The 72,089-nt window shown below is 41.8% G+C and overlaps 1 protein-coding gene across 1 annotated transcript; it reads right to left on the bottom strand.

Moving 5' to 3' along the window:
* Positions 1 to 7,977: 7,977 nt before the first annotated feature.
* BCAN (brevican) lies at positions 7,978 to 54,674 on the bottom strand. Its single transcript, XM_075283207.1, has 14 exons — positions 54,596 to 54,674; positions 26,889 to 26,973; positions 24,003 to 24,389; positions 23,093 to 23,267; positions 22,883 to 23,010; positions 21,661 to 21,954; positions 21,075 to 21,464; positions 17,728 to 18,906; positions 15,464 to 15,574; positions 12,864 to 13,022; positions 9,469 to 9,551; positions 9,103 to 9,247; positions 8,833 to 9,015; positions 7,978 to 8,237 (listed from the first exon to the last, which is right to left on the bottom strand). The coding sequence occupies exons 2-14, from the start codon at positions 26,965 to 26,967 to the stop codon at positions 8,227 to 8,229; spliced, it is 3,324 nt and encodes a 1,107-aa protein (XP_075139308.1). The 5' UTR covers positions 26,968 to 26,973; positions 54,596 to 54,674; the 3' UTR covers positions 7,978 to 8,226.
* Between the last annotated feature and the right edge of the window lie 17,415 nt (positions 54,675 to 72,089).

Raw genomic sequence — 72,089 nt, forward strand, 5'->3', positions numbered from 1 at the left:
AATATGAAATACCCTATACTTACCACTAGATGGCACTTCTTCCAATATCCAGAGGATACACAGTAGAGATGAGCGAGTAGTGAAATATTCAAAATTCGATTTGAGTAGACCTCAATATTCGATTGATTATTGAATCCCATTATAATCTATAGGAAAAACAAGCTCGTTTCTGGGAAATGCAACTGGGGCAGCAGGGGAAGCATGTCTGGGGGCATCTAACACGCTCAAGTTTCAGTATTACCCCATTATCACAGCCTAACAACTACACACTCCAAACTCAATATGGAAAGTGGAAAAATACTTGGCAGCAGAGATTGAGGCCCATGAGGTGAGGTGAGCCTTGTACCAGCAGAGTTTTAGGGCCTTGAGGTGAGGTGAGCCTTGTACCAGTAGAGTATTAGGCTCTTGGGATGAATTGAGCCTTGTCGGAGCATAATATCAGGCCCTTGAGATGAGCCTTAATGGGGGGGTTTTAAATGTAATTTTTCAACGGTGATGGTGGAGGAGGAGGATGAACTGGAGAGCTGGAGCAGAAACATGGAACTTCATGTCGGGGTGCTTTACACTGGTGGAGATGTAAATCCTGGGTCTATCCATTGGTTGTTCATTTTGATCAGCGTCAGCCGGTCAGCACTGTCACCTGACAGACAGCTGCGTTTATTGGTGATGACGCTGAAGATCCATTCAGATAGAACGCTGGCAGCAGGGCAGGACAGCACCTACAAAGTGGAAAGAGCAAGTTCCAGCCACAGGTCCAACTTCAACACCCAATACGTGTAAGGCGCAGAGGGATCGGAGAGGACAGGGCTGGTGTCTGCCAGGTACTCCCGCAACATGCGCCTATACTTGTCCCTCCTGGTGACACTAGGCCCCTCAGTGGTGGTAGTTTGGCGAGGGGGTGCCATTAACGTGTCCCAGACCTTGGGGAGTGTGCCCCTGGTGGGTGTGGATAGGATGGCAGTTGTTAGCCTCTTGGAGGAAATCTCCTCTCTGCCGCCAGCGAGAGTTGATGGACTCATTTCCATCATATTCTGCACCAGGTGCTTGTGGCAATATGTGATTGGTCCTCCTCTCTGAAAGACAAGATGTTATTTTTATACTGGGGGTGGAGGATTGCAAAAATCTGGTATTGTTTGCTCTCCATGTTGTGTACAATGTGTTTGTTACTGGAAAAGCAGCCCAACATCAAGTCAGCCATGTGTGCCAGAGTGTTAATCAGCATGACTTCGCTGCCCCCACCGGAAGGGTCACTCTCCATTTCTCCTCTTCCTCCTCCCCTTTGCCCCATCCGCCCTGAAGCAATGAGACGCACTGAACTTCCCTGCTAGCCCTGTGCGTTAGAATGACATCATCTGCCACTTCATCCTCCTCCTCTTCCTTCGTCATTCAACCCTGAGCAGCTGACAGGAGTCTTCTCTGAGTATGCTGCTGTGATGGGTCTGCTCCTATCCCGGACTCCTCAGAGTGCAATGCGTTATGTTTAGAGATGAGCGAATACCGTTCGATCGAGTAGGTATTCGATCGACTATCAGGCTATTCGACATATTCGATATCGAACGAATACCATGCGGTAAACGCAGTAAAAATTTGTATGCCCTCCCACCTTCCCTGGCGCTTTTTTTGCACCAATAACTGTGCAGGGGAGGTGGGACAGGAAAGAGGAAAAAAGATTGAAAAAAAATAGGAAAAAGTCATTGGCTGGCGAAATCAGGTGACCTTGGATCTATAAGAATAGTGGCAGCCATGTTCGTGTCTTTTACGACTGGGGTAGAGAGAGAGAGACATCATGCTGAGGGTCAGAGAGAAATTTTAGCTTCTACGAGGCAGGAAATGGTCTGAAAACAGCAACTCTGCTTAAAGAGTCTATAAACACCATCAGCTTATAGGCTCACCCTGCAGAAAGTTCTCAAAACCACTTTTTAGGGCTGAAATTCCATAGCACTGGTAGTATACTCTAGTATATACCTGGGCAGATGTAACAGAATGGGGCTGAGACTGTAAAAGCTGCTGAAGGAAGTCACAAGTGAAAAGAGGGGTGAAAGAATGACTACTGGGGGTGGCAGGGCTGAATTGGCACAGAGGGGCACAAGACAAAAATCTCTGCTTGTGGGCTGAAGTCACAGAATGGGGCATAAATTGAAAATGCAGGTGCCCAAATCTAAGTAGAACTGAAAAGAAAGCCTAGACACGCAGGTTCTATCATGCAGTTACAAGTAGAAGAGTGGCTCAGCAAGTGACAGTTGGGGTTCATTGTGTACACTCTATGCCAACCAAAAAGGCTAACTGCAGAGCATACTTGCACCTCCTCACCAAACTCACCCAAACCTCAGCTGGGGGAAGCCTCCACTCACCCCAAGGGCCACAGGTCCAACTTCTACACCCAATACATGTAAGGCGCAGAGGGATTGGAGAGGACAGGGCTGTGGTTGGCCAGGTGCCAACGCAACATGCGTCTATACTTTTCCGTCCTGGTGACACTAGGCCCCTCAGTGGTAGTACCGTATTTTTCGGACTATAAGACGCACTTTTTTCCCCAAAAATTTTTGGGGAAAAGAAGGGTGCGTCTTATAGTCCGAATGTGGCCGCAATACAGACCCGGCATCCGCTGTAATAGGAAGGTGGATGCCGGGGAGGGTTAGACGCCGGCACATGTGCCAGGGCCTGAGACATCGCTATGCTCCTGCCCTGCATGAAGCCAGCAGCGGCAGGAGTGATGCTGCTATTCCGCTCCTCCGTCTATCCCCGCAATAGCAGCATGCTGCTGGCTTCATGCAGGGCAGGAGCATAGTGATGTCTCAGGCCCCGGCACATGTGCTGGCGTCTAACCCTCCCCGGCATCCGCCTATTACAGTGGATTCCGGGTCTGTATTGGCGGCCCCTTCCCCCCCACCCAAAGTGTAAATACCCCCCCCCGAGGTCGGTTCCCACACCTGTAAAGTTGCAAGCCAGCTCCTGCATGGCGATATTGCAAGAGCCGACCTGTTTGGGTGACAGCCGGGATCCTAATGAAGTCTCCCAGGCCTGTCACTGCTATATTAGTATTGCGGCTGGGTCTATGAAGTATACAATGCCTTTATTGCCTTTATCTCTGGAAAAGCAACCCAACATGAAGTCAGCCATGTGTGCCAGAGTGTTACTTGGCATGACTTCACTGCCCCCAACTGTAAGGGTCACTCTCCATTTCCTCCATTTTCCACTCCCCTTCACACCATCCGCGCTGAAGCAATGGGATGCACTGAAGTGCACCCTGAAGCCTCGTGTGGGATAGGGACATCAGATGCCACTTCATTAGAGATGAGCGAACAGTGTTCTATCGAACACATGTTCGATCGGATATCAGGGTGTTCGCCATGTTCGAATCGAATCGAACACCACGTGGTAAAGTGCGCCAAAATTCGATTCCCCTCCCACCTTCCCTGGCGCCTTTTTTGCACCAATAACAGCGCAGGGGAGGTGGGACAGGAACTACGACACTGGGGGCATTGAAAAAAATTGGAAAAAGTCATTGGCTGCCGAAATCAGGTGACCTCCATTTTAGACGAATAGTGGATTTCAAATCCGGGTCATATGAGAATGTGAACTTTGTGACTATGAGACAGGGATAGCTGTACAGGCAGGGATAGCTAGGGATAACCTTTATTTAGGGGGGAATGTTATTAAAAATAACTTTTTGGGGCTCTATCGGGTGTGTAATTGTGATTTTTGTGAGATAAACTTTTTCCCATAGGGATGCATTGGCCAGCGCTGATTGGCCGAATTCCGTACTCTGGCCAATCAGTGCTGGCCAATGCATTCTATTAGCTTGATGAAGCAGAGTGTGCACAAGGGTTCAAGCGCACCCTCGGCTCTGATGTAGCAGAGCCGAGGCTGCACAAGGGTTCAAGCGCACCCTCGGCTCTGATGTAGGAGAGCCGAGGGTGCACTTGAACCCTTGTGCACCCTCAGCTCTGCTACATCAGAGCCGAGGGTGCGCTTGAACCCTTGTGCACACTCTGCTTCATCAAGCTAATAGAATGCATTGGCCAGCGCTGATTGGCCAATGTATTCTATTAGCCTGATGAAGTAGAGCTGAATGTGTGTGCTAAGCACACACATTCAGCTCTACTTCATCGGGCTAATAGAATGCATTGGCCAGCGCTGATTGGCCAGAGTACGGAACTCGACCAATCAGCGCTGGCTCTGCTGGAGGAGGCGGAGTCTAAGATCGCTCCACACCAGTCTCCATTCAGGTCCGACCTTAGACTCCGCCTCCTCCGGCAGAGCCAGCGCTGATTGGCCGAAGGCTGGCCAATGCATTCCTATGCGAATGCAGAGACTTAGCAGTGCTGAGTCAGTTTTGCTCAACTACACATCTGATGCACACTCGGCACTGCTACATCAGATGTAGCAATCTGATGTAGCAGAGCCGAGGGTGCACTAGAACCCCTGTGCAAACTCAGTTCACGCTAATAGAATGCATTGGCCAGCGCTGATTGGCCAATGCATTCTATTAGCCCGATGAAGTAGAGTTGAATGTGTGTGCTAAGCACACACATTCAGCACTGCTTCATCACGCCAATACAATGCATTAGCCAGTGCTGATTGGCCAGAGTACGGAATTCGGCCAATCAGCGCTGGCTCTGCTGGAGGAGGCGGAGTCTAAGGTCGGACCTGAATGGAGACTGGTGTGGAGCGATCTTAGACTCCGCCTCCTCCAGCAGAGCCAGCGCTGATTGGTCGAGTTCCGTACTCTGGCCAATCAGCGCTGGCCAATGCATTCTATTAGCCCGATGAAGTAGAGCTGAATGTGTGTGCTTAGCACACACATTCAGCTCTACTTCATCAGGCTAATAGAATACATTGGCCAATCAGCGCTGGCCAATGCATTCTATTAGCTTGATGAAGCAGAGTGTGCACAAGGGTTCAAGCGCACCCTCGGCTCTGATGTAGCAGAGCCGAGGCTGCACAAGGGTTCAAGTGCACCCTCGGCTCTCCTACATCAGAGCCGAGGGTGCGCTTGAACCCTTGTGCAGCCTCGGCTCTGCTACATCAGAGCCGAGGGTGCGCTTGAACCCTTGTGCACACTCTGCTTCATCAAGCTAATAGAATGCATTGGCCAGCACTGATTGGCCAGAGTACGGAATTCGGCCAATCAGCGCTGGCCAATGCATTCTATTAGCCCGATGAAGTAGAGCTGAATGTGTGTGCTAAGCACACACATTCAGCACTGCTTCATCAAGCCAATACAATGCATTAGCCAGTGCTGATTGGCCAGAGTACGGAATTCGGCCAATCAGCGCTGGCTCTGCTGGAGGAGGCGGAGTCTAAGATCGCTCCACACCAGTCTCCATTCAGGTCCGACCTTAGACTCCGCCTCCTCCAGCAGAGCCAGCGCTGATTGGCCGAATTCCGTACTCTGGCCAATCAGCACTGGCTAATGCATTGTATTGGCGTGATGAAGCAGTGCTGAATGTGTGTGCTTAGCACACACATTCAGCTCTACTTCATCGGGCTAATAGAATGCATTGGCCAATCAGCGCTGGCCAATGCATTCTATTAGCGTGAACTGAGTTTGCACAGGGGTTCTAGTGCACCCTCGGCTCTGCTACATCAGATTGCTACATCTGATGTAGCAGTGCCGAGTGTGCATCAGATGTGTAGTTGAGCAAAACTGACTCAGCACTGCTAAGTCTGCATTCGCATAGGAATGCATTGGCCAGCCTTCGGCCAATCAGCGCTGGCTCTGCCGGAGGAGGCGGAGTCTAAGGTCGGACCTGAATGGAGACTGGTGTGGAGCTATCTTAGACTCCGCCTCCTCCAGCAGAGCCAGCGCTGATTGGTCGAGTTCCGTACTCTGGCCAATCAGCACTGGCCAATGCATTTCTATGGGGAAAAGTTAGCTTGCGAAAATCGCAAACTGACAGGGATTTCCATGAAATAAAGTGACTTTTATGCCCCCAGACATGCTTCCCCTGCTGTCCCAGTGTCATTCCAGGGTGTTGGTATCATTTCCTGGGGTGTCATAGTGGACTTGGTGACCCTCCAGACACGAATTTGGGTTTCCCCCTTAACGAGTTTATGTTCCCCATAGACTATAATGGGGTTCGAAACCCATTCGAACACTCGAACAGTGAGCGGCTGTTCGAATCGAATTTCGAACCTCGAACATTTTAGTGTTCGCTCATCTCTACACTTCATCCCCCTCGTCTTCCTCCGTCATCCAACGGTGAGAAGATGACAAGAGTGTGCTCTGAATGTTTTCTGGCTAGCAGCGGCTACTTTAGACTCACGAAAATGGCCACACTTTGACCAGTATATCAGGCACAATGGGGTAGGTTTTTAAAAACCTTTGCACTAACAAGTTGAAAACGTGGGTCATGTGTGGACCGTGTTTGAGTCTGACAAGCTCCAGATCTGCTACCAGGTTCCGGCCATATCACACACGACCATGCCTGGGCCCAGGTGCAGCGGCGAGAAAGAAATTGCCGTTTCATCTAGGATGGCATCCCTCACCTCGGGGGCAGTGTGTTTTTTGTCGGCCATGCTGAGCTTCAGCACGACCTGCTGACGTCTCCACACGCCAGTGCTGCAGTGTTTCCAGCTCGCAGGTGGGGGTCGATGTTGCAGCAGAGCAGCAGGCTTTCTGAGAACCTCTGGCATGAACTTTGGGCTGGGAGAGGAGATAGGCCACTCCAGTTTGCACCCCGGGCCCAGACTACATTCACCCAGTTTATCATTATGGAGAAGCAGCGTCCCTGATTGCAAGCGCTTGTCCATGCATCGGTGGTCAAGTGGACCTTAGAGCAAAGCGCGGAACTCAGGGCCCGACTGATGTTATGAGACACGTGCTGACGCAAGGAGGGGACGGTACACCAAGAGAAATAGTGTCGGCTAGGGGTAGCATAGCGAGGTGCCGCAGCTGCCATCAGGTCATGGGTATCCAGAAGCATAAACACCAACATCTCCAGGGCCAGCAGTTTTTCGATGAGGCTGTTGAAGGCGTGGGCATGTGTGTGTGTGTGTGTGTGTGTGGGGGGGTTGCGCTGTACTTCTGCCTGCAATGAAACGCCTGGGAGATGGGGAGTGGCTGGGAAGAGGTGCATGATGGTGCAGGCAAAAGGAGCAGATGAGGATGAACTCCCCAAAGTATCAGAGGAAGATGTGGAGGTGTCCAGGCTGGTGGTCTGGACTGCAGCACCAGCACTGGAGAAACAGTGGAAGAGGCAGTGGTGGCAACGCTGGACAACGATTGTGCTGCATTTGCTCTTTCCCACTGAGCCCAGGGCTTGCCTTCCAAATGACAGCGCATGGCTGAGGTGGTCAGGTTGCTTTTCTCAGAGCCCCTATTTAGTTTTGAGTTGCACATTGTGCAAAACGCACAGTTTTATATTATATAGTTAAAGAAAAAGAAAAAAAAATCCATTTATTTTCTTTAATTTCAACAAAATGTCAAACATTTTCAATAATTAGTAATTTTTTTCCATCTTACACTAACCAGACCCCCCTCCCCTGTAACATCAGCTAAACAATTGCCAAATCTGAGGAATGTGTTTATATGGACTGCCTGCTAAGAATTTTCTGACTTATCTTTCTTGATGAAAATTTGGTTTGATTTAACATTGGGTATGATGTCTATGATGATGCGGGGCATGGTCAATACCAATGTGGTTACAGTGATTGGCAACCACGGCCTGTCGGAATGGTCACAGACAGTTCATCGTTGTTACAATTCTGTACAATTTCAATTAAATCTCCACTTTTCTGCTCCAAAGATTCCACAACAAAATCTCCGCCTCTTCTCCCAAACTTATGAAAACTTCACAAAAATGAAAAGTTCTCTTCTCCATTCCTATCCAATGTTATCTTCAGAGTTACCGGTGCAGTGGATTGCGATAGTTCAGACAATAATGAGACACATCTCAAGTGTTACGGCACATGACAGCCATCGGTATTGTAAAAGTGGAGCTACATTGGGGTATCTTTTTGAATTTCTGTATAAGATCGTGTATCTAGCCTGTTCATTGAGGAGAATAGGCAGTGAAGGGATGAAAGTTACTCGTGGTACAAGTTGGCCAGCATTGGATGAGGCAGGCCACAGTCTAATAGTATATAGCACCTCCCTGTGGCTCTGCTTTAGTGGTGTTTTGGCCAAACGTGGCCTCGTCTTGGAGCCTGTGACATTTGACCATTTGGGTAAGACTTCATATCCGAGAGGCGGACGGGTTGGGATCTTGAGATGTGATTACATCATTGAAGTGCTGCTTGGAAACAGAAGGGGAGATTGTGAATGGCAAAAGTGCGGTCATACATCATGGAAGGTGGGCTCCATAATTCAAATTAGGTCCAATCCTAAATTGTTGTCTTGGTACCAATTTTTGTTTACACCCAACTGGTCAACCAACAGAAACCCACACCAAAGCTGGTCATAGTTGGAATTACTTTGCCATCTTGGGTTGTTGGCTCCTCTCTCTTGCCCCATTGTCAACCCCTAGCTGTTCCCCCTATATAAATTCTCCAAGAGCAGGATGGAGAGTCATGGCTATTGAAACTTTTCACCCAAAAGAAGTTCCCTACTCCTCTTCCACCACCATATACCTCCTTGCTCCTATAGAGGACATACTACTAAGATTAGGTTGTGTTAATTACCATTCAAGAACTCAGAGTTGTAACCGGTCAAATTCTAGTCAAATAAGGAGTGGTACTAACATTGTAAATAATATTCCATCACATATGACTTTAGGATCATGTGGTGCCCCCTCAGCCCTCCCGGTGTCAACCTAATTGCTCCTGAAGGCCTCATGTCCCATCGTTGGTACGTGTTCAGTAGAAGACCATTCCATCTACTCTACTTACCAGGCAAGCAATTTATCTGTGGCTCTTCCCAAACTCCATCCAGCTGGCACTTGATGACGGGTAAATTACGTTGAACGAAACCATTTTCGCAGCGATACCCCACCACAGAACTGATTGGATATCTTATTTTGGGTCGGCCATATATAGAAGCATTAGCCACTTCGGGTGGAGGACCACAAGACACTAGGACAAACATGGACATCCCATAAATACCCCACTCCATTATTGGTCATCATTTTGCTATGAAAGATGGTGGCAAGTTACTCTTACCCATTCCCATTTTACAGGTGTAAGGTAGGTGGTAGTTGCATGGGACATCACTCCAGAGACCACCATCATGCCACCCCATTACCACACAGTCTTCACCAGAGAGAAAGTAGCTGTCAGGTTGTGCCTGGTTCCAGTTTTCAAAAAGCTGTAGGGAAAAAAACTAAATGTTGAAGGCTTAGGATGTTACTCTATTCGTATTACTATATGTTTGATGCTCAACCCCATTTATGGTGATCTTGTTCTCAAGAACGCTTAAGGCCAGAATGGGCCAAAGTTGACTTTTTGGTAGTTTATTTGGTCCATCGTAGTCTTAGGGCTACGCAATCGGTGGATGTATATTTAGTCTGGATACTGTATACCGCTTACCAGAGGATTCCCATCTGACCACTGAAAGTCTCCTTCTATCGTTCGATCATTGAGGCCTGTCCATTGGTAGTCCTTATATTTATCTATAGTAAAAAACAAAAATATGGTGTTATCAGATAAAAAGATTGTTGAAATCTATCATCCCTTGTTGTTTGCCTCTAGGGATGATAGATTTCTCCTGATGATGTAAGTTTAACAAGGTAGGTGGGCCTCCTAGATTCCCATGAATATTGGGCCTTGGTATTGAGTACAAAGAGTAAGAGAATCTCCAAGTTATGGCACGTTTCTTCTTGCTCGACTGGGAATCTGTGATGGTTCCCTAACATGAAATCCTCTTACACTTTAAGGGGTTGTCCAGGATGAAGGGCAAACTCAGGTGGATCGAGGGGTTGTCCAGGATGAAGTGCAAACTCAGGAGGATCGAGGGGTTGTCCAGGATGAAGTGCAAACTCAGGAGGATCGAGGGGTTGTCCAGGATGAAGGGCAAACTCAGAAGGATCGAGGGGTTGTCCAGGATGAAGGGCAAACTCAGGAGGATCGTAAACAACAACAAAAAGACTCACCTATCCCTGGCACTTTGTTGGACAGTCCTGGTCTGTTTTCTCCTCCCATGCTGGAACTTTTTGCATAGGAAGCAGAGAGGCTCACATGACTTTCTGAGATCAGTCAGTAGCCTTAGCAGCCACGTATCAAAGTGAAGTCACTGGTCTCTCTCCATCGACCACTGATGTCTACTGGTGCGGAGAGTTCCAGTACGGGAGGGAAAGTAGACTAAGACTGGACAACAGAGCGCCGAGGATAGGTATGTTTTTGGTTTATTAGTTTTACACTCTGAGTCTACCCTAAATCTTGGACGAACCCTTTAAGGCGACCATCCCAAATAGGTTCATGATTGAACCTACCAAACTTGATGTCCTGGCTTTTTACCCAATGACCAATATGCATTTTAATGGGTTATTTTTTTCATTCTCATGGGTGATTGGTAGTCTTTGTTACAGGTGTCAGGCAGTGGCTCACATGGGTTGGAATTCGGGGGTAAAAGCCATTGGCCAAATGAGCTTTCACTTAATAGCTATTTGAAGTCTATGGCCAATTTTACCCATCCATTGGGCTCTTTAGTCCAGATCAGTAATATGTAGTACTGAGCTACATAGGTGCTCTAAATATTGGTAAAGTATTTAGTAAAGGTGTCAATATAAAGTATACATGTATACATATCCAATAAAAGTATGTACATAAGATAAAAATATGACTCGTTTTTATTTTCTATGGACAAACCCCCAAAGACTTGGAGTGTTGCATCCTAGAGATATCGATGAATCTGAACCTCAATGAAAAGATTCTATGTTGTCAAACTGAATGACGTGTTGTAGGGGTGTAGCGTGAACTGATGCAAATTATACTGGTAACCATCCCCTATGGTTACGCCCCCGACATATTGGCACCGTATATGCCGTATTGTCCATTATAGGATATCTATAAGCTTCCTTATTAGGAAAAGCTCAAGATGCCAGTGATGAGATGGAAATATAAATCTGGATATTCTAGAACTTTTTAGGACTCCGATTTTCTATATGGTAGGTGACTCACTAATATTGGGGACAGTGAGGGCATACCATATAGTCTACACTTTATGGCTAGTATAGGTATATGGCACCAAAAAAAATCTTTTAGTATTTGGGGTACGAGTTACTGAATCCTTACATCAATATAGATAGGCGTTGGGGTTTCTAAAGGATACCAAAAGGCCCTAGCTCTAGATATGGCTTTGTCCAGACTGGGATCCTTTAGTCCACGTGAGAGGTAAGCCACCACCAGAGAGGAATCTGGAGGGGACAGGGGCGCCTGGCTCCAACTTAGTCTCCTTTCCCAAATCAGACACTTTTTTTCTTTTCGAGGGGGTTGGGCCGACATTTATTGAATGTTTTACGGCCAGCTGCAGTAAACTGATCTGGTTGAGAAGCAGCCCTATGTCTTAGGTCTCACATGGGTTTCTGTTGGAGGACCCCATAAAATATCATAAAAAGTGGTTACCTTCCAAAACCTGTGGACCTCATAGACTATAATAGGGTCCCTGTGGTTTTCGTTTAGTTTCCACTAGAGATGAGCGATTAGTATTCGATCGAATACTACGGTATTCGAAATACTCGTACTCGATCAAATACTACTCACTATTCGAATGGAAAAATTTGATGCAGAACCAGCGTTGATTGGCCGAATTCTATACAGTCGGCCAATCAACTCTGGTTCTTCTCCTACCTTTAGAAGTCTTCTCCGTGCAGCGTTCCCATGGCGTCTTCCGGCTCTGAATTCACTCTGCCAGGCATCGGGCCTGGGCAGATCCGACTGCACACGCTCGCGCTACAAGAAAATGGCCGCTTTGACTGTAAGCGGCCATTTTCTTGTAGTGCGGGAATGCGCAGTCGGCTCTGCCCTGGCCCGATGCCTGGCAGAGTGAATTCAGAGCCGGAAGACGCCTCGGGAACGCTGCACGGAGAAGACTTCTCGGAGAATCCAGCCTGACCCTCACTCGTGGACTTGGTAAGTTCAATTTGATCAAATGTTGCCTACCCCTGAAACGAGCATTTTTCCCCCATAGACTATAATAGGATTCATATTCGATTCGAGTAGTCGAATATTGAGGGGCTACTCGAAACAAATATCGAATATTGAACATTTTACTGTTCGCTCATCTCTAGTTTCCAAATGAAAAATGCAGAGTGAAATGTGCTACTTGCAGGACTTTTCTCTCCGCATTTTTCATGCAGAAAGGGGAACGGAATGGTTCGAACGCAGATGTGAACCGGGCCTTAGTCCAGGTACAAAAGCTGTGTATAAGTTTCTTTCAAAAATAGTAGCGTTAATAGTTTATTTTTGTCAATTAACAACATGAAGTGAATGATGAGAAATGTTAATCCCGTCAATATTTGGTGTGCCCTTTGCCCTCCATCAGTTCTTCTCGCTACAATTGCAGACGTTTTTTGGCAGGGAGGTTGATCCCGCCATCTTGAAGAACTAAGCACAGATCTTCTGTGGATGTAGACTTGCTCCAATCCTTCTGTTCCTTCATGTGATACCAGACAGACTGGATGAGGTTGAGATTAGGGCTTTGTGGGGCCATATCCTCACTTCCAAAAGTCAAAGGTTACACCAAATATTAATGGAATTTACATGTCTCATTTCTTCATTAACTTTATTTTCTAAGGGCCTTCTTACTTTGCAGCGTTGTTTCCACACTTGCCTAAATATGTTTAGTCGTGGCCCATACTGTGACCAGTTCTATATATAATAAGAATGAGAAATTCTTGTAAGGAAATGTATTGACTCTTAAGGTGGGCAGAATGATTTTTGGAACCTAAATATGATCCAGTGCAATTTTTTTTTTCTATACTTACTGTTTACAAAGTCTTGTTCCTCTGGGGTCACAATGCTTACGAGGTGACCGCCATATTCTCGGCAGTGGGTTTCGGCTTCTTCCCACCTTTTACGATCAAAGAAATGCTTGTAGCAGAATCCTTGGAATGTGTCCCAATCCTCGAGACATTTATCTACATCTGACCAGAGACATTGACACGGAGCATGATCAGGAGGATGAAGGAAGGTGTTCAGCAATGGCATAGACAAATTCTTCTAGACTTTTTGATGGCTTCTTATTATAGAGTAGCCATCAGCCCTTCCTCTAGTGCCACCTACAACCTAGTCAAAATGCATCTTGGGATTGAACAGTTTGGCTTCCAAAACACCATTGTCATGGAAATAGGAGCATGCATAGGTAGAAAAGAAAGAAGACTGGGCAGAACAGGGGCGTTAGTTGTTGTGGTAGTGAAACGACATGGTCAGTGTGCCCACTCATGGTCAAGGTCATGTGATTGAAAATCTCCATAAAATAAAAAACCATCCCAGTTTTTCTTTAACACTTGGGAGCATGCAAAATAATTCACCCCAGAAGAAAATCATCTTTCACTAATATGAGGCAAGATGAGCACCTTGCCTCGGGCAGCATATCTGCAAAGATATCCTATCCCTTTATTACTATTTGCAGTTTATGTACCTAGAAAGGATAAAATATCTGTTGTGATGATATCTTATCCTGGAAAATGGGAGAATATTTGCAGACTAAGTGTGTATGGGAGGGCTTATGGTGAGGCAAATGATAACGTGGTGAGTGGGGAAGAATATTGCTGGCTGTGTTATCCAAGTGTAGAAAATGCCACTTTTGTTGTTGATAGGGAATTGGGAAAGGGGAGAATGTTGCTATCAGTAGGGGAGTAGCTGGGTGAATTTTTCGGCCTGTGTGTGTGTGTGCGGGAGCGGGGACTAGTGGAGAGGCAAATGCAGATGTACAGGAGTGGGTGGTGAGAATACTTCTGTTTGTGGTGGACAGGTGGGAAAAATACTACAACTATTGCTAGCAGGGAATTGGTAGGAAGGGGAGAATGCTATAGCCTGAGTGTGTGTGGTGGGGCGGAGCTGATAATAAGGTGAATGCAATGGTAAAGGGTAGGTGGGTTGGAAAAATTGTGGGTATGGACAATGCTAATGCTGTTGCTGATAAAAAATTGGGAAGGGCGAAAATACTGCCTATCAGTAGAGGAGTATCAAGGAGAATGCAGCATCCTGAGTCTGTGTGTGTGTGTGTGTGGGGGGGGGGGGGGTCTGATGGTACAACAAATGCTTTGGTAAAGGGGTGGGTGGGTGGGAGGAATATTGCTGCTTGTGGTTGCCATGTGTGGAAAATACTACTGTTGCTGCTGAAATGGATATTGATGGGAAGGGGGAGAATGCTGCTGTCAGTAGGGAAGTTGTGGAGAGATGCTGACGATGCTGCTAGTGGAGGAAGAGTAGGTAAGAGTGCAGTGGCATAACTAGGAATGGCAGGGCCGGGCCCCTTGGCACACTTTTGACATCCCCTCCCTTCCCCGGCCGCTGTGATATTATGTAATAATGTGCAGTATGGCAGTATTATTAGTTCTCTAGTGCAGTAATTATAATGGACCCCCAGAAGACTGTTCACATCTCCAGAATGCTCAGAATCTTTTTTTAGTATATATTAACCTCTTCCCGATCCTGCAGACCTATAAACTCCTGGGTGCTGCTGCAGACGACATCCTGAACTCAGGGGCAACATTAGGATATTCTCTATACAGGAGACGGGAGTGTAGAGGAATGCACAAGGAGAGATGAATATCTGCACATCTTGCCCAAGCATGATATTGCTTTAGGGGTTCTGGGGCCTGTATGTAGGGGGATAGGTTTGACTTCTGTATTTAGGGTCTGATCTTGGTTGAATTACGGTGTCTGGTCTGGGATTTGAAAATAGAGGAAAAAAATGTTTGTGGGTCCATTTAAGACCCATAGCGGTCCCTTTTTAAGTTAAAGTCACTGTTTTCTTATTGTATACAATGGCCATGTACCGTAAGTCTCTTGTCAATAGGCCGCCCACTGTTCACTACTCTATTTTAGGTTGCCAAATCATACCCCTTAAATTCTCCCTATTTGGGTTTCTCATATTTCAAAATTTCCATCCCTGTTCCATGTTTCCATAAATACATTTATCTATAACCCAAACAGAATTAGTGCATAACACAACGTGAAATAATTCTATTATATTGTAGGAAATGTTAGAGTTACTATGTTTTTAAACAAATATGAAATAAAATTAATCAAATTTAATTTAGTTTTCTATCATGTACACTTTATATGTTATAGGGGTGCAGAAAGGACCCATGGCGGTCCCCCTTTTTTTTTTAAAGTCACTGTTCTTATTGTATGCAATGACCAAAATTACAAATTGCCAGTAGATCTTCCTACATGATGACATAACTAAAGGATACAAACTGAGTGAGAAAATATAGTTAAGGTATCCAAGGGGCCCTGACTGTGTGACTATATGACTACAGTATATTGAAATGTATTTGAATGTCTGGATATGTGTAACACATGAATCATATTGTGATACTGACAAAGAAATGAGAATAGCCCCCTCTTGACTCACTTATATCACAGACTTTTCCAAAATAGCCTGGCAAACACAAACAGCGAAACTCCCCATCGTCTTCATCAATGCAGGTCCCTCCATTTTCGCAAGGGTTGGGGTAGCAGACATCTACAACACAAGGTACAATGGGAAACTGCGAATGTGCTTAAAGAAGGCATAAATTATACTTTATATAATTTATATATGTCATCAATAATGGCGTCACTAAATTTAGGCATAGAGACAAAGATTAGGAAAAGTTCTAGCGGAGAGTGTTAGTAGAGAGCTAGCCTATTGTAATATGTTTTGGAAGCTCAAATTCTATATTTTAGGTTTTTTGTGAAATTTTGTAGCAATATATAGGAATATACAATGGAAGTCCATAAGCTTCCACCCAGGGGTGAACCTGGCTTTTATGCCGCCTGAGGCGGACGACAGAAAGCCGCCCCCCTTCCCCTGGGAGGAGGGGACGGGGCGGAGGGGGCAGAGCGAAGGGGTGCGGGGTGGACGGGGCGGCGTTAGCAGGCAGAGAGCAGGCAGGGAGAGGACCTGCTCTCTGCCTGAGCGTGAGGGGAGGCCGGTGGAGCAGCGTTGCGTCCACAGGGCATCCCCAATCTACCGCTCGCTTCCCGTGACGGGCTGCCGAGACGGTGACGCTAAGCCAGTCCAGGACAGCTTGTCCTGGACTGGCTTGGGTCAGCAAAAATGCCCCCCCCCCCCCCGGGGGCCCGGCATAGCGCTGCCTGAAGCGGTCGCTTCAGGTCGCCTCATGGGAGGTGCGGCACTGCTTCCACCCTTCAATTTTCTAGGCCTAAGCACAGTGTTTTTAGAAACACTATTAACATCCTAACAGACCCTGTGGTGGAAATTATGGAGAAATCTGACCAGATCTGAAGGGGTTCATACTTTTTATTTTGGGAATAGGTCTTACTGATGGGAGTTTCTTCATAGGACTCTATAGGTACTCATTCAGCTAAGTTGGTGGAACCAACTGATTTTGGCGGCAATCTTATATGTATGGGAGTTTTCCAATTCTTCCCCAAAACAAGATGGTAGAAGAATGAAGGATGTTGAATTTCAAGCTGTCCAAACCTGTCTTTTCGCTATAGACTAGCTTCCACCAGAGATATCGGGCAGCTACTTCTTCCCCTCTGGAGAGTTAGGAGGAATAGTTGTTGGCTAAATGCATCTTCGATCAACAACTTCGACCAGTATATGGTCACCTTAAAATATCAGCTAAAGCATCGCAGTGGGTTCCATGTAGTTAGCAGCTCCCACAATACTGCACCGATTAATTTGGGTTTTCTTGTGCAGAATCAGCTTATCCCTACTTTTGACCTGACTTAGAGACAGGGTATGGTATATGAGGTCTATGACATTGCAAACAATCGAGACATTACATTGGCTTAGCAATTGTCCATGATGGATGGCAATGTGCCACAAAGCTCAACTTCGTGGTGGATGAACGTGGGCAGATTACAATGTGTATGGTGGTATCCCAACTTCAGTAGAGTTGTCTGGCAGATTTTTTCCCATCTCCCTAGTAAGTCAAGCCAAGCATGGACGATAGGGTCAAGAGGAACAGCTTTTGGCCGAAGAAGGTTTGACCACCTTCCGTTGTCCAGTTATTGTCCATATTGGTTATATTCAGATCTAAGCTTTAACCTGGTGGACCAAATGCCTATTTAGCCAATACAAAAAGTAACCACCAGCCGGACGGCACAATTTTTGCCGAACATGTCCAAAAATGTTGACTGAAATGGCTAAATATTACAAATGATCTTATATTTTTTTTAGCTCGAATGACAAGTGAATGTAGGATTCATGAAATTCCACTATGGTCTGAAATTGGCTGCACAGATTAACTATTGATTTTCTAATCTGGTTCTCGAAAAAGCTATAAAAGAGATGTTAGTGAAAGAATCAGATAGACACACACACATAAAGAAGACACCGGAAAGGAATTGAAGGAATAGAGAAGATTATGACCTGAATCAAGTGCTTTAATTCTAAAAAAAGCATTTAATTTGGTTTTATTTTTATTTTTTTCATGGAAACAGTCATAAAAATACTTCATAGAAGTCAACAAAAACAATGCGCGCTCTCAAATGATCAGACTGGTTGGATTGACATAGATCAGGCTGCTGACAGAGGTTCCCAAATTCTAATGAGACAGTGAAAGGACAAAGCACAGAGGTAGAAGTAGAGGATTCATCTCAAGGCATTGGTGATGTAGTAGACCACCGAAAGAATAACGGCCGTGCAGATATGTAGGTGGTTACCTGAAAAATTCACGGAGGATCCCACAATAGCTTTCTCGGTAGGGACTGCAGGCAGAGGCTCTGTTGGGCTCAACGACGCAGTAGGTAGAATGGTCTTCTCTAAACTGTGGTGAGAAGAGTTCCTAGGATTGTTGGGTGATGAAGTGAAAGTTGTAAAGGTGGGAGATACAGTTGTATTGGACCCTAGGTCTTTGGTACTCACCACTGTACCTATCACCGTTGACTGTTCTACGCTTATATCCTTAACAGTTGAATGGACACGAGACATATTAGGACTTAATAGATGGGAAACTTGCGCAGTAGAAGTTTCATTTGACCCGTATAAACCTTGTATGGGGTTATGGGTTGTGTTGTGTTGGTCATCTTTCTCTAGGGTTGCATTGGTTTCATGTTTTTGAGTATGGTTTTTATTGATGGTGGAATCACTATGCAATGTAATCCATGTGGACTCTGGAACGTCTCCACTTCCGTCTTCCCAAGATATTTTAGAGCTATTATCAATATTTGGCTGTGAAGAAGGTGGCATTGGTGTTTTAGGCTCCGGGTTTGAGTCTAAGACATGGACATCTTTTACGGGATCTTGAGAACCACTAAAATGGTCACCAGAAACTAGTTCCTCCACTGAACCTTGGGTTGTCTGTGGATGTATGAGTCCTCCTGAAAACACTGAGTGATCTTCTTGTCCAGATCCTTCAAAATGATCAGTGGATGGATGTACAGTGGGAAACATGTATATGGTTGTGGTTTGAGGTGTGGTGTCATTGGGTTGATTATCATACAATGGAGCTAACTTCATATCAATATCTGTATAACCTACATCAGCCTCTAGGGTAGAGGAGGATGTGGTTGGCAAGACAGAGGTATTATATATGCTAGTTGTGTTATACTCCTCTCCTTGATTTGTTTCTTTCTCAGTGTTTGCATCCACTTCATGTTCCCTTTTGGGAAATTGGGTAGGATCGGGGTTTTCATCAATGTGATAGTAGTTTGCTGATTCTGACACAGTAACTCCCGGTTCCTGTGTCGAGCCAGTAAAGTTCTCATAAACATTCTCTGCATGTGCATTCACAACTGATACACTTAAGATGGAGTCACCTGCAGTCGGCAGAACAGCTCCTTCCAGTGTTCTTCTGGTTGACTCAGAAGAAGTGTTCTCATGGACCAACCCAACCTTGTCTTCTGTTAAAATAAAAAAAATATATATATACTTAATGTTATCATTACATCATTCCAGGAACCATGGATTGTGTTCAGAATTTAGAAGTAACTCCACACACCTACAACATCCCTCTAATTTTCTCTTACATTTTTTGGAAATTGTTTTACTCTATTTACTCTTATATAGAAAGACTTAAGGTGGATATATACATAGTAATCTTGGCCAGACCTAATGATTTTGTAGGGACCGGATGACCATCTAAGGTGTATGAGCATGTCCCAACTCTGACCCGATATAGGGTGGAGGAAGGGTCAAGAGTGGGGTTGAGCCGATCTTGACTTTTCAGGATCAATTTTGAAATCCGATTTCCGATCATTTTTCATTCAAACCCGATCTCGATCCCAATTCCGATTCCAATGCAAGTCAATGGGATTTTTTACTAATCGGAGATCGGATTTTAAAAACAATCCTATTCACTATACAGCATGGAATCTAACAATTGAACGCTTTAATTGTTAGAATCCACATTGTGTAGTGAATTTTTTTTAATCACTAAGTAGCCAGAGGATTTTATTTTTTTTTTAATCCTCTGACTACTTAGTCCCCCCTGGTGTGCACTTACCTGCAGAGATGGCTGGTCCGGTGCCCGGTATTCTCGTTCTTCTTCGTCTCGCTGCCCCCTGCCTCCCAAGTTAGGAGAATGTGGGCGGGTTAGGAGAGTGTGATTGGGTACTGGGAGGGGAGACGTCACGTCTCCCTGCCCTGTACCCGCCCACACTCTCCTAAGCCACAAGCCACTTCTTCCTAGCTCTTTAACACTAACCTGGGAAGCGGGGGCAGCGAGGCGAAGAAGAACGAGAACACTGGGCACCGGACCAGCCATCTCTGCAGGTAAGTAGCTACTAGAGATGTTAGCTAGTCTCCTGTTAGAATAAATGGACGTAGACGGCGTGCAGGGCGTTAAGGCTGTGTGCCGGATGCTTCCATTCATTCCTATGGAACCGCAGCGGAGCCTTCACACTGAGCATACACTCCACTCAGAATGAGCGGAGCATATACTCAGTGTGAAGGCTAACATTGTTAGCTTTTCCCACAATGCTTGGCCAGTAGCCATGCATTGTGGGAAATAATAAACAATCTCGATCCCACCTAAAAAGATCGTGAAATTTTCTCGATCGCCAATCGGAATCTGATCTTTTCCGAACATGATCGCTCAACCCTAGTCAAGAGTGTTGAGTTTCAACATGCCCGATTTTTTTTTTTTCTGGAAAATCCTCTCCCAAGGACCTGAAAACTAATTTTTTAGGGCTCACCCAAAGGGCAAAAAACTAAAACACTGCTGGTACAAGGCTCAACTCACTTTAAGGGCCTAATACTCTGCTGGTACAAGGCTCAATTCACCACAAGGGCTTGAAGCTAAGTTTGGGAGGGCTCATCCCAAGGGCCTGAAAAGTAAATTTTTTGTATGGATCAGCTTAAGGGCCTCTAACTTAATTTGGAAGGGCTCAAGTGAAAGGCCAGAAAAGTAATTTTTGGAAGTCTCACTACATCACACACATAAACAATGACAGTTAAGGGTGGGTACTGTTGGATTTCCCATTGCCTATGCCATCTGTGATTGTCATGGGCAACGTGATTTAAAAGGGTGCATACTAATGTTTCTTTAGCTTAAAATTTGTGTTTCTGCCCATACTAATTTAGAGGAAAAAGGTTTCCAAGTATTTTTCCACTTTCATAGAGGTTCTATTGAGTGTGGAAAATGTGTAGTTGTTAGGCTGTAATAATGGGGTAATACTGGAACTTGTGCGTGTTAGATGCCCCCAGACATGCTTCCCCTGCTGTCCCAGTTGCATTCCAGGGTGTTGGCATCATTTCCTGGGGTGTCATTGTGGGCTTGGTGACCCTCCTTAGTCAAATAGTGGTTTCCCCTGAAACGAGCCTTTTTCCCCCATAGACTATAATGGAATTCGATATTTGGTCAAATAGTCGAATATTGAGGGTCTACTTGAAACGAATATCGAATATCGAATAGTTCACTACTCGCTCATCTCTATTTATGACATAACCATGTTGTCACCTAGCACTCTGTAACACGTGGTCAAATTGTACAAGTCATAATGGGAACCTTCCTGTAACACAGTCCTGCATACATCACTGTTTTGTAGAGCTTTGGTGGCTTAATATGTACCTTGAGAACTTTGTACAACGGGCATATTAATGGTGTAACCCAATGTAGATTCTTCACTATCATCAGAATGATCTTCATAAGGTGGGAAACTTGCAAATGCAGGGGACAGATCTTCTTCATCACTGACGACACTCTCAAAAGTTGGTGTTGTTGGGTATGGTGGAGTTGGTGTAGTGTCTTGTTGGTCCTTGAGGATAGTTGTGTTCTCTTTATCTTCTGGTCTAGCTTTCGTTAGGTGAGTCTCATTTAGTGGTATGGAGTCTACAGAGCCTTGGGCTTCATTCTCAGCTTGTACATCTGGAAACTTTAGTTCCTCAAAGCTTTCTGTTACTGTAATAACATCTCGGTCTCTGGGGACTGGAGGATCGAGTGTTGGTGCAGTGTCTTTACCTGGAATGGAAGAGGAAATTCTGATGATCTGTAGTGTTTTAAATAAAATTTTACTTGTCCTAAATAAAACCCAAACAAATGGAAAATTGGTCCATCACACATATTATAATGGTCAAGTCAGGTGTAAGGACATCAACACATTATGGATTGGGTGGACTTCTTATGATCTATTTAGCTTTATATTGTTTTACTTTACCTTTGAAACAGTATACATCATATTTTGTCTGAGAATCGGGGAAACCAGTCTGATTACGATGCTGAAAGATAGTCTTCACACCAGGAGAGTTGCCACCACACCTCTCTCTTGGTACGACAATAGGGTATCGGACACTTCCATCAGACAACCAGCCTGGGGTGCAGTGATCCAGTCCCTCGCTCCATGCGGCATAGAGTTGACCTGTTGTTGCCATCTCAGTACCCAGAGTCCTACAATGCTCTCTGGCTTCTTCCAGAGTGAATTTGTTGGGTGAGGAACTCAAGAATACTTGGCCTACAAGCAAGGACAAAGATAGAGAGTCAACAAGTATGCCTGCTCATATGTGTATCTAGAACAGACATAGAAAGAATGGTGGAGGGGTCAAGGAGGATTTTATTTAGTAAGGTTTCTCCTCGAAGTATCTCCAGTATCTCCAGTATGAAATATAGAAGGTCCATGATTTGGTGGTCGTGCCTTCATCAGATATCAGCAGTAAAAGTAGGTGAAGGCACTGGGAACACTATAAGTACAGCCAACCCTTTTGGAGATGGATACTCAACGTTACATTGAAATATGATCTACTAGAGGGGTGGTCCTCTCAAAGAAGAAGGCAAACCTGTCATAGAACCTGTGATTGTTCTGCAAACCTGTCATAGAAAAGCTAGGTCTAGATCAAAAAGTGGTCTTTTGGAGAGTTTTCACTGAATTTATTGGACTGGACTTTGAATTTGTTAATAGTTTATTAAGAGAAATGTAAATCCCATCAATGTTTGGTGTGACTTTTGCCCTTTGGAGGAGGAGTCTAGGAAATGATGATATGGCCTCCACAGATATAGGCCGAGTCTCAACATCACCCAATCTGTCTGGGATTACATGAAGAGACGGAAGGATTGGAGCAAGCCTACATCCACAGAAGATGTGCCTGTCGAGTTCCATCACCATCGGTATACAAGTGTGCCGAGAAGAAGGCAAAGGTCGCTCCAAATATTATATAATTACCGTATATGAATGAAGGCAGATAAAAATACATAGGGGCTTCCTTGATTTAATTTTTGGACTTTTACGTAAATTTGTCTATTGAAAAGCCAAAAAATGTAATTGGTAAATATAGAAACACACAAATTGAATGTTCAATAATTAAAAATATTAATTTCTGACTTATTTATACCAAATGGAATGGTTGGGGCAGGCAATTTCAGAAATTTTATTATTTTGGCATTACCTTTGAGATCTTCCACATAGCAGTAAACGTCATACATGTCATCGGGATCCAGGACTCCATAATTTCGAACTCCGGGAAACCCGTCCATGTCTCCATAGCAGCCCTCTCGTGGAGTCTGGATGGGGTATCTGGAAGAGTCAAGAAAAGTTGACTTTGTAGTTTTTCTAGACTGTGTTGATTGTGGAAATGGACGGTATAAGAAAATCGTACCTGACGGTTTGATCGGCGATCCAACCAGCATCACACTGTTCATAACCTCCAAGGTAGGCAGCCAAGAGCTGGTCTGCGGTGGCTATGTGGGCCTTAATTCTTGAACATGCTTCCTGGGCCATGGGGAAAGTGTATTGGTACCGATTAGAGCCTTCCCGATAGAGGAACACAACACCTGAAAAAACAAGAAGCAGCCATATTATGTTATGGGAAACATACAATAATACTCTCTGTCATAACGTTGATGGGTGAAACATCCCGCCATACCTGACCTCTATGTCTTACTGAAATGGGAGAGTAACAGCAAAGAGCATCTCTCACTGGAGGACCTAGCACACCTATGCATTAGGTGAACATCCCATTGATTTAAGTACACACAGTGCAATGCTTCATTTGACCTGCGGGAGTGCTGCAGGGAACTTGAACACTCGTTATGTTCACCCACAGATTACAACCGATCAGTGGACATTCTGGGATCTAATTGTTGTGAATTCCTCTAATAAAATGATATTGTCCAATGCAGATCACCCCTTTAAAGAGGACATGACACCAGGTCTGAAAAGCCCAACGACATACGACATGTGATAGGAGCTGTTTCCGGAGCAATTTGGTGTTTTATTTATCAGAATTCATTCAGCCATTCCATAGATATATGCCATTTTAGTGTTGATGCAAAATAGGGTCTACTAGCCAAGTGGGTGTAACACTGTGGTTTCTTTGTGGGCAGGGTATTATATCAAGGGCTTATATCTTAAGAATAGCTGAACGGATTTTGGTAAAGAAAACTTCAAAACCAGTGTCTATCATTTGATGGATGTCATTGGGCTTTTGAAACTTCTTTAGTATAAACCATTCTTTATTTTTTTCTCCCTGGATCACAGACATAGAAACTCAATTGTAAATATCCTACCTTTGACCTTGACCTCCACCGTGGCATAGTCATCCTCGATTCCATATTGTACATGACATCGGTATATCCCTGAGTCATTACTTATCAGCTCCCTTAGGACTAACGTGACGTCGTAGGCCGAAGTAGAGTATTCTGGCAGAGAGGCTCGAGATTTGTACCCCTCACTGATCTTCACTTTATGGCCCCGGGCCACTAAGATTTCCACTTCTTTACCATTGGAGATAAAGGTCCACTTTACTCGAGGTGTGGCCAAGACAGCTCGGCGCCCAACGCTTGCGTCTACTGGTTCTGAGTGGTACGTGATGTGGCATGGGATGGTGAGAGTACCAGACAGGACAGCTTTGGTGGTAATATTTCCAATCCTTACGCTCAGGCTCTTGTAATCCTCTAGACGGGAAAAGAACATGGTATTAACCAAGGAAGGATGGCAATGTGTCATGCCAAACCACACTTGGCCACCACAATGCACATTATACCACACAGAAAACTGAGACACCTCACTTTTCAGCAAAAAATAAAAGGGGGATTTGGAAAATCTGGGTCATTGCTCATGCCGGTTTTTCTTCAATTATAAAACCACCATTAATGTAGACCTGTCATCCTGACATAAAACCAAGCTGTTTCCTTTAAGACATCAAAGCGAAATATTCCAGAAGTCTTCCAGATTGTGCTTACCAACGAAACCTTTTTATTAACATCTTAAGTCTGACCATTTTACTATTTAACCCTATAGCGGAGATTCAACAGGTTTACCTATGTTGTACCGTCAGGATCTGTGTATACTGTTCCATTCTGGGGTGTACTGCCATAATTGTGGCTCTGGACACAGTACTAGGTGACGTACGTAGACAAGAAGGGACCCCTTAGCAGACATTAACCCCTTCCTGCAGCAGCCATTAATTGATTTTAGTTCTTGATTCCCCACCTTCCAAGAGCCATAACTTTTTTTTTTTCTGTTCACAGAGCTGTATGAGGGCTTATTTTTTGTGGGGCAAATTGTAATTTGTAATGGTGCCATTTAATATCCCATCTGATGTATTGGGAAGTTGGGAAAAAAATCTGAATGGGGTGGAACTGGAGAAAAAACTTAGGGGCTTTGTTTTTACAGCATTCACTGTGCAGCCAAAATGACATTGTATTCTATGGCTCGGTACGATTCTGGGGATATCAAATTGATATATATATATTTTTAACATTTTAACACCCTTAAAAAAAATCCAAAACTTTGTAAACAAAAATTTTTTTCTTGGAGTTGCCATATACTGACACCCACAACTTTTTAAGATTGTTTTGTACAGGGGTGCATTTTTTGTAGGGCTATATGTACTTTTTATTTACACCATTTTGGTGGAATGTCTGATGTTTTGTTTGCTTTTTATTAAAAAAAAAATTTGGCACGCGACCTGTGATGTGTAGGGTTGAGCTGATATTGAGATTTCAGGATCGATTTTAAAATCCGATTTTCGATCACTTTCCAGCCGATCCCGATCGCGATAGTGAAATTTGCTCAATTGCCGATCAGGATCTGATCTTCCCCGATCCCGATCACTCAACCCTAGTTGTATATTATATGCACAGTAGGGTTGAGCTGATCTTGAGATTTCAAAATCCGATTTTCGATTATTTTCCAGCTGATCCCGATCATGACATTTTTGCTCGATCACCGATCGGGATCTGATCTTTCTCGATCCCGATCACTCAACCCTAGTGGTTTAGCTTTTTTGATTTTTTGGTGACAGACTCCTAATAGGTTCACAACTAAGATGTTGGGGTAGAAGATGTCAGCACATTTATGGATACCGTTCCAGTTAGAGGAAAATGCATCTTTGGATGTGACTGGAGTATAAGACTGACAGCAACTTATAAATACATTTAGATTTAAAGGTTAATTATATGATGTCTCACAGCTGTAAAGTATATTAGCGATGAAAACCACCGCAAATATCTTAAGATGACTCATTCTGGTCTCCAGGAGTTGAATTATGACTATATCATTTCTTCAAGGGCATTGTAACATGACCGGGTATGACTGTGACCTACGGTAAATGGATTGTATGAACCGGTAAATTGTATTAATGGTGGTTTCATGAGGGTCTTAATATCATTCGTCTCGGTAACATTACACGTAGGCAGAAGAAGCTGAAGAAGAATGTTCTCTAGGTTTTCTTCAAGCTGCCCTGACCATTGAGTGCTATACTTTATGTGTCTATATACACCAAGGCTACATTCACAACAGGGGTAAAACACCTCCATTCTCAGGACCAGAAGAATGGAAAAATGGCCAACAATGGATCCATTCTATGGTGGACACAAGCCCGAGGGACTCCATTGATTATAATAGGGTTAATCGGCTGTCCATCCCTTATCCATAAAATAGATAAAGATCTGATCAGCAATGGTTTGACTGCTGAGACCCGCACAGATCCCGAGAATGTGGGTCCCTCACTATGCATTCAGTCTGACCACAGTCAGGAGCTGAATGTGGGTGTGACTGCTGGTGGACTACGCTCCCATTCACCTAAATGGCAAAGCCAGGAGTGCCAAAATACAGTACTTGGCTATCTATGGCCATCCCATTTGAAGTGAGTATAAGCGTCATCCACCACCAGTCATGTCCACATTCAGCCTACAGCGGAGGAGAATGGGAGATGTCCCATTCTTGCCTTGTGGCATAACCCTGGGTGACCAAAGAACGCAATCCATAGCCATCAAAAATGGCTGACAGTGGTGGCAACTACAAAAATTACCAGTTATGTACAATTATTTTTTACATAAAATCTAGGGACCACCAACAGCACATTGATACGGTTTTGTTATTGCACCGCTTCTGATAATAATATTAGACTTCCACTCAATGGATTGAAACAAGAGGAGACAAAACTTAACTTGATCCCCCGTCATCATCAGACGTTAAAGCTTGAGAGGTGAGGGCCGACACGAGGAGAAGCAGCAAGTGTAACTTCATTTCAGCCTGTAGGAAACAGAAATGATATCCATTAGTCAATGCTATATTATTCCTGACCCTATAGAGATTTAGGTTCGGTTCACATCTATCTGGCACAGATCCAGGAGACAAAAAAAGTCCTACAACCCCGACTTTATCGACCAACAATTTCAGTGGAAAAGAACATAGTTTTGGCAGACAACTAACAGACCCCTTTGTAGTCAGTGGGTTCCCTCAGGTTCCAAAGGACCAGACTGGATACCTGGCGCTATTGTGAACCTAGTGTAATAGGTCATATAGGACGCCTAAATGATAAATGCATTGATGATTTTCATAGCCGTATAAAAAATTTTAGTTTTGGGGGTTGGTAGAAAGGTTCCTCACCTCTAGACTTGAGCCACGTAGTTGTGAAGTTCCAACATACACTATCCTCATCACTTCTTTTACACATTTTACACTGTATAGCATTCGGCCAATCAATGCTGGTTCTGAATCGAATCTTTACTACGAATAGGAGTAGTATTGGAATGAGTACGAGTATTTCGAATACTGTAATATTCTATCGAATACCTACTCGATCGAACACTACTCGCTCATCTCTATTTATTACCCTTCCATATGATATGTCCTGTATGCACAATTAAAAGCATATGGCATTAGCTCTACATATAGATGGACAGTGGGCCCCCAGTATCATATCCTCTGATGGGCACAAGAAAACACTGTGTGATGCTGTAGGTTGGGTTAGGCTAGTCTTACCATGAAGATCACTCCACCATTTGGCTCTAACTACAAGCTTTCGGAACCTCACATGAAGCCTCTGGCATTTTTAAAGGTCTTCAGTTGATAGTATTACTTTTTGGATGACCAGTTTACCTCTGTAACCTTAAAGGGGTTGTCCCATTAGCGACATTTACACCCTATCAAAAGGAAGAGGGATACGTATCTGATCCCTGGGGTCGTTGGAGATCAGATGGATAGGAAACCGAAAGTGCACATAAGGTCTCCATGGGAATGGAGAACCAGTGAGCTTGCGTGACTGCCACTCCATTCACTCCTAAGGGGCTGAGGGTGTTGCTGGAGATTACAGTCCTGGCCTGTAGGAGTAAATGGGAAGTGGGTCACACAAGCACATTAGTGCTCCATTCTCAGAGAGGTCTTAGGGGGATTTTTGGACCCCCATCCTCCTGATCACAGGGATCGGTGGTCAGGCCCTCAGAGGTTGAACACTTGTCCCTTGTCCTTTTGATAGGGGGTAAATGTCAATAACAGGACAAACCCTTTAAAGTTACAGAGGTAAAGTGGTCATCCAAAAGTAATACTTAACTGAAGACCTATAAAAATGTCAGATTGGTGATCGGGCCTCCAGTGAATGGACTCTTATACCCATTCCTGAGGAGAGTGGATACGTGTCTTTAATGGGACAACCCTTTTATGTAGAAGATGGGCCCCATTAGTGAATCTGTACTAAAAGCTTCTGAGACTTAAGCCATAACATTGTGCCCAGCAGTGTATCCTCTGACTAACACAATAATGGTCCAATAGATGACACCCTAATTTGTAGGGGGCTAGGGTCTGTTTCCTGGGAGTTGATGGACAGTGGACCCCAAAAAATTATCGGGTGGGCCCAAGGAACTTCAGCCCAACACAGGTGCCCAGCATTGTAGGAGAGTAGTGTATTCATTTAGGCTAGGATTGCCTGCGTGTTTGACAAGGGGTATAGCTAGTACTCTGAGAGGCCGATAACAAAACTTGGAATGGGGTCCGACAACTTTCTGAATGATGGTGATAGGCCAAACCACAGCAAAGAAAACACAGAAGGAGCGGGCTAAGTGCAGACACCTTATGTTATTTTTCTTGTCCCAAAATAAGCTTCAATTTGGTCGTGTACACAGTCATGTGACAAATAAACTCCTCCCCTGAGGGGAAAGACCTTGGTTTGGAAATAACGCCTTATAATGGACGACTAAATAAAACAATAATATAATATAATGTAACATTTGATCCTACAATGTTCAAGCTGAGTTATCACAAGTGTTCGACATGAGCCCATAGACATTTTGTGAAGGTATGGCAGCTTGCAGTAGAATGTCTTTACATAAACCATCTTCTTCCCAGCATTCCCATAGCCTTGCACTGTGTAAAGAATGGACCGAGGGCAGAGTGAACTGGCCGCCTCACAATGGCGAGATACTCTCAATAGGCCACCAATCCATAGACTACTGACAATGGAGGGGGGTGAGGAGCCTCTTAGGATTCCGTTCACGCCGGTTACCATGTGAAGCTCCTTAGCAGTCGTTATGGCCAAAGCCCACCCTTAATACCGGGGATCACAAAGAGGCTTTCTTGGAAGGAATGAATGGTGACAAAGAACGTCCTTTTTATATCTGACCCTCTGAAAAACATGTGTCGCTCTAGAACTTTATTGGAATATTCCTGGTGTTTGTCTTATGTCCGGGAAACGCCATCAGTAGAGCGGATCGTGTACAGCAGAGGCATGATGTCTATGTAGAAATAGCACATAATATATGTGATGTCATGACATACTTATTTACATATACACAAATGTGCATACACAGATACACATACATACACGAGGAAATGAACATATACATACATGCACAGATACACATATTCATACCTGTAGAGATACATATATACATACAGTTATGCCTCGTGGGTCACTGAATTTCCCCATGGTGGGATTATTAAAAGATCTTATTAAAAATTGAGGTGAGATTATTAAAAATATCTTATTTTATCTGATAGTTATACTTTCACACAAATATATATATATATATATATATATATACACACACACACACACGCTTATATATGCACAGATACACATACATTATCGCACGCACACATATACTTACATACATATACATACACATAGTGTATATATATATATATATATGCACAGATACTCCTATACATACATACAGTTATACACGTAATATATATATTAGCAGGAGAGGACCCGGCTTCACATGGGTATATTTAATTTTTTATTTGTGTAGTGGCCCCATAAGTCCAGTTTTGCACTGGTGTATTTTGTATATCGTTTGTGTGTGTCCATAAACATCATGTGTATCTCATTTTGGATATCAGTGAAAAACCTGAGACCAGGTGTTATGGAGACCTGGAGTAAAGCTGTGTGTATGTGACCTTGTGTAACAGTGTCATCCACAGAACCCTGTTAAGCTCACTGGCCAGGTACACCAATACTGCTGAAACAAACAAGGCTGCCTAGGGTTAAATACTCACGCCAGGTCAGCAAACACACTTACCCCTGCACAGCTAGGGGTGCTCCTGCACACAGCTAGGAATTACCAAGGGAGTTTGCATGCTCCTGCACACAGCTAGGAGTCATCAAACACACATGCCCCTGCAACAGCTAGGGGTGCTCGTGCACACAGCTACGAGCGCTTCTGCAACAGCTAGAAGCCACCACGGAAGTCTGAACATGCTCCTGCAAACAGCTAGGAGTTACCAATGAAGTTTGACAGTGTAAATAAGGCTATCTCAGAGACCAAACCTGCTGCAACTCCTCAGGCTGGAACAGTCTCTACCGCTCCTAGCCCTGGTGTAGAGCTGACAGTTCAGGGTTTACAGGTCCTAACTAACAGCACCCAGATAGAAGCAGAGAAACCCCACACAGAGGCCTAGTCTGGCAACCTGCCTGCAATGCTGGAGCCTATTCCTGAAACTACTGTCATTAAGCAAGCTTTTGTGGACTTTAGGAAAATTCAATCAAAGTCAAAGTGTGAGCGCCGGGTGGGCATCGGCTCACACTATTTAATGGAAAGTCCCCGCCCAATAGGGGCAGTGATCATGACCTCACCGCTCATGCTCAATAGGGGAGAAAAAGCACTTAGCTTGTGAGCGGCTTCAAAAGTCTGAGCATGCTCAGTAGGGTGAAAGCTGGGCTTGGACTGACCCGCAGGTGGTGCTGTGCGCTGGGAGAGCAACCTGCGGGACCCAATCCTAACAGCGTGTATCTAATCCTGCGGCGTTTGTAACTGTGTGCATTGGCGTGCATCCAATCCTCCGGTGTGTGGTATTTTGTGCAGTGGCGCATATCTAATTCTGCGGTGTGTGGAACTATAATAAGATGTGCGTATCTAATTCTCCAGCATGTGGTATTGTGTGCAGTGGCACGAATCTCATCCTCTAGCGTGTGGCATTGTGTGAAGATGTGCATATCTAATCCTCCAGCGTGTGTTAATGTGTGAAGACGTGCGTATCTAATCCTCTGGCGTGTGATACTGTGTGCTGACTTGTGTATCTAATCCTCTGGCATTTGGTACGGTGTGCTGACTTGTGTATCTAATCCTCCAGTGTGTGGTACTGTGTGCAGACACGTGTATCTAATCCTCCAACGTGTAGTACTGTGTGCTGACATGTGTATCTAATCCTCTGGAGTGTGATACTGTGTGCAGATGTGCGTATCTAATCCTGCGGCATGTGGAACTGTGTGAAGACGTGCGTATCTAATCCTCCAGCATGTGGGATTGTATAAAGACGTGCGTATCTAATCCTGCGGCATGTGGAACTGTGTGCAGATGTACTTATCTAATCCTCCAGCATGTGGTATTGTGTACAGTGGTGCGTATCTAGTCCTCCGGCGTCTGGTATTGTGTGCAGTGGCACGTATCCAATCCTCTGGCGTGTGGTGTTGTGTGAAGATGTGAGTATCTAATCCTCTGCCATGTGGAACTGTGTGCAGATGCGCATATCTAATCCTCTTGCATGTGGAACTGTGTGCAGACGCGCGTATCTAATCCTCTGGAGTGTGATACTGTCTTCTGACCTGTGTATCTAATCCTCCAGCATGTGGTGCTTTGTGCAGACGTGCATATCTAATCCTCTGGCATGGGGAAGTGTGTGCGGATGCGCGTAACTAATCTTTAGCGAAGTGGTACTTTGTGCAGAAGCACGTATCTAAACCTCTGGCATGTGGTACTGTGTGCAGACGCGCGTATCTAATCCTTCAGGTTGTGGAACTGTGTGCAGATACGCATATTTAATCCTCTGGCATGTGGAACTGTGTGCAGACGCATGTATCTAATACTTTAGCGTATGGAACTCGGTGCAGATGCACGTATCTAATCCTCTGGCATGTGATAATGTTTTCTGACCTGTGTATCTAATCCTCCAGTGTGTGGTACTTTGTGCAGATGCACGTATCTAATCCTCTGGCATGTGGAACTGTGTGCAGAAGCATGCATCTAATCTTTTGGTGTGTGGTACTATGTGAAGACATGTGTATCTAATCTTTTGGTGAGTGGAACTGTGTTTAGACACACGTATCTAATCCTCTGGCGTGTGATACTGTGTGCTGACCTGTGTATCTAATCCTCCAGCTTGTGGTACTTTGTGCAGATGCGCGTATCTAATCCTCTGGCATGTGGAACTGTGTGCAGACGCACGTATCTAATCTTTCGGCGTGTGGTACTTTGTGCAGACACGCGTATCTAATCCTCTGGCATGTGGAACTATGTGCAGACACGCAAGTATCTAATCCTCTGGCATGGGAAAGCTGTATCTCCGGAATGGTACATCCAAGTGAGTTGAGGCCTCATCTTAAACCTTCCCAGACACCTGAAGTATCTGTGTGCCAAATTTGGTGAAGATCGGTCCAGTCGTTTGGTCGCGCATAGAGAACAGACAGATAGACAGACAGACATATAGACAGGCAAGAATACATTTTTATAATATAGAGAGATATATATTGCATTCATATATACATAAATATATATAAACATATATGCATAATATACATAACATTATATTTCCTACACTTATTTATACCCACACTTATATAGCCACATACATACAGTAAACACAAGTATATATGGATCCAGTGGGCCCAGAAGAGAACATGATGTAACCCTGGTAAGATATACTCAGCTACCTTGCACACATTGGTCATGTTATCCACGTATAGATATAGGGGGTATAGATATAACAGTCATAGCTATCCGAAGCCTGAGGGAGCCCAAAAGTTGGGTTGCCACATAAGAAGATCAAGGCTCATGGTTGAGGTTGAGCCTGGAGGCTTCAGGTTACCTCTTTGGAGACTAATGGGATATTTAGGAAATAAATCATAGACTTCGTGTGTATTTGGGACATGGAAGCCGTTGATGTTGACGTCAACTTTTTACCATAAACAAGACCTTATATGACATCTACAGGAAGATGTTATATATTCATGCCAATGTTGTATCCTGTGGCCCAATATGTACGAAGCCCCTGGGCACCTCCCGAGACATCAGAGGATACGATATTAAAGAGCTGCACATGAGGGAACGTCTCGCTGACAGGGGCCGTCGCCATCACTAGATAATCATTAGTATTCGGTCGGAGTAGTTTCCCAGTCTTAAAGACCACAATGTAACGCAGAACATCAGCTGCCCAGACCATCCCCACCATAAAGAGACCTGCCAAATACTGGGACCTCTTTGTTAAAGGGATTTTTTTTTTCTTTTTCCAAGGCAACGTGGCAGAGAATGAAATAACCCTTAAATCCGGGGAGGCCATAATTCAGGAGCTCTCCAGAAGCTTAAACGCGGTTTCCTCTTTCCTCCAGTGCCAAAAGCCTTTATGCACCTAGTTAACTGGTATTACTGGGAACGTAATCTATTCAAGATGTCCGCTGTCTGGCAGCCATCGCACGTCGCACTTAAGGCTGTAAATCCTACCAAGTCTAAAATTAACTTCCCTAAAATCCCGGTATAATCCACAGGGGGATATTGGGCCCGTAAAAAAAATTATTCCATAGAAGAGATGATCGGAGGCCAGGGAAACTGTTCTGTTCGCCGTCTCTATGTTCTAGGAAGAGTCGAACAAGGGTGAGGTGACACCAGATCGTGTGATCGAGTCACATGACTGGAACAGTTGAGCAACAGTTTTGTGAAAAGCCCAAAGAGTAGACCGGTCCAAAACGATGAAGAGTTTCCATGGAGAGAAGCGGCATCCGAGGGAGGAACATATGGAGGAATCTGTGGCTGGCACATCTGAGGTAGGAACGTTTTAAGTTGGCAGGCCCTCGTGGACGTACGGAGGTATGGGGGCATATGAGGCAGCAACATATGGAAGAATCACCAGAAACATGGAAGAATCTGTAGTTGGCATCTGGGGCGGAAACACGAGGACTGATTCCATTTGGCGGGTAAACAATTGGAGAGGGACCCCATTTAATATCTGGCACCTTACGTGAGAGAAGAGGTTGCGAATGTTCTTGGCCCACTCTAGTGATTTTTGTTATTGGGCATGGAGCCGGTGTCAGAAGGTGACACGAGTGGGGTTAGGTGGTGGAGGACATAGGACACTTGATATGTGACTCTTCTATCAGTCGCCATTTTAGGGGCACACACAGTCCAGTCCTATTACTGTGACCACCGCCTACTTTTGACGTCAACGTTAAATAACCAATGGCAGAAGGCGCGTGTCATCAGCCATCTGGGTGCACTCATCATTGTGGAAGGCGCGATGGATCAACACAAGTATGCATCTATCCTTGCGGACCATGTTCACCCCTACATGCGAATTGTTTTTCCTCAGGATGATGAAATCTACCAGCAGGACAATGCGACGAGTCATAAAGCTTGCAGTGTACATGCGCGATCCGAGAAGAACCAGGATGAATTTACCGTACTCCCTTGGCCAGTAAATTCCCCAGACTTGAATCTGTGGGACCACCTCGATCGGGTTGTTCGCGCCATAGATGCTCAACCGCGTAACCTAGCGCAGCTGGCCACGGCACTGGAGTCAGCATGGCTCTCAACATCCCAGTGACATCATCACAACAACCCCTCTCTTCCTGAATGTCTCGCAGCGGTTCGCTCTGCCAAAGGGGGTTATTGTGGATTTTGAAAGGTGTAATGGTGGTATCTGAGGCAGGAACAAGTGGCCGAAACAAGGAGTAGACATGTTGAAATCCAACATGACTGATCCTTCTTTCGTTGAGTCGGCTGATTTCCTGCACCTATGTTGTAGGTGGATTTGTCGGGTCTCATCCCGAGACTAGGCACCACTAGTAGGGGTTGTTACGGAGATTTCGGCGAGGTTGTGGGCATGCTCGGAGTCCTATTTTTATTCTCCTGCCCTTGATAAATGTCGCCCATTAATCCCAGCTGGTGGCGCAGGGATAATATGACAATCTAACGTTATATCTCCATGTTCTCAATGAATCCACTTCAGCACTAAAGACATGCCAGGCCTGTGAGATGAGATCACAGATGAATGAGGAGACGTGGCCGCGTGCCAGGAGGAAGCGGGCATCTTCTTGGCAGCAGCTACCGATGGAAGAAAGACGCAGCCCTTGTTACCAAGACAAAATCATTTCTTTCCAAGATGCGGAGGTGACAAGATGGCATAGGCATGTATGTGGGGGGGGGCAGAACGATAAGACTTACAACTACTGGCTGCTCAAGAGACTGAAAAGTCAGAGAGTGCAATATATACCTGCAAGGGGTGTCACTCAGCTTTCCCACACTCCTGAATGGCAAATTTGACTAACTGGGTCATGACCCTTCCCTGATACTATATAGCACATACATAACCACATATGCCATTCAGGAGTCTAGGAAAGCTGAGTGCCATGTATTGTTCAATTGCAGGTTTTAGGTGTTGCAGTCCCTGGAAAGTTGGGTGACTACTACGTTAACAATGGAGGGATGCTAGGCTAGGGTTTCGTACTGTAGGGCTATGTAGTAAAGCTGTACCTAGCTTTCCCTGACTCCAGAATGGTAAATCGGACATGTCGTGCACTGTTCTACAAGATTTATTTCTGTACACCCAACTTTTCCCGATTCCACAATGATAAATCATGCCTTGATATTTTTCCACAGGTTACTTTGGTGTATAATTAGGTAAATATACCATTCTGATGTCTGGGAAAGCTGGGTGACAATGTTTTCAGAAGCTATCATGGTGGTCTTCAGTGGTCACACAGCTTTGCCAGACTCCAGAATAGTAAATCTTGCCTTGATCTTCTGCCCCAGTGTATAACTAGGCATATTTTCCATTCAGATGTCTAGGAAAGAGGAGTGACAATGTTTGCAGAAGCTGTCATAGTGGTCATTAGTAATCACCCAGCTTTCCAAGACATCAGAATTATAAATTTGCTAAGTCATGTTCTGCTCCAGGCTATATTGATGTATAACTAGCAGATTTACCTTTCAGATGTCTGGGAAAGCTGGGTGAAGATATTTGTCACCCAACTTTCCCACACTTCAAAACGGTAAATCACACCTTGATCTTTTGCTGCAGGCTAGATTGGTTCATAACTTTGGCAGATTTACCACTCAGATGTCTGGAAAAGATGAGTGACAATGTTTGCAAAAGCTGTAATGGTAATCATTAGCTGTCACCCAACTTTCCCAGGCTCCAAAAAAGTAAATCATGCCTATCAGGCTATATTGTGTATAACTAGGTAGATATACCAGTCCGAAGTCTGGAAAAGCTGGGTGAAAATGTTTTCAAAAGCTTTTGTAGAGATTGTTAATTGTCACCCAGCTTTTCCTGACTCCAGAATACTAAATCGGATAAGTCATGCCCTGATCTTTTCCTCCAGGTTATATTGATGCATAACTAGGTAGATATACCATCTAGATATCTGGGAAAGCTGGGTGACAATGTTTGCAGAAGCTGTCATAGTGGCACTCCGTTGTCACCCAGCTTTCTAAGGCACCGGTAAATCTGCTAAATCATGCAGTAATCTTTCCCTACATGCCATGTTGGTGTAAAGCTAGGCAGATTTACCATTCAGGTTTTTGGAAAGCTGGATGACAATATTTGCAGAAGCAGTCATGGTGGTTTTCAGTTGTCATCCAGCTTTCCCAGACTCCAGAATGCTAAATAATGCCTTAATCTTTAGCTCCAAAGCAGATTGACCATTCAGATGTCTGGGAAAGCTGGGTGACAATGTTTGCAGAAGCTCTCGTGGTGGTCTTCAGTTGGCACCCAACTTTCCCAGACAAAGATATAACTAAGAAATGTTTCCTGGAGCCGTGTGCTCAGTTGGGTGAACAGGGCCCTTTAAGAGAAGGTTCCTCAGGTCGAAAGCGGAAAATCTCAGAAAGGAACATGAGCAGAAAATGGGCGCCAGTCCAGACCGCGGGTGTTGTGGCCAGAGGAGCACACGAGGCCTGTACCTGCACGACCTCTGCCAGGAGATGGAAATGTCTGACTTCTCGCCCCGACCTGCAAACCTTATACAGCTGGAACGTGCAATGAGTTACAGCGAGGCGGAGAAGTCTTCACATTCGCCGTCCCCACCTTCCACCCTTCGCTGATTCAGGATTTTCTTCTCGCAGTCTTTAATAACAGATTAAACTCCAATGAAAACACGAGATGTGAAGTCAGCAAAGTGATTCACCTCGCCACCGCGTAATGGCCGAAAAGATGGAAATTTATAGCGTTCATTGAGGAAAGCGAGAGTCTGCTCTGTCACCGCACAATGAGGAAGAGGTCCAAGACCATCAAGTAGGAACCCCGTGCCCCCTCCATAATGAAGAACCATCACTACTGATCCCAAAGTCACCGCACAGAGAGGTGCATCAGACCATGGCGGGGGGGAGATGGAGGCAATCGTCTGAAGGTGAACATCAAAGGAGGACTAAAATAGAGCCCAAGTTATACCAGCATGACCTGTAAGAAGATGTCCGACGTATACCAGGTGTACATATAGAATTATATACGGTATACACCCAGGTTATACCGGCTGTACATATATAATTATATACAGTATATACCCAGGTTATACCGGCTGTACATATATAATTATATACAGTATATACCCAGGTTATACCAGCTGTACATATATAATTATATACAGGAGATACCCAGGTTATACCAGCTGTACATTTATAATTATATACAGGAGATACCCAGGTTATACCAGCTGTAGATATATAATTATATACAGTATATACCCAGGTTATACCAACTGTACATATATAATTATATACAGGAGATACCCAGGTTATACCAACTGTACATATATAATTATATACAGGAGATACCCAGGTTATACCAGCTGTACATATATAATTATATACAGGATATACCCAGGTTATACCGGCTGTACATATATAATTATATACAGGATATACCCAGGTTATACCGGCTGTACATATATAATTATATACAGGATATACCCAGGTTATACCAGCTGTACACATATAATTATATACAGGAGATACCCAGGTTATACCAGCTGTACATATATAATTATATACAGGGGATACCCAGGTTATACCGGCTGTACATATATAATTATATACAGGAGATACCCAGGTTATACCGGCTGTACATATATAATTATATACAGGAGATATCCAGGTTATACCGGCTGTACATATATAATTATATACAGGAGATACCCAGGTTATACCGGCTGTACATATATAATTATATACAGGATATACCCAGGTTATACCGGCTGTACATATATAATTATATACAGGATATACCCAGGTTATACCGGCTGTACACATATAATTATATACAGGAGATACCCAGGTTATACCAGCTGTACATATATAATTATATACAGGGGATACCCAGGTTATACCAGCTGTACATATATAATTATATACAGGAGATACCCAGGTTATACCAGCTGTAGATATATAATTATATACAGTATATACCCAGGTTATACCAACTGTACATATATAATTATATACAGGAGATACCCAGGTTATACCAACTGTACATATATAATTATATACAGGAGATACCCAGGTTATACCAGCTGTACATATATAATTATATACAGGATATACCCAGGTTATACCGGCTGTACATATATAATTATATACAGGATATACCCAGGTTATACCGGCTGTACATATATAATTATATACAGGATATACCCAGGTTATACCAGCTGTACACATATAATTATATACAGGAGATACCCAGGTTATACCAGCTGTACATATATAATTATATACAGGGGATACCCAGGTTATACCGGCTGTACATATATAATTATATACAGGAGATACCCAGGTTATACCGGCTGTACATATATAATTATATACAGGAGATATCCAGGTTATACCGGCTGTACATATATAATTATATACAGGAGATACCCAGGTTATACCGGCTGTACATATATAATTATATACAGGATATACCCAGGTTATACCGGCTGTACATATATAATTATATACAGGATATACCCAGGTTATACCGGCTGTACACATATAATTATATACAGGAGATACCCAGGTTATACCAGCTGTACATATATAATTATATACAGGGGATACCCAGGTTATACCAGCTGTACATATATAATTATATACAGGAGATACCCAGGTTATACCGGCTGTACATATATAATTATATACAGGAGATACCCAGGTTATACCGGCTGTACATATATAATTATATACAGTATATACCCAGGTTATACCGGCTGTACATATATAATTATATACAGTATATACCCAGGTTATACCAGCTGTACATATATAATTATATACAGGAGATACCCAGGTTATACCAGCTGTACATTTATAATTATATACAGGAGATACCCAGGTTATACCAGCTGTAGATATATAATTATATACAGTATATACCCAGGTTATACCAGCTGTACATATATAATTATATACAGGATATACCCAGGTTATACCGGCTGTACATATATAATTATATACAGGATATACCCAGGTTATACCGGCTGTACATATATAATTATATACAGGATATACCCAGGTTATACCAGCTGTACACATATAATTATATACAGGAGATACCCAGGTTATACCAGCTGTACATATATAATTATATACAGGGGATACCCAGGTTATACCAGCTGTACATATATAATTATATACAGGAGATACCCAGGTTATACCGGCTGTACATATATAATTATATACAGGAGATACCCAGGTTATACTGGCTGTACATATATAATTATATACAGGAGATACCCAGGATATACCAGCTGTACATATATAATTATATACAGGAGATACCCAGATTATACCAGCTGTACATATATAATTATATACAGGAGATACCCAGATTATACCAGCTGTACATATATAATTATATACAGGAGATACCCAGGTTATACCGGCTGTACATATATAATTATATACAGGAGATACCCAGGTTATACCAGCTGTACATATATAATTATATACAGGAGATACCCAGGATATACCAGCCGTACATATATAATTATATACAGGGGATACCCAGGTTATACCAGCTGTACATATATAATTATATACAGGAGATACCCAGATTATACCGGCTGTACATATATAATTATATACAGGAGATACCCAGATTATACCGGCTGTACATATATAATTATATACAGGAGATACCCAGGTTATACCGGCTGTACATATATAATTATATACAGGAGATACCCAGGTTATACTGGCTGTACATATATAATTATATACAGGAGATACCCAGGTTATACCAGTTGTACATATATAATTATATACAGGAGATACCCAGGATATACCAGCTGTACATATATAATTATATACAGGAGATACCCAGGTTATACCAGCTGTACATATATAATTATATACAGGGGATACCCAGGTTATACCAGCTGTACATATATAATTATATACAGGAGATACCCAGATTATACCAGCTGTACATATATAATTATATACAGGAGATACCCAGATTATACCAGCTGTACATATATAATTATATACAGGGGATACCCAGGTTATACCAGCTGTACATATATAATTATATACAGGAGATACCCAGGTTATACCAGCTGTACATATATAATTATATACAGGAGATACCCAGGATATACCAGCTGTACATATATAATTATATACAGGAGATACCCAGGTTATACCAGCTGTACATATATAATTATATACAGGGGATACCCAGGTTATACCAGCTGTACATATATAATTATATACAGGAGATACCCAGATTATACCAGCTGTACATATATAATTATATACAGGAGATACCCAGATTATACCAGCTGTACATATATAATTATATACAGTATATACCCAGGTTATACCGGCTGTACATATATAATTATATACAGTATATACCCAGGTTATACCAGCTGTACATATATAATTATATACAGGAGATACCCAGGTTATACCGGCTGTACATATATAATTATATACAGGAGATACCCAGGTTATACTGGCTGTACATATATAATTATATACAGGAGATACCCAGGTTATACCAGTGCTCTCCATATATATATATATATATATATATATATATATATATATATATATATATATATATATATAGTGTTATTTTGCATAGATTTATATTAGGCCACGCGTTGTGTGTGGGATTATTTTGGATCCGCTCTCTCCTCACCCCAGACGTCCCTCTCAAAGTTTCATCTGCAGCTTCCTGAATAAGGAAACTTCCTTGGGCTCGGAGCATCTGTCTTGCAAAGACCAAACTGTTCGTTTTCTCAGAATTTTCCCACTCACAAGCTGTAGACGGTCTCTATTCTGGAAGGACAGGGATGTATATCCATAGCAACCGAATGGCAGATATTTCACGTGAGCCAAGAAAGAGAGAAATGTAAAAATATAATGGCCCAATTTACAAAAAATTACTGTGAATTTCATCTCTAAAATTTTTTAAAACTATGACCCCCCCAATCCGTCTTCCTAATTCAGTCTTTCACCGCGCCATTAACCCTTCGAGGATCTGACCTAGTTTGGCCTTCACGTCACAGCAATTCTGGTTTTTCTGGGCCTCCTCGGGGGCCTGAATTCTTCACGGCCACATTTTAGGGTACACGTTGTATACCGAAATACATGTCTAATTTTTGAAGGGAGGCTAGAAGAAAAAAACAGACTGGAATTTAGTATTTTGATGGTTTGGTCTTTAGGGTGTCCACTATTGTGTGAGAGCTTGTTTTTTGTGGGATTAGTTGATGTTACTTGGTACAATTTGGAGGTGGAGTTTTTTTGTTTTGTTTTGTTGTTTTTTTATTACAGCTTTTTAGTCTTATTTTTGGGAGGCAGGATGAGCCCATTTTTCATTTTTTGACCTTTTATTTTTACTCCCCTCCTTTTTTAGTTTTCCGTTCACAGAGCTGTAGGAGGGCTTAGTTTTTGCGAGATAGATTGCACTTTATAGCGGTATCATTTAATATCCTGTACGATGTACTGGAAAGCTGCATAATAATTCAGAATGGGGGGAGAGTTAGGAAAAAACTGCACTTGCACCATCTTGTTATAGGTTTTTTTTTTTTTATAGTGCACAGCCGATATGACATACCGCCTGTGTATAGTGGGGCAGTACTATTGTATTGAGGTGTTGGGGAAGCTTTATTATTATTGGGGTTCCTATTACCAATAAAGGCATGATTCGTTATTATTAGTGGAGGCGCTATTACTAATAGGAGTATACTGGGGGAGCATTATTACTATAGGGGCACTATTACCAATAAGGGTATGTTAGGGGAGCAGTATTACTATTTGGGGTACTATTACTAATAGGGGCATGCTAAGGAAGCATTATTACGATTGGGGGCACTGTTCCTAATAGGGGCATTCTTGGGGAACAATATTATTCAGAGCATTATTATTAATAGGCACATCCTACGGGTGTATTATTACTAACAGTGGTGTGTTAGGGAGCATTATTATTATAGGGGCAATATTACTAATAGGGGCATGTTAAGGAAGCTGTATTACTATTGGAGGCATTATTACTAATAGGGCCATGGTAGGGGAGCATTAATATTATTAGGATCTCTATTACTAATAGGGACATGCTAGAGGAGCCTTGTTACTATTGGAGCACTATTACTGGTCGAGTGTGTTAGGGAGTATTATTACTATTGGGGCGATATTATTAATAGGGGCATGCTATGGAAGCATTATTACTATTGAAGGCACTGGTACAAATAGGGGCATGGTAGGGGAGCATTATTATTAATATTAGTAATAGGAGCTTGGTAGCGGAGCATTATTACTATTGGGGCACTATTAATAAAGTGGTATGCTAGAGAGCATTTTTCCTTTTGGGGTACTATTACTAGTAGGGGCATGCTAGGGGATTTTATTACTTTTGGGAACAGTGGTACTAATATGGACATGATAGAAGAGCATTATTACTATTGGTGGCACTGTTACTAATAGGGGTATGCTAAGGAGTATTATTACTATAGGGGTAATATTACTAAAACTGGTATGTGCAATGGAATGGCTAGTCGAGCTATTCCCCTGTGCTGCTGCTGCTAAAACCAGGGAGGAAGGGGAAGACAGAGACAGTGAGCCCTAAACTTGACCAAGCGCCTATCCCTAGGTGGTAGCAGGGCAACTGGACGACAGTCCCTTCTCCGAATAAGAACAGGACAACACAGAAGCAGGGTCACCAAGCCAAGGTCAAACCAGAGACACAAACAGTACCAAATCGAAATCCAAAAGAGTAGTCACAAGGGAAGCCAAAGGTTAGTAAAAATACAATACAATATCAAGAGAAGCGCTTAGCAAGGACAGAGTCACAATAGCCAGCAATTGTGTGGGCAGATGACCTGTATATAGGAGCTCCAGAACTCGCCCCAGACTTGATTCGCAGACAGGCTGTCAATCACACAGGTAAGGCTAAGATTAACTATTTATGGAGCAGAGAGAAACCAAAATGAAGTAGATGGGTGCGGTGGAAAATCAATTAAAGGGGTGGAGGAATAGGACAGTGTTCAAACAATAGAAGAAGAGCCTAAAGCAAGGAATAATAACTGAACACCCCACCTGCGCCACAGGGCGTGAGCGGAGGGTGGTGCGGAGGCATAAGCAGGCAGACACGATACAGTATGTCAGGGAAGCAGTATTATTTTGAGGGCATTGTAGGGGAGTAATATCACTATTTGGAGAACTATTACTATTAGGAGCATGCTATGGAAGTATTATTATTATTGAGAGACCTTTAGTAATAGGGGTGTGCTAGAGAGCATTATTATTATTACGGCACTATTACTAATAGGGGCATGCTAGGGGAGCATTATTATTAGGTGAATTAATACTAATAGGGGCATGCTGGGAGAATTCTTACTATTGGGGGCATTATTACTATTAGAGACATGTAGGGGAGCATTATTATTAGGTGAATTAATACTAATAGGGGCATGCTGGGGAATTATTACTATTTGGAGCCCTGTCACTAATAGAGACATGTGGGGGAGCATTATTACTATTGGGGGCACTATTACTAATAGAGACATGTAGGGGAGCATTATTACTATTGGAAGCACTGTCACTAATAGAGACATGTAGGGGAGCATTATTACTATTGGGGGCACTATTACTAATAGAGACATGTAGGGGAGCATTATTACTATTGGAAGCACTGTCACTAATAGAGACATGTAGGGGAGCATTATTACTATTGGGGGCACTGTCACTAATAGAGACATGTGGGGGAGCATTATTACTATTGGGGGCACTATTACTAATAGAGACATGTAGGGGAGCATTATTACTATTGGAAGCACTGTCACTAATAGAGACATGTAGGGGAGCATTATTACTATTGGGGGCACTGTCACTAATAGAGACATGTGGGGGAGCATTATTACTATTGGGGGCACTATTACTAATAGAGACATGTAGGGGAGCATTATTACTATTGGAAGCACTGTCACTAATAGAGACATGTAGGGGAGCATTATTACTATTGGGGGCACTATTACTAATAGAGACATGTAGGGGAGCATTATTACTATTGGGGGCACTGTCACTAATAGAGACATGTAGGGGAGCATTATTACTATTGGGGGCACTATTACTAATAGAGACATGTAGGGGAGCATTATTACTAGTGGGGGCACTATTACTAATAGAGACATGTAGGGGAGCATTATTACTAGTGAGGGCACTATTACTAATAGAGACATGTAGGGGAGCATTATTACTAGTGGGGGCACTATTACTAATAGAGACATGTAGGGGAGCATTATTACTATTTGGAGCCCTGTCACTAATAGAGACATGTGGGGGAGCATTATTACTATTGGTGGCACTATTACTAATAGAGACATGTAGGGGAGCATTATTACTATTGGAAGCACTGTCACTAATAGAGACATGTAGGGGAGCATTATTACTATTGGGGGCACTATTACTAATAGAGACATGTAGGGGAGCATTATTACTATTGGGGGCACTGTCACTAATAGAGACATGTAGGGGAGCATTATTACTATTGGGGGCACTATTACTAATAGAGACATGTAGGGGAGCATTATTACTATTTGGAGCCCTGTCACTAATAGAGACATGTAGGGGAGCATTATTACTATTGGGAGCACTGTCACTAATAGAGACATGTAGGGGAGCATTATTACTATTGGGAGCACTGTCACTAATAGAGACATGTAGGGGAGCATTATTACTATTGGGGGCACTGTCACTAATAGAGACATGTAGGGGAGCATTATTACTATTGGGGGCACTATTACTAATAGAGACATGTAGGGGAGCATTATTACTAGTGGGGGCACTATTACTAATAGAGACATGTAGGGGAGCATTATTACTAGTGGGGGCACTATTACTAATAGAGACATGTAGGGGCGCATTATTACTATTGGGAGCACTGTCACTAATAGAGACATGTAGGGGAGCATTATTACTATTGGGAGCACTGTCACTAATAGAGACATGTAGGGGAGCATTATTACTATTGGGAGCACTGTCACTAATAGAGACATGTAGGGGAGCATTATTACTATTGGGAGCACTATTACTAATAGAGACATGTAGGGGAGCATTATTACTATTGGGAGCACTGTCACTAATAGAGACATGTAGGGGAGCATTATTACTATTGGGAGCACTGTCACTAATAGAGACATGTAGGGGAGCATTATTACTATTGGGGGCACTATTACTAATAGAGACATGTAGGGGAGCATTATTACTATTGGGGGCACTATTACTAATAGAGACATGTAGGGGAGCATTATTACTATTGGGGGCACTGTCACTAATAGAGACATGTAGGGGAGCATTATTACTATTGGGGGCACTATTACTAATAGAGACATGTAGGGGTGCATTATTACTATTGGGAGCACTGTCACTAATAGAGACATGTAGGGGAGCATTATTACTATTGGGAGCACTGTCACTAATAGAGACATGTAGGGGAGCATTATTACTATTGGGAGCACTGTCACTAATAGAGACATGTAGGGGAGCATTATTACTATTGGGAGCACTGTCACTAATAGAGACATGTAGGGGAGCATTATTACTATTGGGGGCACTATTACTAATAGAGACATGTAGGGGAGCATTATTACTATTGGGGGCACTGTCACTAATAGAGACATGTAGGGGAGCATTATTACTATTGGGGGCACTATTACTAATAGAGACATGTAGGGGAGCATTATTACTATTGGGAGCACTGTCACTAATAGAGACATGTAGGGGAGCATTATTACTATTGGGGGCACTATTACTAATAGAGACATGTAGGGGAGCATTATTACTATTGGGGGCACTGTCACTAATAGAGACATGTAGGGGAGCATTATTACTATTGGGGGCACTGTCACTAATAGAGACATGTAGGGGAGCATTATTACTATTGGGGGCACTGTCACTAATAGAGACATGTAGGGGAGCATTATTACTATTGAGAGCACTGTCACTAATAGAGACATGTAGGGGAGCATTATTACTATTGGGGGCACTATTACTAATAGAGACATGTAGGGGAGCATTATTACTATTGGAGGCACTATTACTAATAGAGACATGTAGGGGAGCATTATTACTATTGGGGGCACTGTCACTAATAGAGACATGTACGGGAGCATTATTACTATTGGGGGCACTATTACTAATAGAGACATGTAGGGGAGCATTATTACTATTGGGGGCACTATTACTAATAGAGACATGTAGGGGAGCATTATTACTATTGGGGGCACTGTCACTAATAGAGACATGTAGGGGAGCATTATTACTATTGGGAGCACTGTCACTAATAGATACATGTAGGGGAGCATTATTACTATTGGGGGCACTGTCACTAATAGAGACATGTAGGGGAGCATTATTACTATTGGGAGCACTGTCACTAATAGAGACATGTAGGGGAGCATTATTACTATTGGGGGCACTATTACTAATAGAGACATGTACGGGAGCATTATTACTATTGGGAGCACTGTCACTAATAGAGACATGTAGGGGAGCATTATTACTATTGGGGCACTATTGCTAATAGAGACATGTAGGGGAGCGTTATTACTATTGGGGGCACTGTCACTAATAGAGACATGTACGGGAGCATTATTACTATTGGGGGCACTGTCACTAATAGAGACATGTACGGGAGCATTATTACTATTGGGGCACTGTCACTATTAGAGACATGTAGGGGAGCATTATTACTATTGGGGGCACTGTCACTAATAGAGACATGTAGGGGAGCATTATTACTATTGGGGGCACTATTACTAATAGAGACATGTACGGGAGCATTATTACTATTGGGGGCACTATTACTAATAGAGACATGTAGGGGAGCATTATTACTATTGGGGCACTGTCACTAATAGAGACATGTACGGGAGCATTATTACTATTGGGGCACTGTCACTATTAGAGACATGTAGGGGAGCATTATTACTATTGGGGGCACTGTCACTAATAGAGACATGTAGGGGAGCATTATTACTATTGGGGGCACTATTACTAATAGAGACATGTAGGGGAGCATTATTACTATTGGGGGCACTATTACGAATAGAAACATGTAGGGGAGCATTATTACTATTGGGGGCACTATTACTAATAGAGACATGTAGGGGAGCATTATTACTATTGGGGGCACTGTCACTAATAGAGACATGTAGGGGAGCATTATTACTATTGGGGGCACTATTACTAATAGAGACATGTAGGGGAGCATTATTACTATTGGGGGTACTATTACTAATAGAGACATGTAGGGGAGCATTATTACTATTGGGGGCACAACTCTCGTTCTATGGATGAGTGGTTGAGCCCCCTTCGGTCATGTAGTTATCCCCTACCTAGCCATAGGAAATAACTTAAAATTTGGTCCAACCCCTTTAAGATACTGATACACTTGGCTATAAGCAAAAAAACATGAACAGGCTGTAAGGAAATGTACCGTAATACAATTAACCATCAGTAATAAAGTGGATTGCTATAACCCAAATCCCTGAGCACTGAATCTGGCCGCAGTTCAGACGGAGAATATATATTTGTTGTGAGTTATGAGAATGAAACATTTCATTAATAATAAATCAGATCCCAACAACCACAAATGTCTATCCACATCCAACATCCACCACAGGGACCCTGTCAATCTATATACAGCAGTATCATGTCTGTAGTGTATATACAGCAGTATCACATCATGTCTATAGTGTATATACAGCAGTATCTAATCATCATGTCTATAGTGTATATACAACTGTATCACATCATGTCTATAGTCTATATTCAGTAGTATCACATCATCATGTCTATAGTCTATATACAGCAGTATCACATCATCATGTCTATAGTCTATATACAGCAGTATCACATCATGTCTATATTCTATATACAGCAGTATCACATCATGTCTATAGTCTATATACAACAGTATCTCATCTTCATGTCTATAGTCTATGTACAGCAGTATCACATCATCATGTCTATAGTCTATATACAGCAGTATCACATCATCATGTCTATAGTCTATATACGGCAGTATCTCATCATGTCTATAGTCTATATACAGCATTATCACATCATGTCTATAGTCTATATACAACAGTATCTCATCATCATGTCTATAGTGAGCAGGAGCCAGGATCAGTAAGTATGGCTGTGGGCCCGTGAACCCCACAAAAATTATCATTATACTTGGAGGGCAGTAAATAATGCAAATTTATACAAAAAAACTACAATTATTTAACCCAATTATATTGTTACGTTCTCACTAGGTGTGACCCCTTACTAGATGTGTCACAAGTTACCTGACCAGATTTCTTATAAAGCCACCATCTTATACCCCAACATAATGTATTACACTGCTATATGATACAATAGAAGATGATAGAACGTCTCCAGATTTCTCCATTACATTCCTCTTTAGACATTTGTCCTCTTTTTAGCTTGGTAAGATCATCTTTGAGGTCACAGACTGGCTCACAACCCTAGAGTCCTGCCTCCATTACATCATCTACCATACAGATTTCCAGGTAAGTACCCGGCTCCTCGTATATATCTGACCTACTGATCACCTCTCCTACTGCCCAATTCTAAAACCTCACGGTGTTGTCCATGGTGATGCCACCTCAACGAGTACAGTCACACACCATGTCCTCATGGAAGACACGTAGGATATTTAGGAAACTAAACATCAACATTAGCGGTAGACACAGGAGGAGGGGACATAGAAGGCGCCATGTTGAATATGTTGGAAGGGTAGTTTCATGAAGACAGCCATTATTTATTCCATATAGTGTTATATACTTGCCTCTATATTCTGGCTAATAAAGGGGGGGCAGTCTCCTCAATAATCTCCAAATATGCTGATAAGATATGAGGTGGTGATAAGTGTGGACACCCCCTTTAATTTACCTTCTTTTGTTCCTATGGGGAGCTCTTAAGGGGCTTTAAAAAATAGGGAAGATCTTAGACAATCCCGTTAATGATCAGACATGACTATCCGGTCATGTCTGATCATTAATGGGGTTGTCTAAGATCTTCCCTATTCTTTAAAGCCCCTTAAGTGCCCCCATAACATGTCAGCATGCTCAGCATGTCACCATAAGAATCTCCAAGAACATCAAGGAGGCCTGGATCATCTTAAGAGAATACCTGGAGGAATGTAATGGAGACCATTTTTTTTGGATGGTGGGAAGGTTGGGCAGGCCTACCAATCCCAGGGTTTTCTCCCTCCATCTATGTCTCTATACCCGATGGTTACCATTTCCAGGTGCTGATCCTATCACACAGACGCTCTGGACTTCAAGCAAAGAAACGTGGAGATGATGAAGATGAGGAAATAAAATTTTCTTAATAAATTGAATTGCTGTAATCAAATTCCCTGAGCGCTGATTCTGGCCGCAGTTCAGACTGTGAATATATATTTGTTGTGAGTTATGAGGATGAAACATTTTATTAATAATTTATCAAATGGCATCGCCCTGGGAAGATGTAAGGAGATGGTTCTATCTTTCCCATATCCTTATCTCTTATCTAGTTTTGAGTTATCGTCAGACAGGAGGAGGGGGCGCTATACAGCACATGTCCTGTGACACTACTATATAGCACTACTACTATAAAATCACCTCTAATATACCATGTGACAGTACTATATAGCACTACTACTATAAATCACCTAGAATATACCCTGTGACACTACTATATAGCACTACTACTATAAAATCACCTCTAATATACAATGTGACACTACTATATAGCACTTCTACTATAAAATCACCTCTAATATACCCTGTGACACTACTATATAGCACTACTACTATAAAATCACCTCTAATATACCCTGTGACACTACTATATAGCACTACTACTATAAAATCACCTCTAATATACCCTGTGACACTAATATATAGCACTACTACTATAAAATCACCTATAATATGTCCTGTGACACTACTATATAGCACTACTACTATAAAATCACCTCTAATATACCCTGTGACACTACTATATAGCACTACTACTATAAAATCACCTCTAATATACCCTGTGACACTACTATATAGCACTACTACTATAAAATCACCTCTAATATACCCTGTGACACTACTATATAGCACTACTACTATAAAATCACCTATAATATACCCTGTGACACTACTATATAGCACTACTACTATAAAATCACCTCTAATATACCCTGTGACACTACTATATAGCACTACTACTATAAAATCACCTCTAATATACCCTGTGACACTACTATATAGCACTACTACTATAAAATCACCTCTAATATACCCTGTGACACTACTATATAGCACTACTACTATAAAATCACCTCTAATATACCCTGTGACACTACTATATAGCACTACTACTATAAAATCACCTCTAATATACCCTGTGACACTACTATATAGCACTACTACTATAAAATCACCTCTAATATACCCTGTGACACTAATATATAGCACTACTACTATAAAATCACCTATAATATGTCCTGTGACACTACTATATAGCACTACTACTATAAAATCACCTCTAATATACCCTGTGACACTACTATATAGCACTACTACTATAAAATCACCTCTAATATACCCTGTGACACTACTATATAGCACTACTACTATAAAATCACCTCTAATATACCCTGTGACACTACTATATAGCACTACTACTATAAAATCACCTATAATATACCCTGTGACACTACTATATAGCACTACTACTATAAAATCACCTATAACATAGCACCGCCCTATACATGATCGCTATAAGGTACTTACATATATCACAACTATAAGTCTCTCCTGTGTGCCGTTATACCATGCGTCCTGCCATTTGGCCTTCTAGTATATTCCCAGCTGTGCTATGTATGTGCACTGTACGGTTGTACTATATGGGCACTGACCTAGTATATGATAGGACATACTGTATATACTAAAGCCTTTGTCTGCTGCTCATTTACAGACTTGTCCATATAAATATCACACAGACCTGTGACCATCCATCCCACATTCCTGTCTGTAGAGATGGCGGGACGTCTGCTCTCTATTATATGGAGGATGTATCCAGCTTTCTGGGTAACATCAGGCCCCTAAGGCTGAAATAAGTCCTAAGTAGAGATGGGCAAAAAGCTTCGGTATGATGTGCCGGGTTCGATGTGCATATCCCAATTGTTAAAACCGAAAAATTTGGGATTTGTTTCGGATGAATTTAAATGGCCACCGCGGTAAATTATTGTACTCTCGGGTGTTTTCAGACCCCAGAGCATAATCGGTGGAGCCCCAGGGGAGGTGACAAACATATACAACTTTTATACTCACCTCCCCTCACCTTGTGTGGGCCTCCTTGTAGCATCCAGCGCTCCTGGTGACATCACATACCCGGGGCCACCGCAGAGGCCTGTGATTGGGCCATGGGCATGCCAAGAATCATGACATCACCAAGGAGACTGAGAGAGAGCACATTAGGTCACCAGTGAGAGCGTTGGACCCAGAAACCCAGAAGAGGTGAGGGGAGGTGAGTATGACTATTATTTTTTTATGTTTGTCCCCTCCCCTTGGCCTCCACCTATTATTTTCTAGTGTAAGAAGAAGAGACCCCATAGTATAATAATTTCCTTTAAGGTTTATACTGACCCAAAACAAATCAGAGGTCTGAGCCATCCGGATCCGGAACAAATTTTGGGAGCTTCGCCTAGTTCTAGGCTGATGGGTGGGTTCGGGACTTACTATTGAATATATTTGTGCCTTAGTGGTATATTGGTCCCAACCATTCTGATGGTCCAGATGTTTCTATCCTACCCTGATCGTGGTGGGTCACTTGGTTAGTAGTATCCCTGGTGGCCCAGTGGCTTCATACTGACATTCCCTGTGCCTGGATGATGATCAGTTAATGGCCATGGGTCTGGCTCCTGAAACCCTGTGGTCAGCAGTGACAGTACTGTCCCTAGTGGTCCAGGGGTGAATAATATCCCTGGTGGCCGGTGGTCACGTTTCTTCTGAAGAAACTGAATAAGACAAGCCTGAAAAGGACTGACCCCATCCAAATGTCTCCTCCGGTTCCAATCCTAGACTAGTGATGGAGAGAGGGAAGGGTTCATATGTGGTGAACCTGCTAAAGATGGCTAGACACATGTAGAAATTGTACGATGTACGGGTCACCAAACCTGCGACCACAACCAAATACTGTGCACACAGCCATGTTCACATGAATACTCTATGTTCCTCCTAAAATGTTCTGTGCTGCTGTGAGCATTCAAAAATGGAAATAATTCGAGGGTCATCAGATAATTTAATGGGATTGAAATACGATAATTTCCTTGAAGATTTATCTATCAATTTTTCGTTCTTTCTATCTTTATAAAAATTTCTAAGTTCCTTTGTATCTGATTTAGATTGATAGATACATATATACATAGTGTACATCTATTCATCTAAATTATGTATATATATATATATATATATATATATATTAATCTGTATATCCAGCTCGACTCTATGTATCTATTAGTCTAATATATATATATATATATATATATATATATATATATATATATATATATATATGTATATCCTATCTATCTATCTATCTATCTATCTATCTATCTATCTATCTATCTATCCATCCGTCTAGGTCTATCTATCTATCTATCTATCTATCTCATATCTATCTATCTCATATCTATCTATCTATCTATCTATCTATCTATCTATCTATCTATTTCCTATCTATCTATCTATCCCATATCTATCTATCTATCCCATATCTATCTATCTCCTATCTATGTATCTATCTATCTATTTCCTATCTATCTATCTATCTATCTATCTATCTATCTATCTATCTCATATCTATCTATCTATCTATCTATCTATCTATCCCATATCTATCTATCTATCTATCTATCTATCTATCTATCTATTTCCTATCTATCTATCTATTTCCTATTTATCTATCTATCTATCTATCTAATTATCTATCTATCTATTTCCTATCTATCTATCTATCTATCTATCTATCTATTTCCTATTTATCTATCTATCTATCTAATTATCTATCTATCTATTTCCTATCTATCTATCTATCTATCTATCTATCTATCTCCTATCTATCTATCTATCTATCTATCTATCTATCTATCTATCTATCTATCCCATATCTATCTATCTATCTATCTATCTATCTATCCATCTATCTATTTCCTATTTATCTATCTATCTAATTATCTATCTATCTATCTATCTATCTATCTATCTATCTATCTATCTATCTATCCCATATCTATCTATCATCTATCTATCTCCTATCTATCTATCTATCTATCTATCTATCTATCTATCTATCTATCTATCTAATCTGTCTAGGTCTATCTATCCAGCTATCTGTCTAGGTCTATCTATCTATCTATCTATCTATCTATCTATCTATCTATCTATCTATCTATCTATCTATCTATCTATCATCTCCTATCTATCTATCTATCTATCTCCTATCTATCTATCTATCTATCTATCTATCTATCTATCTATCTATCTATCTATCTATCTATCTATTTCTCTTAGTATATATCTCATAACCTCCCTTCATATAAATCACCTTGAGCTCCTTACATTACGTCCTCCATATCCTTCCCTGTTATTCATTGCACAAACTATAACTTGATAAAGTAAAATCCTTGTCCCTTTACATCCTGCCCCAGTATTGCTCTATATATCTAGATATAGTAGACTGAACTTGTATTCTGCCCCATGCAAACTCTCTGAGTTCAGGCAATGCAGTAGGTTTGGCTGCAGCCTTCTATAAAACCTCAGATAACATCACAATGATTTGTATGAAATAACAATCTCAGCTCTGCTACATCTGACAACTTTGCTGAATGTGTATGCGATGTGAGCAGCGAGGTGACTTACTTGTGTGCTGAGGAGACAGGAGGAGCAGATGCAAGTTTCTGTGGTGCAGACTTGTGAGGATGTTGCAGTTGGGGCAATGCGGAGGTGAACTGCAGTTTCCCAGGCAGCTGAGCCAGGATCTAGTGTTACAGGATACCCAGTGCGACCGCCTCTCACTGCTAATGCTGAGCTCTCTGGTGGAGAAATCCTCCTGGCTCACACCATCATTAGCCAATGCATCTGCACTTGCTCCTTTCTACCTCCGTCATCCCCTGGAAAGCAGAACTGGGAGGGAGCAGAGGAGAGACACAGGATCATACAGGAATAATGGGTGCAGGGGGGTTATTTCAGAGAGGGAGGGGGACATACTGGGGTGGGAATAAGCATTTTGTTGAATCAATGGCTTCCTTGCTGATTCATTAGACTTAACACAAACTGCAGAGTTTGTTACGGCAGAAATGATGGATGTGGCCAGTCCTTACAGTCTGGGACAGTGTGGCTGACGAAAGCGAAATGATGGGCCCTGTGATTGTAGAGCGTAATTCTCCTTGAAATCAATAAAAATGTTCCGTCATTTACCTCTGACAAACTGTTAGATATTCTATTCAACTGATATCTGGTTTTATCTCTTTCTGGGAAAGTTGGATAAAGACCAGGAAGCCGGATAATAGCTCTAGACCAGCTCTCGCTCATAAGAGTACTGACAGTAGTGATGTATAAGAGAAAGTCTAGTAACTATATCTAGTGATACAGTCTATTAAATAAAACCAACTCATACTGCCCGTTATGTACAATAATATACCTGCTATAATACTGCTCCTATGTACAAGAATATAACTACTATAATACTGCTCCTATGTACAAGAATATAACTACTATAATACTACTCCTATGTACAAGAATATAACTACTATAATACTGCTCCTATGTACAAGAATATAACTACTATAATACTACTCCTATGTACAAGAATATAACTACTATAATACTACTCCTATGTAGAAGAATATAACTACTATAATACTGCTCCTATGTAGAAGAATATAACTACTATAATACTACCTCCTATGTACAAGAATATAACTACTATAATACTGCTCCTATGTACAAGAATATAACTTCTATAATACTACTCCTATGTACAAGAATATAACTACTATAATACTACTCCTATGTACAAGAATATAACTACTATAATACTACTCCTATGTACAAGAATATGACTACTATAATACTACTCCTATGTACAAGAATATGACTACTATAATACTGCTCCTATGTACAAGAATATAACTGCTATAATACTGCTCCTATGTACAAGAATATAACTGCTATAATACAGCTCCTACGGACAAGAATATAACTGCTATAATACAGCTCCTACGTACAAGAATATAACTGCTATAATACTACTCCTACGTACAAGAATATAACTGCTATAATACTACTCCTACGTACAAGAATATAACTGCTATAATACTGCTCCTACGTACAAGAATATAACTGCTATAATACTGCTCCTACGTACAAGAATATAACTGCTATAATACTGCTCCTACGTACAAGAATATAACTGCTATAATACTGCTCCTACGTACAAGAATATAACTACTATAATACTGCTCCTACGTACAAGAATATAACTACTATAATACTGCTCCTACGTACAAGAATATAACTACTATAATACTGCTCCTACGTACAAGAATATAACTACTATAATACTGCTCCTACGTACAAGAATATAACTACTATAATACTGCTCCTACGTACAAGAATATAACTACTATAATACTGCTCCTACGTACAAGAATATAACTACTATAATACTGCTCCTACGTACAAGAATATAACTACTATAATACTGCTCCTACGTACAAGAATATAACTACTATAATACTGCTCCTACGTACAAGAATATAACTACTATAATACTGCTCCTACGTACAAGAATATAACTACTATAATACTGCTCCTACGTACAAGAATATAACTACTATAATACTGCTCCTACGTACAAGAATATAACTACTATAATACTGCTCCTACGTACAAGAATATAACTACTATAATACTGCTCCTACGTACAAGAATATAACTACTATAATACTGCTCCTACGTACAAGAATATAACTACTATAATACTGCTCCTACGTACAAGAATATAACTACTATAATACTGCTCCTACGTACAAGAATATAACTACTATAATACTGCTCCTACGTACAAGAATATAACTACTATAATACTGCTCCTACGTACAAGAATATAACTACTATAATACTGCTCCTACGTACAAGAATATAACTACTATAATACTGCTCCTACGTACAAGAATATAACTACTATAATACTGCTCCTACGTACAAGAATATAACTACTATAATACTGCTCCTACGTACAAGAATATAACTACTATAATACTGCTCCTACGTACAAGAATATAACTACTATAATACTGCTCCTACGTACAAGAATATAACTACTATAATACTGCTCCTACGTACAAGAATATAACTACTATAATACTGCTCCTACGTACAAGAATATAACTACTATAATACTGCTCCTACGTACAAGAATATAACTACTATAATACTGCTCCTACGTACAAGAATATAACTACTATAATACTGCTCCTACGTACAAGAATATAACTACTATAATACTGCTCCTACGTACAAGAATATAACTACTATAATACTGCTCCTACGTACAAGAATATAACTACTATAATACTGCTCCTACGTACAAGAATATAACTACTATAATACTGCTCCTACGTACAAGAATATAACTACTATAATACTGCTCCTACGTACAAGAATATAACTACTATAATACTGCTCCTACGTACAAGAATATAACTACTATAATACTGCTCCTACGTACAAGAATATAACTACTATAATACTGCTCCTACGTACAAGAATATAACTACTATAATACTACTCCTACGTACAAGGATATAACTACTATAATACTGCTCCTATGTACAAGAATATAACTACTATAATACTGCTCCCTATGTACAAGAATATAACTACTATAATACTACTCCTATGTACAAGAATATAACTAATACTGCTCCTATGTACAAGAATATAACTTCTATAATACTACTCCTATGTACAAGAATGTAACTACTATAATACTGCTCCCTATGTACAAGAATATAACTACTATAATACTACTCCTATGTACAAGAATACAACTACTATAATACTACTCCTATGTACAAAGATATAACTACTATAATACTGCTCCTATGTACAAGAATATAACTACTATAATACTGCTCCCTATGTACAAGAATATAACTACTATAATACTACTCCTATGTACAAGAATATAACTACTATAATACTGCCCCCTATGTACAAGAATATAACTACTATAATACTACTCCTATGTACAAGAATACAACTACTATAATACTACTCCTATGTACAAAGATATAACTACTATAATACTGCCCCCTATGTACAAGAATATAACTACTATAATACTGCTCCTATGTACAAGAATATCGAAGAAACACATCGTGTAGGCTGTATTCCGCTATGATTAAGGGACACTAAAAATCAGTCCTAAAAGGCGTTAGCGGTTTTTGGTTTTATTTTCACATTTTTCCTACCTTTTTTTCACTATGTCTTGATGTTAAACCACTGTATGTTTTCACCCATTTGGGGTGAGTCCTTTTAAAAGTATGAAATAAAGTTTTTTGATTTTTAAACTCCCCTGAGCTGCAGATCCTTCAAACTTGGTTTGAATCCTCTTTATGGAATTTTTTCTCATCGTTTTGCTCCAAGAGGTCAAGGAGAACAGGGTTGTGCACCATAGGAGGACAAGTTAACGGAAGACAGGTGAGCTACTTCTCTAATTTTTTCTTAAAGTGTTGTTGTTTGAAGAATATAACTACTATAATACTGCCCCTATGTACAAGAATATAACTACTATAATACTGCTCCTATGTACAAGAATATAACTACTATAATACTGCTCCCTATGTACAAGAATATAACTACTATAATACTGCCCGTTATGTACAACAATATACCTATTATAATACTGCTCCTATGTACAAGAATATAACTACTATATTACTGCTCCTATGTACAAGAATATAACTACTATAATACTGCTCCTATGTACAAGAATATAACTACTATAATACTGCTCCTATGTACAAGAATATAACTACTATAATACTGCTCCTATGTACAAGAATATAACTACTATAATACTACCTCCTATGTACAAGAATATAACTACTATAATACTGCTCTTATGTACAGGAATATAACTACTATAATACTATTGCTATGTACAAGAATATAACTACTATAATACTACCTCCTATGTACAAGAATATAACTACTATAATACTACTCCTATGTACAAGAATATAACTACTATAATACTGCTCCTACGTACAAGAATATAACTACTATAATACTGCTCCTACGTACAAGAATATAACTACTATAATACTGCTCCTACGTACAAGAATATAACTACTATAATACTATTGCTATGTACAAGAATATAACTACTATAATACTACCTCCTATGTACAAGAATATAACTACTATAATACTACTCCTATGTACAAGAATATAACTACTATAATACTACTCCTACGTACAAGAATATAACTACTATAATACTGCTCCTATGTACAAGAATATAACTACTATAATACTGCTCCTATGTACAAGAATATAACTACTATAATACTGCTCCTATGTACAAGAATATAACTGCTATAATACTGCTCCTACGTACAAGAATATAATTACTATAATACTGCTCCTACGTACAAGAATATAACTACTATAATACTGCTCCTATGTACAAGAATATAACGACTTTAATACTGCTCCTATGTACAAGAATATAACTACTATAATACTACTCCTATGTACAAGAATATAACTACTATAATACTACTCCTATGTACAATAATATAAGGACTATAATACTACTAGTATGTACAAGAATATAACTACTATAATACTACTCCTATGTACAAGAATATAACTACTATAATACTACTCCTATGTACAAGAATATAACTACTATAATACTGCCCCTATGTACAAGAATATAACTACTATAATACTACCTCCTATGTACAAGAATATAACTACAATAATACTACTCCTATGTACAAGAATATAACTACTATAATACTGCTCCTATGTACAAGAATATAACTACTATAATACTACTCCTATGTACAAGAATATAACTACTATAATACTGCTCCCTATGTACAAGAATATAACTACTATAATACTACCTCCTATGTACAAGAATATAACTACAATAATACTACTATGTACAAGAATATAACTACTATAATACTGTTCCTAGGTACGAGAATATAACTACTATAATACTGCCCCCTATGTACAAGAATATAACTACTATAATACTGCCCCCTATGTACAAGAATATAACTACTATAATACTGCTCCTATGTACAAGAATATAAGTACTATAATACTGCTCCTATGTACAAGAATATAACTACAATAATACTACTTTTATGTACAAGAATATAACTACTATAATACTACCTCCTATGTACAAGAATATAACTACTATAATACTACTCCTATGTACAAGAATATAACTACTATAATACTACTCCTATGTACAAGAATATAACTACTATAATACTACTCCTATGTACAAGAATATAACTACTATAATACTGCTCCTATGTACAAGAATATAACTACTATAATACTACTCCTATGTACAAGAATATGACTACTATAATACTACTCCTATGTACAAGAATATGACTACTATAATACTGCTCCTATGTACAAGAATATAACTGCTATAATACTGCTCCTATGTACAAGAATATAACTGCTATAATACAGCTCCTATGGACAAGAATATAACTGCTATAATACAGCTCCTACGTACAAGAATATAACTGCTATAATACTACTCCTACGTACAAGAATATAACTGCTATAATACTGCTCCTACGTACAAGAATATAACTGCTATAATACTACTCCTACGTACAAGAATATAACTGCTATAATACTGCTCCTACGTACAAGAATATAACTGCTATAATACTGCTCCTACGTACAAGAATATAACTGCTATAATACTGCTCCTACGTACAAGAATATAACTACTATAATACTGCTCCTACGTACAAGAATATAACTACTATAATACTGCTCCTACGTACAAGAATATAACTACTATAATACTGCTCCTACGTACAAGAATATAACTACTATAATACTGCTCCTACGTACAAGAATATAACTACTATAATACTGCTCCTACGTACAAGAATATAACTACTATAATACTGCTCCTACGTACAAGAATATAACTACTATAATACTGCTCCTACGTACAAGAATATAACTACTATAATACTGCTCCTACGTACAAGAATATAACTACTATAATACTGCTCCTACGTACAAGAATATAACTACTATAATACTGCTCCTACGTACAAGAATATAACTACTATAATACTGCTCCTACGTACAAGAATATAACTACTATAATACTGCTCCTACGTACAAGAATATAACTACTATAATACTGCTCCTACGTACAAGAATATAACTACTATAATACTGCTCCTACGTACAAGAATATAACTACTATAATACTGCTCCTACGTACAAGAATATAACTACTATAATACTGCTCCTACGTACAAGAATATAACTACTATAATACTGCTCCTACGTACAAGAATATAACTACTATAATACTGCTCCTACGTACAAGAATATAACTACTATAATACTGCTCCTACGTACAAATATATAACTACTATAATACTGCTCCTACGTACAAGAATATAACTACTATAATACTGCTCCTACGTACAAGAATATAACTACTATAATACTGCTCCTACGTACAAGAATATAACTACTATAATACTGCTCCTACGTACAAGAATATAACTACTATAATACTGCTCCTACGTACAAGAATATAACTACTATAATACTGCTCCTACGTACAAGAATATAACTACTATAATACTGCTCCTACGTACAAGAATATAACTACTATAATACTGCTCCTACGTACAAGAATATAACTACTATAATACTGCTCCTACGTACAAGAATATAACTACTATAATACTGCTCCTACGTACAAGAATATAACTACTATAATACTGCTCCTACGTACAAGAATATAACTACTATAATACTGCTCCTACGTACAAGAATATAACTACTATAATACTGCTCCTACGTACAAGAATATAACTACTATAATACTGCTCCTACGTACAAGAATATAACTACTATAATACTGCTCCTACGTACAAGAATATAACTACTATAATACTGCTCCTACGTACAAGAATATAACTACTATAATACTACTCCTACGTACAAGGATATAACTACTATAATACTGCTCCTATGTACAAGAATATAACTACTATAATACTGCTCCCTATGTACAAGAATATAACTACTATAATACTACTCCTATGTACAAGAATATAACTAATACTGCTCCTATGTACAAGAATATAACTTCTATAATACTACTCCTATGTACAAGAATGTAACTACTATAATACTGCTCCCTATGTACAAGAATATAACTACTATAATACTACTCCTATGTACAAGAATACAACTACTATAATACTACTCCTATGTACAAAGATATAACTACTATAATACTGCTCCTATGTACAAGAATATAACTACTATAATACTGCTCCCTATGTACAAGAATATAACTACTATAATACTACTCCTATGTACAAGAATATAACTACTATAATACTGCCCCCTATGTACAAGAATATAACTTCTATAATACTACTCCTATGTACAAGAATGTAACTACTATAATACTGCTCCCTATGTACAAGAATATAACTACTATAATACTACTCCTATGTACAAGAATACAACTACTATAATACTACTCCTATGTACAAAGATATAACTACTATAATACTGCCCCCTATGTACAAGAATATAACTACTATAATACTACTCCTATGTACAAGAATGTAACTACTATAATACTGCCCCCTATGTACAAGAATATAACTACTATAATACTACTCCTATGTACAAGAATACAACTACTATAATACTACTCCTATGTACAAAGATATAACTACTATAATACTGCCCCCTATGTACAAGAATATAACTACTATAATACTGCTCCTATGTACAAGAATATCGAAGAAACACATCGTGTAGGCTGTATTCCGCTATGATTAAGGGACACTAAAAATCAGTCCTAAAACGCGTTAGCGGTTTTTGGTTTTATTTTCACATTTTTCCTACCTTTTTTTCACTATGTCTTGATGTTAAACCACTGTATGTTTTCACCCATTTGGGGTGAGTCCTTTTAAAAGTATGAAATAAAGTTTTTTGATTTTTAAACTCCCCTGAGCTGCAGATCCTTCAAACTTGGTTTGAATCCTCTTTATGGAATTTTTTCTCATCGTTTTGCTCCAAGAGGTCAAGGAGAACAGGGTTGTGCACCATAGGAGGACAAGTTAACGGAAGACAGGTGAGCTACTTCTCTAATTTTTTCTTAAAGTGTTGTTGTTTGAAGAATATAACTACTATAATACTGCCCCTATGTACAAGAATATAACTACTATAATACTGCTCCTATGTACAAGAATATAACTACTATAATACTGCTCCCTATGTACAAGAATATAACTACTATAATACTGCCCGTTATGTACAACAATATACCTATTATAATACTGCTCCTATGTACAAGAATATAACTACTATATTACTGCTCCTATGTACAAGAATATAACTACTATAATACTGCTCCTATGTACAAGAATATAACTACTATAATACTGCTCCTATGTACAAGAATATAACTACTATAATACTACCTCCTATGTACAAGAATATAACTACTATAATACTGCTCTTATGTACAGGAATATAACTACTATAATACTATTGCTATGTACAAGAATATAACTACTATAATACTACCTCCTATGTACAAGAATATAACTACTATAATACTACTCCTATGTACAAGAATATAACTACTATAATACTGCTCCTACGTACAAGAATATAACTACTATAATACTGCTCCTACGTACAAGAATATAACTACTATAATACTGCTCCTACGTACAAGAATATAACTACTATAATACTATTGCTATGTACAAGAATATAACTACTATAATACTACCTCCTATGTACAAGAATATAACTACTATAATACTACTCCTATGTACAAGAATATAACTACTATAATACTACTCCTACGTACAAGAATATAACTACTATAATACTGCTCCTATGTACAAGAATATAACTACTATAATACTGCTCCTATGTACAAGAATATAACTACTATAATACTTCTCCTATGTACAAGAATATAACTACTATAATACTGCTCCTACGTACAAGAATATAACTACTATAATACTGCTCCTATGTACAAGAATATAACGACTTTAATACTGCTCCTATGTACAAGAATATAACTACTATAATACTACTACTATGTACAAGAATATAACTACTATAATACTACTCCTATGTACAATAATATAAGGACTATAATACTACTAGTATGTACAAGAATATAACTACTATAATACTACTCCTATGTACAAGAATATAACTACTATAATACTACTCCTATGTACAAGAATATAACTACTATAATACTGCTCCCTATGTACAAGAATATAACTACTATAATACTACCTCCTATGTACAAGAATATAACTACAATAATACTACTCCTATGTACAAGAATATAACTACTATAATACTGCTCCTATGTACAAGAATATAACTACTATAATACTACTCCTATGTACAAGAATATAACTACTATAATACTGCTCCCTATGTACAAGAATATAACTACTATAATACTACCTCCTATGTACAAGAATATAACTACAATAATACTACTATGTACAAGAATATAACTACTATAATACTGTTCCTAGGTACGAGAATATAACTACTATAATACTGCCCCCTATGTACAAGAATATAACTACTATAATACTGCCCCCTATGTACAAGAATATAACTACTATAATACTGCTCCTATGTACAAGAATATAAGTACTATAATACTGCTCCTATGTACAAGAATATAACTACAATAATACTACTTTTATGTACAAGAATATAACTACTATAATACTACCTCCTATGTACAAGAATATAACTACTATAATACTACTCCTATGTACAAGAATATAACTACTATAATACTACTCTTATGTACAAGAATATAACTACTATAATACTGCTCCTATGTACAAGAATATAACTACTATAATACTGCTCCTATGTACAAGAATATAACTACTATAATACTACTCCTGTGTACATGAATTTGTCTTCTACAACACAGCCTTTGATTCTATTATAGGAATCCTGAGCTTCTTTTGCAGATCTGCCTGGGTCAGCGCGGTAGAAATAGATTGTGTATTTAGAAAAGTGATGAGGGAATCGATTTAGGTATATATAGGAGTTGGACACTATTTCTGTATATATAGGAGGAGGAGGACATTATTTCTGTATATATTGGAGGAGGACACTATTTCGGTATATATAGGAGGAGGAGGACACTATTTCGGTATACAGAGAGGTGACATGTGGCACTGTTCAAAGATTCTGTAAGTGAGGTGATGGTGTCGCACATTTACTTTCCAGGTGCTCATCTGACTGGATTCCCTGTTTGGTCTTGCACATTGTCTTGTCTACCACTGGATCATTTACAAAGTCAAGGAAGATTGTGTATTATATATTTATATCTATCTATATGTCTATATACTGTATATCTATAGATGCGTGTATGTGAAGCATAACATTAAGAAGGTCGTTCCATATTGACCAAACAGTGCAGAGTACACGGCTCATTTTGTCACCTATAGTTAAACATGACAGTCCTGTACTCTTTCTGTGACTCCTTTTTACCTCTATGGGAGTTTTGGCTCCACCCAACTACAGGAGGCGGAGTCAGGGATATTCTCATAAGAGGCTAAGATGGTATTAACTCTTTAACATTCAAATTACTGATAATTGAAGTTAATAAATTATCTGATGATAACGGAGCGAACAATCAAGTCAGTTTTGGAAGTTACATTGTTGGTAGCGGTAAAGTATAGGGAAGGCAGAGGTAACAGTCCTTGCAACGTCTGAGGAACATCGATATAACATGGCCACTATATAACAAATGATATAGTGTAAATAGAGAAAGAGGCATGGCGCTTGCATAAGCATTCAGATGGGATCCCGGGTGTAGAATAGAGATGAGCGAACAGTGTTCTATCGAACTCATGTTCGATCGGATATTAGGCTGTTCGGCATGTTCGAATCGAATCGAACACCGCGTGGTAAAGTGCGCCATTACTCGATTCCCCTCCCACCTTCCCTGGCGCCTTTTTTGCTCCAATAACAGCGCAGGGTAGGTGGGACAGGAACTACGACACCGGTGACGTTGAAAAAAGTAGGAAAAACCCATTGGCTGCCGAAAACATGTGACCTCTAATTTAAAAGAACAGCGCCGCCCAGGTTCGCGTCATTCTGAGCTTGCAATTCACCGGGGACGGAGGTTTCCGTCCAGTTAGCTAGGGCTTAGATTCTGGGTAGGCAGGGACAGGCTAGGATAGGAAGGAGAAGACAACCACAACAGCTCTTGTAAGAGCTAAATTCCAGGGAGAAGCTTGTCAGTGTAACGTGGCACTGACGGGCTCAATCGCCGTAACCCAGCTTTCCCAGGATCCTGAATGGAATACACTGTCAGTGTATTCCCGTATACCCGATATATACCCCCGATACCCGTTCCAACGGTGTGCCCCCCCACCTTCACCCCAGAAATACCCTGCAAGTCCCCTAGCAATAGAATTGGGGCTATATACACCCACTATTTTTGCTACTGCCATATAGTGCCATTGTCTGACTGGGAATTCAAAGAATATATTGGGGTTACAAATACCTTCATTTCTTGCTACTGCCATATAGTGCCAGTTTCTGTCTGGTAATTCAAAGAATATATTGGGGTTACGTGCACCCACAATTTTTGCTACTGGTATATAGTGCCATTGTCTGACTGGGAATTCAAAGAATATATTGGGGTTATAAATACCCTCATTTCTTGCTACTGGTATATAGTGCCAGTTCCTGACTGGTAATTCAAAGAATATATTGGGGTTATAAATACCCTCATTTCTTGCTACTGCCATATAGTGCCAGTTTCTGACTGGTAATTCAAAGAATATATTGGGGTTACGTGCACCCACAATTTTTGCTACTGGTATATAGTGCCAGTTTCTAACTGGGAATTCAAAATGCGCAAGGCTCCCGGAAAGGGACGTGGACGAGGCCGTGGGCGAGGTCGGGGGAATGGTTCTGGGGAGCAAGGTAGCAGTGAAGCCACAGGGCGTCTCGTGCCTACTCCTGTGGGGCAGCACGCATTGCGCCACTCCACAGTGCCAGGGTTGCTTGCCACATTAACTAAACTGCAGGGTACAAACCTTAGTAGGCCCGAGAACCAGGAACAGGTCTTGCAATGGCTGTCGGATAACGCTTACAGCACATTGTCCAGCAGCCAGTCAGACTCTGCCTCCTCTCCTCCTATTACCCAACAGTCTTGTCCTCCTTCCTCCCAAAATTCCCAAGCTTCACAGAACAATAACCCCAACTGTCCCTGCTCCCCAGAGCTGTTCTCCGCTCCTTTCATTGTCCCTCAACCTGCCTCTCCACGTCACGATTCCACGAACCTAACAGAGGAGCATCTGTGTCCAGATGCTCAAACACTAGAGTCTCCTCCATCTCCGTTCGATTTGGTGGTTGATGACCAGCAACCCACCCTCATCGACGATGATGTGACGCAGTTGCCGTCAGGGCATCCAGTTGACCGGCGCATTGTGCGGGAGGAGGAGATGAGACAGGAGTTGGAAGAGGAAGTGGTGGATGATGAGGACACTGACCCGACCTGGACAGGGGGGATGTCAAGCGGGGAAAGTAGTGTGGATGTTGAGGCAGGTGCAGCACCAAAAAGGGTAGCTAGAGGCAGAGGCAGAGGTCAGCAGCTTAGGCGAAGCCAGGCCACACCCGGAATCTCCCAAGATGTTCCAGTTCGTACCCAGCCCCGAAAAACTCCCACCTCGAGGGCACGTTTCTCGAAGGTGTGGAGTTTTTTCAAGGAATGCGCCGAGGACAGATATAGTGTTGTCTGCACAATTTGCCTCTCGAAATTGATTAGGGGCTCTGAGAAGAGCAACCTGTCCACCACTTCAATGCGCCGTCATTTGGAATCCAAGCACTGGAATCAGTGGCAGGCAGCAACGGCAGGACAAAGGCCGCCTGCCGTTCACGCCACTGCCACTGCCTCTGCCACTGCCTCTGCTGACTGTGCTGGCGATGCACTCCAGAGGACGAGCCAGGACACCACTTCATCTGCCTCCGCCACTTTGTTGACTTCTTCCTCATCCTCCCCTGTTCCTGTCTTATCTCCTTCTCCTGCACCATCAAAGGCACCATCAGGCGCTTCTTTACAACAACCCACCATCTCTCAGACATTGGAGCGGCGGCAGAAATACACTGCTAACCACCCACACGCGCAAGCCTTGAACGCCAACATCGCTAAACTGCTGGCCCAGGAGATGTTGGCGTTCCGGCTTTTTGAAACTCCCGCCTTCCTGGACCTGATGGCAACTGCGGCACCTCGCTATGCCGTCCCTAGCCATCACTACTTCTCCCGGTGTGCCGTCCCCGCCTTGCACCAGCACGTGTCACTCAACATCAGGCGGGCCCTTAGTTCCGCGCTTTGCACAAAGGTCCACTTGACCACCGACGCGTGGACAAGTGCATGCGGACAGGGACGCTACATTTCACTGACGGCACACTGGGTGAATGTAGTTGAGGCTGGGACTGCTTCCCAAACTGGCCCGGTGTACCTCGTCTCCCCGCCTAACATTCCTGGCAGGGACACGAGAAGAACACCCCCCTCCTCCTCCTCCTCCACCGCCTCCTCCTCCGCCACCGCCTCCTCCTCCGCTGTTAGATTGACCCACAGCTACGAGTTGGAAATGTTGCAGCACTGGCGTTGGTAGACGTCAGCAGGCTGTGCTGAAGCTGATCAGCTTGGGGGACAGACAGCACACTGCCTCCGAGGTGAGGGATGCCCTCCTCGATGAGACGGCAATATGGTTTGAGCCGCTGCACCTGGGCCCAGGCATGGTCGTTTGTGATAACGGCCGGAACCTGGTAGCAGCTCTGGAGCTTGCCGGACTCCAACATGTTCCATGCCTGGCCCACGTCTTCAACCTAGTGGTGCAACGTTTCCTAAAGAGCTACCCCAATGTTCCAGAGCTACTGGTGAAAGTGCGGCGCATGTGCGCCCACTTTCGCAAGTCGACAGTAGCCGCTGCTAACTTAAAATCTCTCCAGCAACGCCTGCATGTGCCACAATACCGGCTTTTGTGCGACGTCCCCACACGCTGGAACTCAACGTTTCAGATGTTGAATAGAGTGGTTGAGCAGCAGAGACCTTTGATGGAATACCAGCTACAAAACCCTAGGGTGCCACAAAGTCAGCTGCCTCAGTTTCACATCCATGAGTGGCCATGGATGAGAGACCTTTGTGACATCCTACGGGTGTTTGAGGAGTCCACAAGGAGGGTGAGCTCTGAGGATGCGATGGTGAGCCTTACAATCCCGCTCTTGTGTGTTCTGAGAGAATCCCTGATTGACATCAGGGATAACTCAGATCACACAGAGGAGTTAGGGATAGCATCCGATCCGTCACAGCTGGAGAGTAGGTCCACACATCTGTCCGCTTCATCGCGTTTAATGGAGGAGGAGGAGGAGGAGGAGGAGGAGGAGGAAGAAGAGTTGTCCGATGATGTGATGGTGATACAGGAGGCTTCCGGGCAACTTCGAATCGTCCCATTGTTGCAGCGCGGATGGGTAGACATGGAGGATGAGGAGGAAATGGAGATTGAACTTTCCGGTGGGGCCAGAGGAGTCATGCCAACTAACACTGTGGCAGACATGGCTGAGTTCATGTTGGGGTGCTTTACAACCGACAAGCGTATTGTCAAAATCATGGAGGACAACCAGTACTGGATCTTTGCTATCCTTGACCCCCGGTATAAAAACAACATCTCGTCTTTTATTCTGGTAGAGGGGAGGGCCAATCGCATCAATGCTTGCCACAGGCAATTGGTGCAGAATATGATGGAGATGTTTCCAGCATGTGACGTTGGCGGCAGGGAGGGCAGTTCCTCCAGTAGGCGACCAAGTTCTCACCGGTCCACACAAACGAGGGGCACACTGTCTAAGGTCTGGGACACCTTGATGGCACCCCCTCGCCAAAGTGTCGCCACGGAGGGTCCTAGTGTCACCAGGCGTGAGAAGTATAGGCGCATGTTGCGGGAATACCTTTCCGACCACAGCCCTGTCCTCTCCGACCCCTCTGCGCCCTACACGTATTGGGTGTCGAAGTTGGACCTGTGGCTTGAACTTGCCCTATATGCCTTGGAGGTGCTGTCCTGTCCTGCCGCCAGCGTCCTATCTGAGAGGGTGTTCAGTGCAGCCGGTGGCATCATCACTGACAAGCGCACCCGTCTGTCAGCTGAGAGTGCCGACCGGCTCACTTTGATAAAAATGAACCACCACTGGATAGAGCCTTCATTTTTGTGCCCACCTGTGTAAAGCACCCCAACATGAAACTCCATGTCTGTGCTCAACCTCTCCAATTCCTCCGCATCCTCATACTCATCCACCATAAGCGTTGCACAATTCTGCTAATACTAGGCTCCCTCCACCATGATTTCCCCCAACTCTGCTGCTTAGAGGCTCCCTCCACCCTGATTTCCACCAACTCTGCTGGTTAGAGGCTCCCTCCACCCTGCTTTCCCACAACTCTGCTGGTTAGAGGCTCCCTCCACCCTGCTTTCCCACAACTCTGCTGGTTAGAGGCTCCCTCCACCATGAATTGGTCCAAACTGGGCTGGTTAGAGGCTCCCTCCACCATGAATTTCCCAAAACTTGGCTGTTTAGAGGCTCCCTCCACCATGAATTGGTCCAAACTGGGGTTTTTAGAGGCTCCCTCCACCATGAATTTGCCCAAACTGGGCTGTTTAGAGGCTCCCTCCACCATTAATTGGTCCAAACTGGGCTGGTTAGAGGCTCCCTCCACCATGAATTGGTCCAAACTGGGTTTTTTAGAGGCTCCCTCCACCATGAATTTCCCAAAACTTGGCTGTTTAGAGGTTCCCTCCACCATTAATTGGTCCAAACTGGGCTGGTTAGAGGCTCCCTCCACCATGAATTTGCCCAAACTGGGCTGTTTAGAGGCTCCCTCCATCATGAATTGGTCCAAACTGGGGTTTTAGAGGCTCCCTCCACCATGAATTGGTCCAAACTGGGCTGGTTAGAGGCTCCCTCCACCATGAATTTGCCCAAACTGGGCTGTTTAGAGGCTCCCTCCACCATGAATTTGCCCAAACTGGGCTGTTTAGAGGCTCCCTCCACCATGAATTGGTCCAAACTGGGGTTTTTAGAGGCTCCCTCCACCATGAATTTGCCCAAACTGGGCTGTTTAGAGGCTCCCTCCACCATGAATTTGCCCAAACTGGGCTGGTTAGAGGCTCCCTCCACCATGAATTGGTCCAAACTGGGGTTTTTAGAGGCTCCCTCCACCATGAATTTGCCCAAACTGGGCTGTTTAGAGGCTCCCTCCACCATGAATTTCCCAAAACTTGGCTGTTTAGAGGCTCCCTCCACCATGAATTGGTCCAAACTGGGGTTTTTAGAGGCTCCCTCCACCATGAATTTGCCCAAACTGGGCTGTTTAGAGGCTCCCTCCACCATTAATTGGTCCAAACTGGGCTGGTTAGAGGCTCCCTCCACCATGAATTGGTCCAAACTGGGTTTTTTAGAGGCTCCCTCCACCATGAATTTCCCAAAACTTGGCTGTTTAGAGGCTCCCTCCACCATTAATTGGTCCAAACTGGGCTGGTTAGAGGCTCCCTCCACCATGAATTTGCCCAAACTGGGCTGTTTAGAGGCTCCCTCCATCATGAATTGGTCCAAACTGGGGTTTTAGAGGCTCCCTCCACCATGAATTGGTCCAAACTGGGGTTTTAGAGGCTCCCTCCACCATGAATTTGCCCAAACTGGGCTGTTTAGAGGCTCCCTCCACCATGAATTTCCCAAAACTTGGCTGTTTAGAGGCTCCCTCCACCATTAATTGGTCCAAACTGGGCTGGTTAGAGGCTCCCTCCACCATGAATTGGTCCAAACTGGGTTTTTTAGAGGCTCCCTCCACCATGAATTTCCCAAAACTTGGCTGTTTAGAGGCTCCCTCCACCATTAATTGGTCCAAACTGGGCTGGTTAGAGGCTCCCTCCACCATGAATTTGCCCAAACTGGGCTGTTTAGAGGCTCCCTCCATCATGAATTGGTCCAAACTGGGGTTTTAGAGGCT

The sequence above is a fragment of the Leptodactylus fuscus genome, chromosome 7 (assembly GCF_031893055.1).
Source record: "Leptodactylus fuscus isolate aLepFus1 chromosome 7, aLepFus1.hap2, whole genome shotgun sequence".
NCBI lineage: Eukaryota > Metazoa > Chordata > Amphibia > Anura > Leptodactylidae > Leptodactylus > Leptodactylus fuscus.

What these genes read in the sequence shown, in the direction of transcription:
- BCAN (XM_075283207.1), bottom strand. Translation starts at nt 26,967, where the DNA reads ATGAAGTTACACTTGCTGCTTCTCCTCGTGTCGGCCCTCACCTCTCAA. An exon ending in CTATGTGGAAGATCTCAAAG is followed by an intron (nt 21,955 to 22,882) that starts GTAATGCCAAAA and finishes CCTTGCTTGTAG; the next exon opens with GCCAAGTATTCTTGAGTTCC. An exon ending in GGTCAGATGGGAATCCTCTG is followed by an intron (nt 9,248 to 9,468) that starts GTAAGCGGTATA and finishes TTTTCCCTACAG; the next exon opens with CTTTTTGAAAACTGGAACCA.